General features: G+C 44.6%; 1 pseudogene; it reads left to right on the top strand.

Moving 5' to 3' along the window:
• Positions 1-15,171: 15,171 nt before the first annotated feature.
• On the top strand, positions 15,172-54,024 carry LOC147733083 (uncharacterized; annotated as a pseudogene).
• The last annotated feature ends 18,065 nt before the right edge of the window (positions 54,025-72,089 follow it).

Below are 72,089 nucleotides of genomic sequence, written 5' to 3'. Positions count from 1 at the left end.
TTTAAGAACTGTAGTGTTGTTTTTCTACAGCCCACTAGCCAACTGAAACATTTGGGGTATCTTTGGGTGATCTGTTAAAGAATCTTTAGTATGGCCGGCACTTCCAGAGTCTTGAATACCCTGTATCTCTTTTTGTTTTGCAGCGATAGCAGCCCGCGTGCCGACAACACTTTCCCCTACAGGTCGAGTTTTCCCACCTCAGGCTGCTTTGGGCGGCATGGCAAATCCTGACAGGTTGTATTACAATCCCTGGAGCCCACTCCGGACAGAAATGGCCACAGGAGAGTTCAAAAGAGTCAATGGCCAAGTCTTTGTTATTTTATTATTTTCTTCCTTGCATCCTTTGTTTTCCCCTGCTTACACGATATTTATCAAGTTTCCAACTCACTATAGGTTAAAAACCCTAGAAATTGTCAGTAAGCAGATATTGAAGAGAGAAAAGACCCCGTCCCGCCACTCCGTGGACTTAACTACAAACAAAGTCTGCTTTCAACAAAGCCGGCGTATGTTGAAATAGAGAAAGAAAAAAAGCGCTGTCTGCCGTATAGCCAACGTTGCCACAATGTATCCAGTAGTGTTGCAATGTAGCACTCACCTCCCTCTTTTAATGGTAGACAAGGATTTTCCGGCAGCTCTCGACCCTGCTCTCGACACCGTGGCTGCGTCCACTACGATGTCAGGTGTTCGGCGCCAGGAACCGTCAGGAGTCTCCGCTGCCGGTTGCAGGACATCGCCCACAAACTCATACTCCGGCTCCGACATCCAGCTCCAGCATTCTACCGGCGTTCTACCTGCCTTCAAGGCATACAAGCGGTGTTTTATTTTTCTCTCCGAGCCACCCCCGAAAGCCTCCAGTCACCTCCACACGTTTTTCGTTTCGTGCTTCAGCCAGGATAGAGCGAGCGGCCAGACGCCCAGTTAATTCCACAAAAGTGAGCCGAGCTTTCACACACACACGTCCGCACGGCGGACGCCATCTTGCCCATGACATGTAAACATGCTCCTTCTAATCTCTTTGCACTGTTGCTGCCTTGCTGTTAGATGACTTTCTTCTTTAGAAGCCTTTCCATTTTGAATATTAGTTATTCCTTTTTGTTTCTGTGTACTTGGTAAAGTTACTTTTTGTTCACATCACTTTCAATATTTTTTAATGTTTTAAGTACTCTTCGAAGAAACTGCCTAGTTATCTTACCAGCAGACATTTTTTCCAGAATAGCATTACATCCACCAGGTCTTTTTTGTTTTGAGACTTTTTTTTAAATGTACTCTTTCTTTTGAGAGTTTAGCCTTCATTCCTTGTTTGTGATGTTACATGCTCTTTTTGAATCTGAGTAGATATCTGAAAACAAAATAGAGTATACATTTTATGTTGTATAATATAAACATCTAAAAACAGAAATATATATTATCGTATTAGTTTATAACATTATAATAATAATAATAATAATAAAAGAGCTTATAGAGTGCTCAGTAACGCCATCACGGCGTGTCCCCGCGCTGAAGCTACCAGTGATCATCGTGAGAGCCTATGATCTACGCAGTGTATAGTTGTGTTTTAAGCTTGGCCCTAAACCGCGCTTCATTGCTCTCCAGTCTCAGAACAGGAGGAAGTTTGTTCCATTGTTGAGCTGCTTGGAGCGCAAAAGATCGTCCACCCATTCTAGCCTTCCTTATCCTGGGGACTGTCAGCAGTCCGGCACCCTCCGAGCGGAGGGTCCTAGTTGGTTCATATCGGCTGACTAAATCCTTTAGGTAGGCGGGCGACCTGCCCCAGACAATTCGGTGACAGAAGAGGAGGCACTTAAACAGCACACGTTTCTTCACAGGCAGCCAGTGAAGCGCATCCAGCGCCTTTTGCGAGTTAGCCCTCCTAGGTCTTCTTAACACCAGTCTGGCGGCGGAGTTCTGTATGACTTGCAGGCGGCCTAGGCTGCCCTCGGTGGCCCCTAGGAACAAAATGTTTCCATAGTCCAACCGCGAGGTCACCAGTGCCTGTGTTAATGTCCTTCTGGCCGCTAAGGGTAGGAGGTCTAAAGTTTTATTTAGGGTCTTTAGTACTCCAAAACATTTGCCCACAAGACGCCTTATGTGGCCATCATATGAGAGAGAGGGGTTCATCCAGATTCCTAGATTCTTAGCCTCCTCACAGGGTATGGGAGTAGGGCCCAGGCATGAAGGCCACCACTCAGCTGACCAGTTTTCGCTTTTACCCCCCACCACCAACACCTCTGTTTTAGAGCCATTGAGTTTTAAGCAATGGGAGTCCATCCACTCAGCTAGTGCCTGCATACAGGATTTAAAGTTGGTGGGGGTGTTGGAGGTGTTCTGCGATAGGGAGATCAGCAGCTGGGTGTCGTCGGCGTACGACACCAATGTCACCCCAAATGATTGTACAACTTTCGCCAGGGAGGCCATGTAAAGATTAAAAAGAGTGGAGCTCAGAGCTGAGCCCTGAGGCACTCCCTGATCTAGTGGCATCTCAACTGAACGACATGTCCCTTGCTGTACTTGGAAACATCTTTCCGTAAGAAATGACTGTAGCCAGCACAGCGCAGGACCAACGACCCCGGCTTCGCTCAGACACCGTAGCAGGATGGAGTGCGCTACGGTGTCAAAAGCCGCGCTTAGGTCGAGCATGATCAGGGCCATTGTATGACCTGCATCTGCCCCTGCTCTTAAGGTCTCAGTGGCCCATAGGAGAGCCGTCTCCGTAGAGTAGCCCGCCCTGAATCCTGATTGTGAGGGATGAAGTAGATTCCATCTCTCCAGGTGCTCCGTAAGCTGAGCGTTGACCACCTTCTCAGCCACTTTCGCTACGTACGGCAATAAGGAGATAGGTCTGAGGTTTTCCAGCACCTCCATGCTTACATTCGGTTTTTTCCTTATTGGCAGTACTATGGCCTTCTTCCACTCCATAGGGACTTGTTGAGTGTTGATTATAGTTTCGATGTTTGTAACACTGTCTAATGGGATGTATTTGTAGCTCTCCTCGTTGCAATATGCTTAGCTAAGATAAAAGTCAATCTGCAACAATAAAAATGTAAGTCTGCATATGGGCCTGTAAGTGCACACATAGCTCACTGAAACTTCTAAGTGTATTTATTAGCTTTAAAGCACATAGCAGCGTGCTCCATGGCCTAGCCATAGCCTAGCTTAAGAGTGAGTTAAGTGTTATAGGAGAGCCAGGTAAAGCTTGTTGAAGGAGTTTTAAATGGCAAGTTGAACTAACAGTAGAACTGCATGCACATGCTCGAGAGTACCAGGTGTGAGACATGTTTAAATGACTACTTCTCCAGAAAGTTCACTAGGTACTGATAGTTCTTTACTAGATAGTTGAATGAGTCTCTATATGGGTGGTTTGTTTCTACATGTAAGAACATATATTAGTACATTGCTCGAAGTGTTTGTGACCATATTCTTCTGTGAATCTATACCTAAGGGTGCCATAGATTGTCTCTTGCATTTGTTGCTACAACCATTAACCCTTCCCTGTCTCCTTCTTTTTCAATTTATGTGCATGCTTCCAGAAACTGTCTTTAAAATATTACCTGTTGAGACGTTGTTTGCTATACATACTAATCACCCAGGTCTCAACTAGGTTTAAGACCCTCCTGTAGTCTGTTTTCACAATAAATTTAGGCATTTCTTTTATGAAGCTGTCTAACATGTCCTGGTTTCTCACTATCTCATCGGTTCCCTCCACTATCACTTCATTTCTTTAAGTTTATTTTTCAGGACCAAAGTAAGTCAGATAAATGTCATCTGTAATATTTGTATGCCTGGATGGAACACCCCTAACATCACTCGGTGGAGTTACATAAAACCTCTACAAAGACCTCATGTACATGGTGGAGACAGTCCAAAGTAGGATTTGCTGAGGGCCTGGCTTCACCTTGGGGACTCTGTGGGAGGAAGGTTGTGCATAGCAGAGAGTTGAGAGCAACTGGCCTCTTAATGGAGACTATATGCTTCACAAGGACTGTGTGTGTTAGAATTTATTGAGTGACTGGTCTCTCTGCCACAACTTCTGAACAGGGTGTTGTAAATTTTGATGTTAGACACTTGTGTCTATAAAGACCACTGTGCCAGATTTAATGTGTGGCTCGTATTATTTGTTGTACCAAGCTGTCTTGAACAATGTGTAAACAGCTTGAAGTGTGTATGGTGGACAGGATTGGTAGTAGTGTTAGGTGTGAGATTGTCTTGACAATGAACACATCTGTGCATTCAGTACTCTGATATTAGATATATAATAAGGAGAAAGGGGAGAGGAAAATATTTTTTTTTTAAAAATAACTTTCGGTGCTCTCTTTTTCTTCTCCCACAAAAGGAAACTCAAGACTTCTAATCCACTTGATAGATAAGTGGTCCTTTTTTTCCCTTCCGTGTTTTGGGAGAAGCGGAATTTGGGAAGCACAATCTACTGTTTATTTGACCTCAGGGAGTGGAAAAGAGAACTTCTAGTATCGCTCCTAGCAGCGCTAAGGGGCAATTTTGACAATTTTTGACAATATGGGCTAGCTGCTAAACGCCCGGATCAAAGCAAAAGCTCGTCGGCAGCAGGCGAAGGAGATGAAGGATGTTATGTTATGTTATGTTATTTTATTTTGTATAGCGCACAGATGCCGCAGCCAAGAGGCGTCCCGGCGCTTTTCGGAGATGGTAAAACACAACACAACAGAAATAAACCAAGAACGAGTGAAACTAAACTGTGGAGAATAAGAAGGTTTTTAGTGACTTCCTAAAAGGGAGCAGATCGGGGATGGAGCGGAGAGTAGCAGGTAAAGAATTCCAGAGCGCTGCCGCCAACACTGAGAAAGAACGTCCACCCATTCTAGCTCTTTTAAAGCAGTTAAGCAAAGAGCTTTAAACTTAATTATTTGCCCCACAGGCAACCAGTGAAGGTCTTGGATAGTACGACGGGCAGAGACAAACTTCGGGAGGCCGACCAGCATCCTGGCCGCCGCATTTTGCACCCTCTGAAGGCGCCCAAGACGATTGGAAAAGAGTCTTCGGAAAGTACAGATGAGCTAGAGGGGCCTTCCACTGAACAACTATTTAAAACCAGCACATCCGAAAGGCCGGTACCGGGCGAAACAAGGGGGTTAAGTATTGGTCAGGCTGCTCTCCATCCTGCCCAATCTGCGCATCCTATTCTATCCACCCATGACGGTCCAAATGAAGTTAAAAAAGATAAAATGGCTGGTTCGCTTAAAGGATCCAAACAGTTCCCCTTGTTTATGCAAAAAACAGTATAAACTTGACACAGTCGATAAATTGCTCAGCTAAAAATTTGCACATGGATGGTAATTTAGGGGGTTCTTAATCAGTCACTACTAATTCTGGTCTCACCGAGTCCCCTGCAATAAGCAAGCCTGCGTCTAATACTATTCCAATGCCTACTCTGATTCTTCATCAAGATGAGCAAACATCATTATTGACAGTACAAAGAGAAGATGAATCAGCCAAAGCAGCGCTGTCACTAGACTGTAATCAATCAATCGCTACTGATCTTAATACTGTTCAATCAATATCAAGGAAGTCGCCCTCACCATCGGCTGTGGACACCCGTTTTACATTTTTAAGAGATCCGTTCAGCCCTATTCTAGACATGAATACTGAGTCCGTAGGTGAAACCCAGATGGCAGTTAAGGACATGCTGAACTTAATATTGGATGAGGTTCGGGAGCTGAAAAGATTTCAGCAAGCCGAACTGGCCTCAATCCATCAGCGACTGGAGAAGATAGAGGACTCAGTCTCTAGCTTTCCACTCCGTCTTCAAGAAGCTGGGACTCTAATCTCAACCTTAGAGGATCAGATGATGGAGGTTAAAAAAGATGTTACAGTGATTGATAAGAGCCGACGAGCTTTGGAAACAAAATTGGACGATTTGGCAAATTATACCAGAAGGTCAAACCACCATATTGTGGCAGTTCCTGAGGGGCTAGAGGGTAATCCCAGAACACGAAGAGATTCAACAATAACCAGAGCGCACCGGGTGCCAGCGCCAACCCTTTCCTAACTCCACATTACCTCGCACAATTCTACTAAATTTCTCAGACGCCCGGATAAAGGAATCTATCTTATCTAAAGCAATTCAGCAAATACAATTCTCAGTAAATGAGACAATCAATTGCCAGATTTTTTCTGATATGTCCACAGCTGCAGCACGTAGGAGGAAGGAGTTTGTGAAAATGCTTCATCTATTCAAAACCAACGGTGCCCAGGCCATGATTGCTCAGCAATCTAAACTGAAAGTATTGGCAAAGGGTAGATTCTATATGTTGTCAGATTTGGATGAGGCACAAGACTTACTGAAGGAAATCTCTCATGGGCACAAGATGTAAAAGGAGAGGGAGAGGGAAGAGAGGAGAGAGGGAGGGGGTTAGAGCGAAGGAAGAAAAGAGGAAGAATTTTCTAGCAGGGTAAAGAGAAAAAGTTATTGTCTTACTGAGCACAAAGTGCTCTTTTTCCTATCTCCTTTTTTTTCTCTTTTGTCTTCTTCTTCTTCTTCTCTAGGTTTCAATTAATTTTTTTTTTCTTCGTTGTTACAACTGAAGGGTTGTTTTAGGACCAGAAGATTAGAAGAAGACTTTAGGTGCGCTCAGTAATTGATGTATCAAAGGGAATTGCTTGTCTATTTTCTGCGGAGCCAGGTAGGGGTTATTGTGGGGGGTTCCAGGGTCCGAGGGGTGTAATAACAGGACACCCAAGTGTTAAGGGTAGAGGTCTGTGGCTGTCGTGGGGGAGGAAGGAAGGGCAGCAGGATGGGGGGATGGAAGTCACAGGTAGGTGGTGGAGTATGAGGGGGAGGGAAGGGGTCACTGGGGGGAAAAAGTATTGAAAAAATGAAGTCCTTTGTGCTTTTCTGTTCTATCATTTTTTGCTTGGTAGGTTCAACCAAAATAGTGAAAAGAGAGAGTTGGGTGGAAAAATGTAGAATTTATTTTGGATGTCTAGTAGGGAGTATTTGAAAATAGTTTCTTTTAATGTTAATGGCTTATATAATAAAAAGAAAATGCGGGCCATAGAAATGTGGATTAAAACTGAGAACCCCTCGGTAATATTGTTACAGGAAACACATATTTCTTCGCTAAAATTAGCCGAGTTTCCAATGTTCAGAGCATGGGCCTCGTATCGTGGCTTCTCTTCAGCCACGAAATCTCAGAGGGGGTTGCATTATTTTTAAAAAAGAATATCCACGCAGAAATTATACATTCTGAGGATGGTGGTTCGGGACGCTGGTGTTGGGCTACTTGTAAAATTCTAAATAGACAAAGACCTATTACCTTTGTAAGCTTCTATGCACCAGTAGAAGATAATTTTAGAGCTTATGAAGAGATGTTTCAATCTCTTTTGATGGTGACAGGTGACGTCATCATTGGTGGTGATTTTAATATTCTGATTAATTCCACTTTGGACTCTACCACTTAATCAAGAAAACAGCCCATGCCAAAATCGCTGAAAACCATCCTGAACTATAAAACAACGCTCAACCTCTGCGATCCAGGGCGCACACATTTTCCGGCGAAAAAAAAATTACATGTTGGTCAGGGAGATTTAAGTCATCCTCACAAATTGATTTTTTTTTGGCTTCCAGACAACTCCTCTTTATTCAGCAGAGGACTCTTCATAATGGGTTCTCTGATCATGCAATGTTAGCCTCCGAGTTTGTTTTAGGGAAAATTGTAAAAACCCCTAAATGTTGGGTGTTTAACAAACTATATCTGAATGACGAAGCATGGGTCGATTCTTTAAAAATAGAGATTAGAGACTTTTATTCTCGTAACATTGAATCACACTCACTTAACATGGTCTGGGATGCTTTAAAGGCTTTTATCCATGGATTCATTATTGGTAAGGATGTAGCCATATTTAAAGCAGCTAGACTTAAGAAGAATTCGCTTGAACAAAAAATACAAGTGTTAAGTAATTTAAGACATCTGAATCCATCAAGTAATATTCAACATCAACTTGATGAGGCGAAACGGGAACTTAGCGCAGATTACCATGCCCAAAGTGAGGAGATCCTCCATAGACAATCCCAGAAAATATTTGAAGAAAGCAATTTCAGAGGGAAGTTCCTAGCTTGGCAAATCAGAGAGCAAGCTGCTGCTAATTTGATAAGAGGATTAAAGTGCCCACTTACTCATGCAGATATAGTCGATCCGGTTGATATAGGGAAGATAATGCTTAGTCAGCACAATAACATCTATAGTGAACAACATAATATAGACCATTCAAATTTGCCAAAATTAAAAAAAAAGTATGCATTACCAACTCTCTCTCAAATTGAGCAATCAACAATGGCAAGCTCATTCTCCATGGAAGAATTAGAATTGGTTTTTAAAAAGCTTCCAAATGGTAAGGCATGTGGTCCAGACGGCCTGCCTGTGGAGTTTTGTAAAGTATTTTTTGGCGCTTTTTCGGATTTACTTTTACAATTATTGAATTCTATGTTGGAGGGCGGCTTGATTCCGGATTCTTTTAGGGAGGGTACTGTGGTGAGTTTTTTGAAGAATGGCAAAGATGCTAAAGATCCAAACTCTTACCGTCCCATTACCTTATTGAATACTGATTATAAAATTACAACAAAACTTCTTTCAATACGCTTTAATCAATTTACAACAGATTTGATCCACCCGGATCAGAATGGTTTTATTGCTGGTAGGCAATTGATCACTAATACTCATTATTTGATTGAAGCCTTAGATTATTTTGAGACACGAGGGATTCCTGCTTTAGTTTTTTTATTAGATGCAAAAAAAGTTTTTGATTTGGTGGTTTGGGAGACACTCTTAATTATTTTGGAGCATTTTGGTATATCGGGTAAAATTATAACCCTAATTAGAAATCTTTATATTGGTGCCAAAGCCAATGTTACGGTGTAGGTTGGGCCGGTCTTAGTCAAGCATGGCACAAGGCAGGGCTGCCCACTATCGCTTGTCCTCTTTGCGTTCTTATCGAACCATTGGCAGTCACATTGAGGAACTGCGTGGATACTCTTCCCCCGATAACATTAATGGCTGAGGTTAAATTATATGCGGATGATATCATGCTTCTAATTAAACATGAAATTTGCTCCTAAGCCAGAGTATTTCAGATCTTTGAGGAATTCGAGGCCTTGGGGGATAAAAAGAAAACTGAAATTTTGGTATGTGGGGGAGGAGATCCTGAACTACATCCCAATATATGTAGCTGCATCAATACTAAGCCTAAGAGATATTTGGGCGTCTTCTTCTCAGCATCAATCAAAGACCTGTATGGGTTAAATTTTGATCCCCCTCTTCAAAAGATCCTGATAATGTTTGCCCAATGGAATTTACTTCCTCTGACGATTCTTGGTCGGGTCGCTCTGATAAAAATGTCCGTTCTTCCTTTGTTCAATTTTCTGTTTTCTACTATTTCATGCTTTTTGCCAGGGACTTTTTTTTCGAGAGTAGAATCTATGTTTTCGGCTTCTATTTGGGCAAAGAAGACACCTCGGGTTGCAATAGGCACTTTATATGAGGAGTTGGATCAGGGAGGCCTCACCCTGCCAAATCATAGGGACTACTTTAATGCTCACTTCGCGCTGTATGTATCAAGATTTAAAGGTCAAACCAAAAATAAAAATGTATTCATAAATGGTTTTTTCGATTTAATGTGCAAAGAAATTCAGATACCTCCCCCTCTACAGGTAATCAAATCTCCCAAATTGGTTCGCTATAAGACACTATTATGTTTTTTTTTAAAACGCGGCACCTTATTTAAAAGATATTCACTTCCCCCCATAAATGCAACAACTTTGCTGGCTAGCATATTACCGGTATTGGGTATTGCACAAGGGTCAGATTTAGCGGAGAATAGGGACGGGCAGGTTTTGTTAAAGTTATAGATTTCTTGAGAAATGGATTATGGGTAACCCCGATAAAAATGGTACATTTGACTCAGGAATTTTTTGTTGTCAGGGTCTTACAATATGGTTCATAAATTTTTAGTTCAACTGGACAATATACAGTTGAACCAAGCAAGTCAAATTATTAATGATCTTCTCGTGAATGAGTGTGATATAAGCATGGGCGAATTTTGCGGATCTCGCGTTCGCGAATTTTGCGGATTTGCGGATTCGCAATCCGCAAAATCCGTGAATTCCCGCGAATTTGCGGATTTTTTTTTTTTGTGTTCGCCCGTGTTTCTGCCAGTTCGCGAGGGTTTTTACAATTTCGCAATTTGCGAACTTACCTGTCGGGTCGCAAGTTTTGCGAACTTGTTGTTTCTACGTGTCCAGCCTGTTTGGGACACTCTTCTTCATCACTGCCACTCTCTGTCACCACTGCCACTCTCTGACTACTCATGCCACCCTCTGGCCCACCCATGCCACCCTCTGTTTCATCACCACACCCTCTGGTTGTCCAGTGTACATTATTTTCGGCAAAGCAAAGCACACCTTCCCTGCCTCAAGTGACCTGAATTAATTTGGGGCTGATTAATGTGTCACAGAATATTTTTTTCGCTGGCACCTGCTTCCTTAGTGCGCCCTGATTAGTGATCTTTTGCACTTGCTAAGTGCTTTCATTGTTGCAAAATTAGTTACAACACCTGCCCTGCCCCAACTGACAATAATGAATTAGGGGCTGATTAATGGATTTTAACTTCCAGCCTGGCTCCTGCTTGTCTCCCTTAGCTGTAATTCATGTGGCATATGTGTAACTATTCTGAGGTTCAGAGCAGGGTCACATAATAGTTTCAACTGGCAACTGAACTCTGGAGGGGCCCCTCAGGAAGCACTACAGGAAATGGCTACTAATGATGTGCCTGAACTTTTGAACCTGGTAAGTAGTTACTTTCAGTTTTGCTAAGATCGTATTTCTGCAATTTTGCACTTATTCGCGGGGCGCGAACTCACGCGAACAGTGCGAGCAGTGCGAGCAAAATCCGCTGCTCGCGGATTTGCGGATTTTGCGGGAAATTCGCAAATCTCGCGGATTGCGGATTTCCCGAAAATCCGCAAAATCCGCGAGCGTAACGGATTTTCCGCCCATGCTTAGTGTGATAGAAAACCTGGGGACTGGAAGCGATGCTTAGCGCAGAGTAAAGAGATGGATTTAAGTCAAAAAGCCATCAAGAATTGGAAGGAGCAGGAAAATCATTTATTATCTCTGAATACCTGGACAACTATTAACAAATTTAACTTTAGCACGCTCCGGGGCACCAATTGGCGTAGAATGTTATTTTTTGGTAAATGGCTGCTGTATCGGACACCCGCTGCCATTTCTAAAATGTACACTAATTACCTAGCAAATTGTTTTAGGTGCTTACATCACTCTCCGGCTAATTGGTCTCACGTAATGGTTCACTGTGTATGAATTGGGGTATTTTGGGATGAGATATTTGCTTATTTTAAGACTCATTATAACATTATGATTTTTGTGAACGTAAAATTGATGCTATATGGTTTTGATTTTGATCTTAAGCTCTCCGATCAGTTAGCTAAATTAGTTTACATTGCAATCGCAGTGGCCAGATCTCTGCTATTACAGCAATGGCTATCAGAACAGAGCCCATCCATGCATGAATGGTTACTGAAAATGAGGAGAGTTAAGAAAAGTGAACAAACGTACGCTTCGTGAGTAGGAGGGTTAAGAAAATTTGATAACATTTGGGCATCTTATTTTGATTGAAATTTGGGAGGAATACCGAGAAGGGTATTTATATGTTACCAATTATTGTATTTTTGTATTTGAATGCCTGATTACGTTTCTTATTCTTTTGTATTTTTTCTCGATGAATTTATTATGCGATGTCAACAAGAAATGTAACTAAAGGACTTCAATAAAAAAAGGTAAAAAAAAAAATAGAAAACTCCATGTATTAGAGTGTGTGGAAGAATTGGTCTCTCTGAACAAACTGTGAATTGTGCAAAGATTCTGTGCTGTAGGTTTTGTATAAAGTCTGGCCTCTCAGAAGAGATCTCTATTCAGGGTGAAGCTTGTGCATTAGTAGAATTTGGTGGCGGGATGGCATCAAAGTGGAGATTCTCTGCAGGAGAATACTTGTGTATAGTAAAGTATTAGGAGGGACTGGCCTTACCAGAGGCGAATCACTTTACTGACCAGGTTTACAGGAGCGTTGCTGCTGGAGGCGTAGCCCCTGTGGGTGTACCGCGCCGGTCTCCCTCCACCGCTGTGCGTGTAACAGCCGCCGAGAGGGGGGGACCGAGAGGGTTGTCGAACTACCCTTCCCAGCTGCCCCGTGACCAGGAAGAGACGGCGGGACCTGAGAGTGCGCTGCTGGCGCATAAAACAGACGAGCCCCATCGGCAGAGCGGGGGTCTTACCAGAGGCGAATCACTTTACTGACCAGGTTTACAGGAGCGTTGCTGCTGGAGGCGGAGCCCCTGTGGGTGTACCGCGCCGGTCTCCCTCCGCCGCTGTGCGTGTAACAGCCGCCGAGAGGGGGGGACCGAGAGGGTTGTCGAACTACCCTTCCCAGCTCCCCCATGACCAGGAAGAGAAGGCGGGACCTGAGAGCGCGCTGCTGGTGCATAAAACAGACGAGCCCCACCCGCGTCGCGGGAGCGGGCGGGAGCGCCGGGCGAAGCCCGGGCAAAGGGTGGGCCCTCTACGGCCCTCCAAGGCCATACAAGGCTGGGCTGGGCCACGCTATTAACAACTGCTGGCCTGCATTGATTTGCTGCATACAAGGTACAGTTGGGCTTTCTTGGGTGGCATAGGACTTTTCATACTCTACCCTCTCCAGTCCTAACTTTACAAGCTACCACCAGACTTATATCATCAAGAGGACGCCAAGTAAAATATGAGGAGAGGATCCAAAATAAGTAAAATGCCCACCTTAAGATCAAATTCCAGACAGAAAGGTGACAACCCACAGTCGCAGCCTCTCCCTACCTTAACAGCGATAGACAAAATGCTGCAAAAAACAATTGGGGTAGTGGCTACAGCCATTGAGAACACAGAAAGGCGACTCTCGCTAGCACCCACTGTAGCTATCCACGATACAGAGGAGGGCCAGGTGATATCTTTAATAGATAACCCAGACGCCAGTTTTTCCTTAACCTCCTCTTATGTAGAACTCCCCTGTGCACAGCCTATTCCAAACATTCCAAACAACACGCCCGGAGTCACAGATCTCACAAATTTAGAGCAGTCACCACGAGTAATCACACAAATGAGCAACCCAGGTAAGCCTGCCCAAAAGTCTAGAAAAAAGAGTGCTTGTAAACCAAATAACAAAAAGGGGGGCAAAGAGAATTGTAATGCCAATCACAATCTGATAACCCTGATGGTTAGCACCGTATCTGGCATACCCTGCTGGGTAGCCAATATGGTGGCAGACCTCAAGGCAGAACTAGAAGAGTCCATCCGGACACAGCTTAAACCCCTAATGGCCAAACTGGACAGACTAACATCTGTCATAAATAACAAGGTGATAGGACCAACTAGACAGGTGCCCCAAATATCATCTACAGCCTCAGATAATCCTAATAATACTGGATCCGGGGCTGAAGAGAATACAAGTAAGGGAATAACAACTTCTTCCCTAAAATCCGGCAAATCAATAAATAATACAGTCCCACAAAACAACATGCCGGCGAAAACCAACTCACACCCAACGACTAACACAAAGAGTATAGTACCACAGGAAAATAAAAACCAAGGGAAAAGCTCCACGTCAGTAGCTAAGGCAAGCCAAAGCAAAGATAACATTGGAAACACCACCTAACCTAAAACTAACAACTCTCTAGGCATCCCTAGAGAAAAATCTGGAGGGCGGTTCCACTCTATTAATCTACCACCAGAAGCACTACCGTACGTAGTGGTGGTAACAGGAGTACCTCCCCTAAAAGACGGAAAAAGAGAACATGAAGGGGAGTTAAGGAACAAATGCGTCCAATGGTTAAGGACCAATAAACCATTGCCCTTACACATGTCTGGGGAAATATTATCTGTTAGAAGGGGCCAGTGGATAGGAAATGGTGCAAAAACGATAGCAGGGGACGTAATCGCAATAAACTTCAGGGACACTTCGGTAGTCACCCATATATGTAATTCCCCCTCGATGGCACAACAATCAAACATATACCCCCTACCTCTATCATATTTCTATGCCTTGCATCCAAAACATGGACTGCCGTATACAAATAGGGCACAAGCAAACATGGCCCCACACCCCATGCAGTTCCATAGAGCAGAAAATTGGCAGGCACCTTGGCAGGCACCACCCTTCTATGACCCAATAGTCGCAATGCATGCACACTGGAATAGGTTTTGCACCTTGGAAAATGTTGATTGACTCCAACTAAATAGGGAACTCAATCCAAGTCTGACGAAGGACAGCGCTACGAAAAGCAGGCAAAAACTAGGCTACTCGCCCCCTACTATCTTAACAGACCAAAGAAGTGCACCTATTGTATCCATGGATGAACACCCATTAGTGAACATTAATGATAATCTAAAGTCTGGACAGAACACCGCGTCCTGGGAAGGTTCTTCACTAAACAAAATGGGCACCTCAGTGACATTGGGAGAGGTTCCAGCCAGCCACTCTATGACCGCTAGTAAACAAAAAGCGGAGGTTGAGCAAGGCATAAAAATCTTATCATGGAACATTGCAGGGATAGCAGCCAAACATAATGTGAAGGAGTGGAGAGAGTTTGTAACCAATTTCCACATCATCTGCCTACAGGAAACCTGGACTGTTGACCACAGTCAATTTCCACTAGATGGGTTTAAAAGTTTCGGGGTCCCCGCAGTAAAAGCACCATCTGGAAGAGCTATGGGTGGATAAATCATATATGTGGACCTTCGCATCCAGGGGCACTGGTCAAACCTAAACTGTGGCTCCAAAAATATGCAAGCAATCGGCTTTTCACACAAAGGTCTAAAAATCATCCTGATAAACTGGTATAACTCGGTGGGCACACAGAATAAAAATAAAACCTTGAAAGAACTGGATGAATATTTCAAAAACCTATCTTCATCTAACCACGCCAAGGGTGTACCATACATGATTTTAGCAGGGGATTTCAATTGTCACCTTTGCGAAAAACTAAGACCTATAAATAAGGATTGGTCAAGGTGCACGGAGGAAAAGGGGCCCCACTTTGCGCACACCGTCGAAGGAAAGGAGATGGAGAACTTCACTAAGAGGCATAATTTATCGCCCATAATGGACCTGATAAAGATAGATAATAAGAAGGAACCTAACCCAACGTACAAAGGAAGAGGCTGTCACTCTTATATAGACTTTATCATGGTGTCCCCAACACTCAAAAAATGGATCACAAACTTTGATATCACTCTGAGCCCCTTCAGTGACCATAACCCACTGAAGATGAACCTTATATGCATAAACCTCAGAGAAGGAGTGGGTGCACCTGAAGCCTTAGAACAGGTAACTGCACAGGGGAGAAGGCTTAAATGGGCCAAGATAGATGGAGATAAATTCTATCTTGACCTTGTGATTAAGGGACAAGAACAACTAAAGATATGTCTGGATGAAAATGTGACCGGTCCAACTGTAGTTAGAGCATTTGAAGAAATTGCTAAACTTGTAGAGAACCTACTGAAATCCTTACCCCGAACAGGACCAAAACAGCCCCTGATCCCACGTTGGTTTGACCACGATTGCACCAAGGCATTGAAAGACCTAAAAAAAAGCCTCATGGAACAACCGAAAGATAAAGCCAAGATTGCAGGGAAGAGAGCCATTTATAAAAAAGCTCTGAAAATACGTAAAAAATCCCTGCAACATCAAGCATGGGAGGATTTAAGGGAAGCAGCAGAGCGAGGCGATATGTCGGCTTTCTGGAGAACCATAAATGACCCATGTTTTAAAGACCCAAAAGGGCCGGACATAATAAACACCATTCTCCCTGAGCAATGGCGCAATCACTTTTGTGGTCTCTATAATCACACTGGGGCCACACCACAAGAAAAAGGGACAAAACCACCAACACCTACAGGTCTAATGTTCTCTTTAAAAGAAACAAAATCAGCCATTCAAGGGCTGTCAAAAAATAAAGCTCCCGGCCCCGACGGCATCCTCCCCGATCTCTACCTGAGCAACTTTGAATTGTGGGCACCCGTTCTCACCAGGGTCTTGAACGAGGCAGTAGTGGCAGGACTGCCCCGCTCCTGGTCCTCCTCAACCATTGTCCCCATCTACAAAAAGGGCAGTCGGGACGACCCCCAATGTTATCGCCCAATCTCTCTGAACGATGTTACGGCAAAAGTTTTGGGACGTGTTATTTTAAATCGTCTGCAATCCTGGGCAGAGGACCATCATATTTTAACTGATGTACAGTACGGATTCAGAGAAGGGAGATCCACAACAGACCAATGCTTAAACCTATATCTCCTTACCGCTAAATACACCATCGCAGCCAAGGGGACTATTTATATGGGTTTTATGGATCTCTCAGCGGCCTTTGATCGCGTCAACAGACAGAAATCATGGGCCCTGATGATCTCCATGGGGGTGGATCATGAAGTAGTAGACATCTTAAAGGCTCTACACTGGGAGACTACGGCTACAGTCCGTTACAATAACGAAGGGATGAAGACTGAACCGTTTCCCTGCACAAGTGGAGTGCGGCAGGGCTGCATTTTAGCGCCTTTTTTATTCTCTTTGTACATAAATAACCTGGACAAAGAACTCAAGGAATTGGAAGTGGATTGCCCTAAGATCGGCCAGCGTCCGGTACCCGTCCTCCTTTATGCGGACGACGCTGTGCTGCTAGCCCGTACGCCACTGGGACTACAAAAATTAATTGATGGGTTTGTAAATTTTATGAATTCTTTGGACCTTTCAGCAAACCTGAAAAAATCTTTTGTTATGACCACAGGCCGGAATCCAAAAAAACAACTTCTCGTACAGCATAGGTAGCCACAAGCTGGGAACAGTTAAGACATTTTCCTACCTTGGTGTCCTCTTTGATGAGAAATTAGAATTAAAAAATCTGGCGGAAAAACATGCATCCAAATTGGTGGCCTCAACGGGTGCTATAATGGCATTCGGAAGGAGGCTAGGCAGGTGGTCACCGGAACAGATATTAAACCTATACAAAGCTGTATCCTGCGCTAAAGCGGCATATGGAGCTGAAGTGTGGGGCTGCAAAATTAACCACATACAGCAGATACAAGCTGAGGAAAATAAATTCTTTAAAAGATTACTCAAGGTCCCTCAGAGCACCACCGCACACATAACCCACTTGGAACTGGGAGAACCCTATATCGAGGACAAAATTAAGATTCGACCACTTATGGCCTGGATCAGGATATGGACAAACCCAGAGGCCTGCTTTAGCAGACAGATTATTACGGATTGCCTAAGCCGGGACAAATGGGAACAAATCACATGGCTAAAATACGTAAAGGACACCTTGGATTGTATTGGCTGTAAAGATCTGTTCACTGACCCAGAGCAGATGACCGCACAGAATAAAACACTGCTTAAAAACTCATTCAATGCATGGTCAACAGCAAGGAGGGCGATCACTGAAAACAAAAAACCCTCGGTGGTGGCACATGGGTCAGTGGTATCTACAAACTTCAAAATGGAATCATACCTAGCGGTACTGTATAATGCGCAGGAAAGATTTTATATGACCAGGTTCCGCTTGAATTTACTACACCATCTATTGGCAGTTCCTGCAGGTTTCACATCTACTGTAGAGGCGAAGGGTTCCTGCGGCTGCGACTCTAGGTCTCCGCAGGACACCCTTCACTTTGTTTTATTATGCCCTCTCTACTCAGAGCCAAGAAAGAAGTTTTTAGTTAGGATCCTGAAAAACCAAAAACTGAAGCAGGCCAAAGCAGCCCTTCTATTTCTGCAAAAAGCATCAGATCCACATACTCTGCTAAGCGTTATAAGCTTCATTAAAGTTGCTATGAGATTGAGGAACACCAGGGAAACAACCGTATACTCCACTTGAACGTAGTCTGAAACCCCCACTGACTTATGATGACGTACTGTTTTTTTATATATGAATCTCTTTTTTTAACTAAAAATTTTCTTTAAATTTTTTTTTTTTTTAAATGCTTTTTAACTGTGCTTTTAAAACTGTATGTATGTATTCTCTATGCACTTTAATGGTATCTTTGTAAGTACCGACTAAAGAATTTTGACTGACTGACTGACTGACTGACTGGCCTTCCATGGAGACTCAATGAAGGGCAGAGACTGAGCGTAGTATAAAGTTTTGAGGGACCGGCCTCTCCAATGATACTGCTATACAGAGGGAAGGCTGTGCAGACTAAGGTGTACCAAGAGAATGGCCTCTCTGTAGAAAACATTGTCCAGGGCAAAGGTTATGTGTAGTAGGGTTTGGTGAGAGACTGGCCTGTCCGCAAAGACCTCTGAACATCTCAGTAATATGTAGGTAAGCCTGTCAGACACTTGTGGGAGCTAATTCAGTCCCTGGACACCCACAACACTCTCACAGGAATGAGGCATCCCATAATTGTTTATTTACTTTGACCTGAGGGAGTGCCTCAGGGACCCCTCCTACAAAGACTAGTGGGTGAGGGCATACCTACCCTGACACCGTGTACCTTATTTGTTATATGGTTTCCAGGATGAGGGTCCTGAATTGTTGCTATCAGCCAATCAGAGCATGCGCTCCCACAGGAGCAGCACTCCCATGGCTGATGGGAAAGAAAGCCAATTTGAACAATGGAATTGCTCTATTTTTTTGTTATTTAGCATGCCTGCAAGTAACATGTGAGCATCCCACAAGCCCAACTTTCCAGAATGCTACAAACTTTCAACCTTAATTTCTGAAAAACTGTCAAATAGCAGCTATGCACTACTTATTACCCCACAGATCACATCACTGATGACATCTTCTATGAAATAATTATTATTATAACTGAAACGTATACAGTAAAATGATTGATGAGAAAATAGAGCATGGTGGGGGCGCAAGTTATAGTTTCATGAGAACTCTAACTATAAATGCTGTATTTCTATGGTTTTGTGTATGTAAATTCTAAACCTAACTGTTCCCGGTTTTATGGTATTTATTTTTGGAACATAGCCATCTTATCAGTAATCCTTTTGTGTTTTGTAAATAAAATCAGTTGTAAAATCATAAATTTCCATATTTATTTAGCTGATAAATAGGCACTCATCCTGTGATGACCATCGGTGTTTTAGTAAATTAGGCAGTCAAAAATAACATAAAAATACAGAAACAGGTAAATATTAGCACTATAACCAAGTGACAGTGGTAATAAAGAGAAGGTCAGCACCTCCAAAATGTTTGCAATATGTTAGATTATTAGGTTTATGTGTGCTCGATGTAAATACTGTGCCACCTAACCAGTGTTACCCTGTATAGGAAAAAGAATCCTCCTTATACACTTGAAATAAAAGAACTATAGTACAGAGCACAGCATCAAATTGTTTTTTTGTTTAAATTGACCCTGTTGTCACTTAGATTTAATCATAAATACAGCGCCAAGAAAAAACACAATGGACAAGATGTTACTGCCCAAATACAAATATATGCCAAAATTCTTGAAATTGTTGACGCACAGTTGTAGCGTAGATGCAGACAGCCGACACGTGTTTCGTCGAGTAGGAGACTTTTTCAAGGCTGTTAATAGAGATATGCAATACAACACTAAACATTGTGAAGTTTGTAGAAAATAGATTGTTTTCCGGATATCAACCATTTCAAACAGGTGTTGTTACAAACAGCTAAGAAAAGGAGGGGCGAGGGGATTCATGAAAATTTTAACCCTGGATAAAGTGTTTGATAGAGACATAGCCAGATCTTGACCATGTTCCAAGATATAGATGCAGACACCCAAATGTATGGAAGACTAAAAAATAAAAATAGTGCAGTGCTTGAATTTAAAAACTCGTGCTTAAAGGTTTAGATATTTGAACCTACCCCATTGTGATTATATCTAAGACCAAATAGGCAAAGAGATTGAAACCACCAGGCACTAGTAGATAAGCGATAAAACATGCAATTACAAGTAAGAGTATTTGTGGATACCTCAAACATAAATGTACAGGCCCTTATATAGTTCAGAGCAACCTAATTTGAAAGGGGAGTTGCAGCAACAGTAGAAATTAGTCCCAACTTGGGACTTCGACTCTTGAGTATAAAAACGGCAATGTAATGGAAGAAGTGCCTCCATTAGGTTAAAGTACATCATCATAAATCGCTGGAAAGCTCGATAGTATCAGCTTTATAAGTAATAAAGAGCAAAATACACCCTCCAACAGACATTAGAAATCTTAGTAGAGTATCATCTACTTGAAAGTAATTTTAAAGAACTGCTGTGAAAATAAAGTAAAAAACTTGTGACTATGAGTCAATGCTTCATAATGGGTCACCAACAATTTTCTCATTTGCACTTTTGTAATATATGGCTACATTTCCAAAGAAGACTGTTAGTTAAAACCCATATGGGAAATACATAATAGTGATCTCAAAAAATTCCTAATAATGAAATTATTGTGCTTGTTAAGATAGACTAGACTACAAATTTATCTGATCAGTATAATGGTCTGGCTTCCAAGGTAAATGCGGAAGCATTCTGAATAAACTAAAATAAAAAATAGGAGATGCTATAAGTGAAAAGAGAAGCTGACTGTATTTGATTCAAAATCTCCACAAGTGAGAATCGTGGTAAAAGAGAAATTGAGATCAATCATTAGCATTCCAATGTACAGATGACAGCATAGCCAAAAAGAGAGCTCCAAAGGTACACTTAGAGATACATTGAATCACCAAAAAGTCATATATTTTACCAACTTCCGATATGAGACCTTGGGTCAGGTCTGTGTTAAAAAACATTATTGGTTAGATTTTAGAAGGACAGTTGGCCTTCATGTATAACCCACGTACCTTGTATGAAAAAACAGAAAAGCTGGCGTGCTCATTATGGTAAATGCATCCTCAATCCAAGGTATAAGTTTGCATAATTTGTCATCCATAAACATGTCTGAAGTAACTTAAATTAAACAAAGTTTAAAAAAACATGAGAATGGAAGAGGGCTGCCCAGACTGTATACAAGCTCAGGCATGTTCCCCCGTTTGATTACGGTTAACACATACATTTTAAACACATGACTGTAACCACTGCTACAACCCACGAAGGCCTATATGAAAGCATGTCAAAATGTTTAGACCATTTATTAGACCAATAGTTCAGAGCCTACCATTGTACATAAAAGATACTACCACCTTTTTAAAAATATTTTTTTATATTGGCTAGGACTATGCCATACAGGAGTGAAACATTTTTGAGAGCTAGGCCTATCAGGTATTACAAACATACGTGTATGCTTTTGAAGATGATATGTAGGGGTGGACGGAATTTGCGAAATGCACTTTTGCAAACTTTCGCGAAAATGTTAAAAATCTCCACGATCACACGGAAATATCGCGAAGACGCAAAAGTTTTTTTCCCACCCGTTCGCGTATTTTTCTGCGTGATCGCATTGAAAAATGTCTCGCTAACTTACCCATGTGGTCACTCATGGGCGCAGCTTACTTCCTGTTCCGGGTCGCGCAATGCATGCTCGCACCCGTTCGCTTTACATATTTCCTGTTCGGGAAAGCTTTTACGCGTTCGCTCTGCTTTTTGCGTGCTCGGGGAGAAAATATCTCACAAACTTGTGCACGTGATCTCAATGGGCGCGGCAATCTTGTTTTTCACTCTATGATATGGTTCTGGGGCCTGCTTTTGAATCCTCCCTTTATCTTTTCAATCCTTACTTTCTAGAAACTTTTTTTTGATCTTTTTTACTTAATGTTATTCAGACTATTTTCCTGCTTCTATTTTTTTGTTTTTGTCCACTTTTTTTGTGTTTTTTAGCTACTTTTTCATTCTTTTTCTATTACCTGCTATTTTCATTTCTTTTACTTACTTCTTAAATTGTATTGCCTTCTTTCCCGCCCTGTCTGACTCTCCCCAGAACCATGTCAAAGGGTAGAGCTCGCTGCAGCTAGAGCCGCGACCGCCTTCCCTGCGGAAGGCGGCGCCCACAGGGGTGCAGGCATGGGCCTTCTTTGGGGAGGTGGAGTTGGCTTCACTCATTTTCTTTGTGCAGCGCCACCTCCCCTCAACCCTGGCAGCAGGTGGCAGGCCTGGGTCCGGGTACGGGCTTCGGGAGAATCGGCAGCGGTGGGGGAAGGTGCGCCGGGCAGTGTTCCGCTGCACTGGGGTTTGGCGCACCCAGGCCCATCTGACGCACCGGTGGTCTGACATCCTGGACCGGGAGCAGGACCTGCTTGACCTGCTAGGAGTGGAGGTCCCGGGTGAGGAAATATTTAATTACTACTACTTTGTGTGTGTTCTTCTGCTTTGTGTTATATATTGCGAATATCTTTTTTTTCCCAACCAGCTAGAATGCTGCTGCTTACATTACAGGTAAATTACGTTTAAAAGTCTTCTGTGATTGTTATGACCCAGGTGCTCTTCTGCGCTACTAATCTTACTTGTTGGCAACTTTGCGTTTGCGCTCGCTTAGCGTGACTATGTAAGAGTTTATTTTAGAGAAATTAAGTAACGTAATGCTATAGTGACTCTAGTCCTTACTTTGTCCTGTCACTAAGAGATAGGGGTGGATTGATACTTAGGTTTAGTTACTTTGTATGAGTTTGTAATTTTTTAGTGGTATGCGTGATGCCCCCTCTGTTACATCTTGTGCTGCTAGTACCCCAGCCTTTATTGGAACCTTTTCTACTTTGTTCAATGAGTGGTAATAGGCTTAGCAGCACTAGCAGAACATCAGCATCAATCAATCAACCAAAAATTTGGTGTATACAAAAATGTAGTCATGTGTCCTCCATTTGACCATATGCATTGTTGAGGACTAAAAGAAGTGGAAATGCATACTTTAATGTACAATTGGCATGCCTGGAATAGGTGGGCTAGTTCAGGTGGTACAGCTTACTTGGGCTTAGTTAGTATTCTGGAATCAGAAAGGAAGAGTGGATTAGTGTTGATAAATAGTAAGAAGTCGATCCGCGGATCCCCCAATACTACTTGTTGACCAGATGAGACCAGATGAGATCAGTCAATTTAGTTATTGCAATTGTTGTTTACATAGGTTTCGACCATTCTTTAAAAATATTTTATTTGATTGACACCATTCATCCATGTTTGTCTCTTTCTTATATCTTTCCTGTTCAGCACCCAGGGGCAGGCAGACAGGGGCGCAGTTGGCGGGAGAACACCATCAACAGGAGGAGGACACCAACGCGGGCTCTTCTGCTGGCCCTAGTAAGTCTTCTTGTTTTTAATTATAATTTTTATTGCATAACTTTTACTGCACCATATTTTTCCCGAACTATTATTTCCGTTTCCAAATGCTATTTTTTACCAACAATTATCCTTTGATCTGTACTGTTTCGAAAATCTTGTTATCCCTGCCTCTGCTATAATGATTCTCTGTACTAATACTACTACTATTAGTCTGTCGGTACTGTAGTAGCTAAGCTTGCCCAGTTGGCCACTCTTTATTTAAAAGGTTTTAAATAAAACTAGTAGCTCTAGCCATTGAGTCCAGTCCTTTGGGTCGTCCTCTTCTACTACTTCTAGTCTTATTGATCTTGAGTCTTTGTTAATCTTGAGGCTTTGACAATTCACACCAACAAATGCCCAACCAGATTTATTACTATTTTGATATGATAGGACATACTAATACTGTTGTGGGGATTTTGCACATACAGAACTTTGCACAAGAAAATAGGATGTTGGTGATGGGAGGTTGGACCTTCCTCACACACCTCAATCAGAAGTCCCCTGCCCGACTAGTTATAGTAGTGTCTTATAACTATTAGCTCTCCAAACCCTCACCCCAGATACCCAACAAGTAGACAACCCAGAACAGAACACACCCAACCTCTCAGTCATGGAAGCAATGCACATGCACACCCTTCCTTTCGCTCGCTCACTTGTGTAAGGGGAGACGCTTCGTTCAGCTTCCTGTGTGTTTGAGCCAGCGGGGGCAAGCAGCCTGAGGACTTCACGCCCCACAAGTGACCATCGGACCTTGAGCCCCTCCCCTCTGACACCGGGGGCTTTAATTGCGGCTCGCGGCTCCCGCTTTGCGGGAGACGCTTCGTTCAGCTTCCTGTGTGTGTGGGCCAGCGGGGGCAAGCAGCCTGAGGACTTCACGCCCCACAAGTGACCGGCGGACCATGAGCCCCTCCCCTCTGACACCGGGGGCTTTAATTGCGGCTCGCGTCTCCCGCTTTGCGGGAGACGCTTCGTTCAGCTTCCTGTGTGTGTGGGCCAGTGGGGGCAAGCAGCCTGAGGACTTCACGCTCCACAAGTGACCGGCGGACCTTAAGCCCCTCCCCTTTGACACCGGAGCGGATATAATGAGCAGACCTTTCCCGCCTCGCGGGACGCGCGCGAGTGCACGCCGGGCTAAGCCCGGGCAGAGGGCGGGCCCTCCGAGGCCCTCAGAGGTCAAGGAGGCCGGGCCGGGCGCACCCCCCTAACATTGATATTGCAGGTATCCCCAAGGTACGTTGTCCCCACACGGATTTTGCGGATTGTGTGGGTAAAGGCCAGGCGGGAAAACGGTGCACATCGCTAGTGTGAGGGGCAGGGCCAAACGGGCGAGGCTTACATGCGAGCTCACATGCCTCTTGTGTGCATAAAAGGACAGGCACAGATCAGAGAAGCTTGTGGTCACAGGAACTGCACAGGGATTGAGCTTGTGAAAGTCAATAATGCAAAGGCCTCCATCAAGCATCAAAGCTAATTTTCGACGATAGATATGGGGAGAATGCACACCTACCCAGCCTCGACAAAACACACATTTTGGGGGGGGCTTATTAACTTTGGCATCACACCAAAGAGCGCGGGGTCCCTCGAGTGAGCTGTCCATCAAGTGGGTAAAGGGCGCAAAGACAGTGCACACCACTAGTGTACGCGGAGGGGCCAAACGGACGGGGCTTATATGCGAGTTCACATGCCTCTTGAGTGCATAAAAGGACAGGCACGGATCAGAGAAGCTTGTGGTCACAGGAACTGCACAGGGATTGAGCTTGTGAAAGTCAATAATGCAAAGGCCTCCATCAAGCATCAAAGCTAATTTTCGACGATAGATATGGGAATAACGCACACCTGCCCAGCCTCGACAAAACTCACATTTTTGGGGGGCTGATTAACTTTGGCATCACACCGAAGAGCGCAAGGGTCCCTTGAGTGAGCTGCCTGCCAGTGCCCATCATCCTGTAACTATTTTAGGATGGCGCTGGCAAGCTGCCGCACCATCCTAAAATAGTTACTAAATTAGCTTCATCAGGAAGCACTAATAGATAAAATAAAGCAGGTGCTCGAGCACCTGCTTTATTTTATCTATTAGTGCTTCCTGTTGAAGCTAACTTAGTAACTATTTTAGGATGGCGCTGGCAGCTTGCCAGCGCCATCCTAAAATAGTTACAAGTTCAACAGGCTTGAACTTTTGCCCCCCAAATACGCCGCTTGCGGATTTTCGGTAAATTCGCGGGAGTTCGCAGATTGCGGATTTACCGAAAATCCGCGAGCGGAACGGATTTTGCGCTCACCCTTAACTGTACTGCATATTGCTTCTCGCATCCCCCCAAGCCCAGTTTAATACCTACTGTCTTTTGTTTTGGATCTGAGTAACATTCTAATTGTGATAATATAAACACTTCAAAACTTACACTATGTCTACGGGGGGCACTAGAAGCAAAACAGCAGATTGGGGGCTCCAGTGATAGGCCCAATAGATAATTTTATAACAAGGGCCAATGATGCCATAGATCAGGGCATTCTACTCCTGGAGCATAGGGTTTCACAAGACCTAGCACTAGCTAAACGATCATCCCTTGGACTCATTCCATCGGCAAGAACACCTATTCAGGCCAGAACTATCCATACCAAATGAGGTTAACTTATCAGCATCGAACCCCTTAATAGACTCAGACTCAGAACCTAGCATGGATTTGGAAAGGACCCCTAACCTGTCCATTAATCCTACACCAGATGAAGCAGTCATAGACAGCATGAGGCAATTAAGGAGCAGGCGGGAGGGTGCCATACGGAAACAAATAAAACACACAACAAAGCATAGTATGTCTAAGGTTAGAAAGCATAGCGCGCCAAAGCAAAAGCCTAGGAAGGGCGCTAACCCACACTCAAATACAGACTGAACAAATGTAACCATAGAGATAGAAAGCGAGGAGCCTCAGGGGAGGCTGTCGGGCACAGGGGACAAACCTGACGCAAATATTGCAAATGACCAACTGTTGGAAAGAAAGGGTGAACTTCTTAGTATCTATTTGTCCCCGATAGAATCCAGACTTGCATGCATCGAAAAGCAACTAGCTGAATTAATCGCTCTCATTAAAAACATTCCCAGTGACGGGGCGCCCACTGGTGTGGGAGCCAAATCAAGTTCCTCAAAACCTACATGTCCCAAACCCAAGTAACCCCCAGCTCTAATCACAACTACAAAGCTTAAAACCCCACAGGTTCTAGGTAAAGGGGCTGCTGCCAACCAATTGGCAGCAAACATCAGCGCTAATTCTACTGTTAACCCTCATACGACCAATGTAGTTTTAGAGTGAGGGAAGGGGCAAAACATTGCCCAGAGGAAGGGGATCTCAACGAGCCAAATTAATAACTCTTCTCAAAATCTCCCAAGGGCTCAGCCCGTTCAAAATACGGCAACTAATATGAGGCAGATTCCACCACGTATCAACCTGCCGCCTGAATGAGGGGCGTACGTGTTGGTCCTAGTTAATGTTTCCAAACTTAGGAAGGACCAAGAAGAAACCCCCATATCCCTTAAAAATAAGACCCTACATTGGCTAATTGAAAACTGCAACTTCCCAATGGAAGGGGCAAGGGAGATTAGTCACACCCAGAGAGTGGGATGGATAGGCCCACTGAGGAAAAAGTTTGAGGGGGACTGTATAACCATAAATTTTAAGATCCCCCAATGGGCCGAAAAAACTCTGGCTAGTGCACCATTACCCTCACCATGGGAATTTAACACCACCCTGCTCCCATTGTTTACTTTTATAGACACCTGATTCCCCCTAAGCCGAACATGGCGAACAACCTTGTTGTGCCTTACCAGGACCCAAATTTCTGTACTAGGATTAAGTCTCCACTCTTTCACCAGAATCAAGACCTTAATCCCTTAAAGGGCCCTGTCCAGCGCCATCAGGTCCCAACGCCAGTACATCCATTGTACTACCCTCAATTTCCCATAATGCCCCAGTACGACCACAGGGAAAAGTCATATCCAGCGATCACCCCAAATCAGTATACGCAGTGGAATGAAGTAAGGCCATTATTCAATATCCCAACCTATAACCACTTTGAATATGCCTTTTCAAACTTAGATGAGCAGGATTGACTGGATAAAATTGTTGATAACAACATCGGAAGTATAGATACAAGCAATGACAACAAGGGATAACTATCATTAGTAGAAGATAGATCAATTCAGAATAGACTAACTGATAATATGGAGGGCAATAGCGGCAGCTCAGTAGTCGGCAACACTAACGAGGAACACCCACTAGTAACACCAGCTAACGCCACCCAGGATACACCAATACATGACCACACTGCTACACCATTAGCCACACATGAATATAAAACTCCCACAATTCCTGACCCTGATCCGAATATAGTGAGGAGTCTTAGGAATAAGCCCACCAGACATTCCAGTCACCGTGGTTTGTCAATTCTTAGCTGGAATGTAGCTGGGCTAGAACCAAGGCTCTCAGATCCTCAATGGGCCAAGATAATTGATGGCATAGATATTGTTATGTTTCAGGAGACTTGGGCTGTTGGGAACCTACATATAGAGGGCTATCATTGTTTCAGTGTAACAGCGCCCAAACCTAGGGGCCGATTATGATGGCGGACGGACCTGAGTCCGTCCGCCACCATAAAGTAGGAGGGACCGTCCGCAGGGGCTGCGGAGGTCCCTCCATGCAGATTAGGATGTGACCGCCAGGGTGGCGGTCACATCCTCAATCTTTAACATTGCGGCGGGTGCAGCTTCAAGCTGCACCCGCCGCAATGTTAAAAAAGCATGCACGGCATTTGCATGCACAAAGCAGCAGGCACCGCGCGGTGCCTGCCGCTTTGTCCACGCAAATGCAGGGGGGTACCATAGGTACCCCCATGTGCACCCTCCACCCCCCCGTCACCAAGGGGGCCCGCAACGGGCCCCCAAAGGCAATCTCCGTATGCTTTTCCACGGCGGAAAAGCCGCCGTGAAAAAGCATACGTTTTCCGCTATCCTAATATGGCTGGCGGTGTCTGACAGACACCGCCAGCCATGTTAGAGCTTTTCCGCCGCGGTCGGAAGACGACCTCGGCGGAAAAGCAGCGGACGGATTTTGAGACCCACCGCCATCCTAATTTGGCGGTGGGTCTTCTGTGCCTCCCCTGCGGTTTTCCCGCATCCTCCGGGCCGGCGGTGGCTTCCGCCAGCCCGGAGGATGCGGGAAAACCGCGATCCTAATCAGGCCCCTAGTTTTGGCCGAGCAGTGGGTGGTTTGTTTATTGGGATTAAGATTTTGGCTGGTGGCACAATCAGAGATTTGTCTAGTGGGAATCCGAATATACAAATTCTTGAATACAAGTTAAAGACACGGATTTATTTAATCAATTTTTATAATAATGATTTTTACTGTGTACCTAACAAGAACTTTGAGGCACTTTCAAAGACCTTACACAATCTGGAATTTAGTCCACAGACTGACGCTGGGTCAGGGATTTTAATTGGGGGTGACTTCAATGCAAAGTTACTAAAGAACTACGGGACTGAGGATAGAACCCACTTAGATCAAGCGGATCGAAGGGGCATTGAATAAGCCAACATATTAACTGAGCTCATCCTTGGTGATGCCATGGTAATAGGCCACACTCCCAGTGCTTCTCATGCTCCTATGTTCAGAGGTAGGGACAGCAGTTCCACCATCGATTATATCTTTATGTCGCCCCATTTAATAGATTGTGCAGTAAAGTCTACAGTGATGGAGACATCGTTTGGCGATGACAATCCACTAACAGTAACTTTGGATTTTGCCCCTAGTTCGGTCTACATGAACTTAAATGGCGCAAGGGATATCACGCCCTCTGCCGATGGTTTGCGATTAAAATGGAGGGGGGTTGACAGCTGGGCAATTTTGGATAGTGTACAAGCTAAATACCCGCATCTGATTAAGTCCTGCTCATCCATGGACGGTAATCATCATAGGATAATTACCGACTTTGGCAAACTGTGTTCAACCATAAAAACTCTCTTGTCAGTACCGTTACCTAAGGAAGGGAAAGAACCTAGGTGGTTTGATTCAGCTTGTTCACTGGCAAATAGGGAATTAAGAAGGGCACTTACCACTAAACCCAGATGTATAACGACTGTCCAGACAGCCAGGAAACAGTATAAATCTAAAATAGCAGAAAGAAAGGCTGTACTACTCGCGGAACAGTGGGAATCGCTGGTCGCCAGTGCAAATCTGGGGGGCAGCAGGCCCTTTTGGTCTGTAGTCAGGAAAACAAGGGAAATGGGTAAAAGGCTAACACCAATTAGCTGTAATATAACTAGTAATGTATGGGAGGCCCACTTCTCCAAAATCTATGCCACACCACCTGAGGAGTTGATGACTCTCAGCCCAGGACAGTTGCGTGGCCTACAGATTGATGCCCAAGAAGTTGAAATAGCTATAAAAGAGAGCCTTGGAAACAAGGCACCAGGCCCTGATGGTTTGCCCGTTGATATCATTAAGTATAGCCTGGAATTATGGGCACCAATTCTTCTTAATGTCTTTAGCAGCTTGCCAACAGTGCCTATGCCCACTACTTGGGCAACCAGCACTATCGTCCCAATCTTTAAAAAGGAAGACAGGTCAGACCCAGTCAACTATCGTCCGATCTCCCTCCTGGATAACACCTTACAAATTTTGGGGCGAGTAATCTATAACAGGCTGCTCGAATGGCATGAAGACATAGATTTACTGGACCCGTGTCAGATGGGATTCAGGAGCAGGGTGGGGACAGTGGAGCAGTGCTTGAACCTAAAATTGATAATTGACAAGTATAGCATTGCTCGATCATCCTCCATCTACCTTGCTTTTATGGATCTTTCATCCGCCTTTGATCTAGTGAACAGATCTAAACTCCGGACCATCTTATTGAATTACGGGCTAGACGAGGCTCTTGTTAGCTTCCTGGCTTATCTCCATACTGATCTCAAAGCACAGGTCAGGATTGGGATGGGTGGAGCTATTGATATCGGCAGGGGGATGAGACAGGGGTGTGTTTTAGCACCCCTGTTGTTCATTATCTACATTAATGGCTTAGCCAGAAGTCTTAAACAAGTCACTAGTGACGTCCCGACAATCCTGGGGGAACCCCTACCAGTGCTATTATAGGCAGATGATGCGGTGCTTATGGCCCGCACACCGAATGCCCTCCGCTTACTTGTTCAAAGTTTTGTCCAATATATGGAGGGATTAGATCTGCGTGTAAATTTAAAAAAATCTTTTATCATGTCATGTGGCCCTGGGAAACGGAAGCTCAATACTATACATATAGGGACAGATAAACTTGAATCTGTCCCTACATTTCCTTACTTAGGATTGGTTTTGGCTGCGAACGGCTCGTGGAGTGGGCACTTAAACATTGTTACACTTACTTACAGTTGGGAAATAAATCATGATAACTGAACAGTGGTGGAAGCACCACCATCCCCTAGGTAGGAATATAGTGTATATACATTTATAAATGAAGGTCTCTGAGTCCTCACCTTAGAAGAATCTAGTACTGGTAGTTGTTGCATCATAAGCTCTGCAAAGCTCTTGTTCGTAAAAGGGAATCTTCCGTCTGTAATGCGAAAAATGAAATGGTGCGCATTAGTATTGCAAGCATTTCTCAGCTGTGCCAAAAAGTGTACCATTTATAGATAAGCAATATGGACTAACAGTACACCAGAACTTTATATAAAAGTGGCTTGTTAATGTTTTGGTTGACCGCTTGTACGCAGCGCTTAGACAGAAGCAGTATGAGGTCATGTGGGCTCAAAGGTATCATATACAGCAAGCTGCAAGGTAACGTCACATGTGCAAAAATAAAAGACACAGAGGTAAAATGGTTGCATGGCTCCGGCTAACTAAGCAAAGGCTAGAATGACCCTAGGGACCATATATAACTAATAGTGTCTACTCTACTACTACTTGATTTGTACTAGTGGTGTATGTTGTATACTATTAACTCTTTTTTCAATCTTGCTACTGACCAATAGGGGGAGGTATATATGACGCCTAAAAAATCTGGTATGTTTTCTAGACGCACTACCGACCACCATTTCCGGGGCCAGCGGCGGTGAAGGCGACGTGGAGGGGGAGGATGCAGCAGTTGCCTATACCGATCGAGCGGTAGAGGGAGTGCCAGCACCATTGGCGGCCGGCGGTAAGTTAGATTCATAGTCTTTAACTATTGACATTACACTCACTGCAAGGGTGTACTGTATGTATGTATACTGTACTGTTGAGACTTAGGGCCCCATTAGGATGGCAGGCGGATTAGCCCCCCCGGGCCTGCATGGTTGGCTGAATGTCTGAAAAAAATCCTGCAAATGTTAAAGCTCAAGCAAGTGGGAGAATAGATACATACCACAAATGTTATGTACTGTGCTTTAAAGTGCTACCATGCCACACTATGTGGATAATTAACTTGTCTTCCTGTTTTTCTAGAAGTACATTTTACAATTGTCTTGTTTTTTATTTATGATATACAGCAACTCCTTCCAGTTCAAAATCTGTTAGGAAGGACTTGGCCGCCAAGGAACGGTGCCGCAAGCTGGAGGCAATCCAGCATGAATATCGGCAGCTGGTGGTCTTGGAAGAGGAGGAGGAGGAGACTGCAGCCATTGAAACCTCCTCCAGTGCCCCGGGTCCCAGCCAACACCTTCGAGTGGTATGGCACCACCGTCTGGCAGCCGCCAGCTGCCGCCTTACCATCTCTGGTGCCCCCCCACTCTGGCTGAAACTGCTGCGCCTTAAAGAGCGGCAGTTGCCTTAGTTGCCTTAGAAGAGCAAATGCGACGTGTCCTCCAGAGACAATCCCGCCACACATAGAACCTGTCTATTGCGTGTTTTTTTAAATTCTTTTTTGGGTGGGTGGGAATTGGGCATTGGGGATGGACATTTTGAACTCTCATTACGGTTACGGACATTTGTTGGGGTTAGGGAGGAGGGTGAGTCAGCTTTTAATTTTTTTTTTACATAGTTTATATTAAATCTATATATTTCTACTTTACATACAATGTTGTTAATGTTTTGTAGGTGGGGTTACTGTTTTACATCACTCTGTTTCCTTGCTCGTGCAGGTCCGCCCATAGCCAGTGTTTGATTTAAATAATTGGCTGACTGTGTAAGACACAAACAGATAGATGCGACATCCTTCATTGATTGAGTTGTCCTACTAGTACTGTCAGTCTCTCTCTTCTAGTCTATGTATTCTTTATCTGGACTCAAAGGGGTGTGTGAATTTATTGAAAACATGTCCATTATTAATTATGCCTCGCCAAACTTCTCTTACCTTTGCTTAATGTTTAACTTAGGCACAGCGATGGCTGCATGATAGTTTCCTTTTTCTAACATGCCATGATTGCGGTGGTGGTGGTAGTAGTAGTATTAGACACTGGCAGGGCAGCAGAATTTGCAGAAAAAGAAAATGAGACAGTCAGTCGCCTTTGAGAGACTTTTCGAGGAGTAATAGAATGCAGTACAGTACAGAACTTACCGAGCAACAATGATATGCAAAAATATTGTACATCAAAACATAATGGTGATGGGGATAGCCTACTAAACAGAGTTACAAACTATAGTTGTGTCGAGTCACTTGACTAGGCCTACAGTGTAACAGTTAGTGCTGTGTATGAGGATGATCATGACAACAAATCCAATCAATACAGGCAATTAATGCTGAGGTATATGTTCCTTTGTTAAAAATCACCTCTAAAATATACTGCTCATGGGTGGGCAAGCAGAAGAAGATCATTGCTCTGCCTTGAAATTGAAGTACTGTTGCTTTCGCCACATCCGCCCCAGCAAGTGTGATTAATTATTGGTGTGCATTTAATTTAGTCACACCTCACTAAGTCACACAGGCGGAAGAGGGTTAGGGTTTGTTGAATGGATGGAAAGGGGGTTTGGAGAAAGGTTTGACAGTGAAAAACAGTACGCATGGATAAACAACAAACGACAATCTTTGCAGACTACCATATCAATATATTAAGGGAGAAAAAGGAAATGCATGCATGATGATGATTGATAAGGAGACCCAGATTGCATACACGTCTTGTTCAGTTCTTCCGGGCTTAATACTTTTACAGATAGCAAATATAATTTTTAAATATTGGTAGGGATGAAACATAAACAGAGAGCAAACCTAATGATAATAACAACAACAAGAAGAACACACTGTTGTAAAGATTGTAGACAAAAAAATGAATTAAATTGTTTAAAAGAAGATGAAAGTTGATACTGTTACTGTGTTATCTTGGTCAAAAATGTGGACTGGATTTGCATCTCAACGTTCTTCTTGGTCCTCTCGTCCATCAATCTTGGGTGTCGCCACTCGCCAGTCGTCATTGCCCGCCTGGAAAAAAGAAAAGAATTTCGATTCATTGGTAAGGTAAGTGTGCATTGTAATAATTCCCAAATATAGGGCAAGGCAAGGCCCGGCCTGTAATTGTAGTTGGAAAAACAAAGGGAATATTGAGAAACAAAGTTGAAACAAATGCACAAGTTTTGGTGTACTGCAACAAGAGCACTTTCCGAGGCCGCATGTATGCATCATCTCTATTCTAGTCTGTTTTCAGCATTGACCTTCAACAACAACAGGACAGAGCAGGCCCACAGTGACGGCACGTTGCTTAGCACATCCTCCGCTTAGAGTACTTTTTTTTAAAGAGTTGGACAAAGCACATATCCATTCCAAACATAGCATTTTACAATTTAAGTTAGTAAATCAATACACCGCAGTCATCCCACCGCTACACTCGACTCCACATATACACAGAAATTTGGGTCTGCTGTGGTTGTTGTTGACGTGTTTACCATTAGGCTTTTTTTATGCCACTCATGAAAGGTCCTCCTGACTTGCTATTTTTCCATCAATCATCTCCGATACTTATACTGACTGACTGTGAAGATCGACCTGGAGTAGAAGTAAAATGTTGTTATTACACAACAAGAGTAGAAATAATATTGACTTGACTCCCCAATGCATGCCATTCATTTTCTTTACCTGTTCATTCTCATCTTAAGTTAACGGGCCGTCTTTTTCGCCATCATCATCATCATGGACGGTGCTGTTGTCATACTCAGTGTGCAGATTGAGTCCCCTTCCTGTATTCAATCAAAAGAAATGTATCAAGCTGCAGTAGAAGTACAAATGTCTTATTTGCAAGAAGGGGGAAATTGCCTTGAGTTACGTTTAGTGTGCACTGTAGAAAGATGATTAGTGCACAATGACATAACTTCATGCACAACAAACAACAACAAAATCACTCAGTCTGTGACTCTGCGTCCAATGCATGGCATCAATAATTACCTGTTCCATTTACTTTTCAGTTAATGGGCAGTCTCTCTCGGGTCTGAAAGGAGGATACCTATAGTAGTGATCATGTTCCACTTCTTTTGGCGGGACTAGGAAAGTTTTTATTTTTTCTTCTATTTTCCATCATCCAATCATCATGAGGGCAATGGATTTAGGCGGGAGATTCAGTATGATGGAGCGGAGGAGCTGGATTCGGAGGACTGTACTTTCAAATGCAGACGCCTGAAACTTGTATATTGAAATAAGAAGAGTAGAAGACGGTGGTAATGGATTTGTTGTGATTCAAAGTTTGTAACTGGAATGACGGACACACAAATAAAGGAAAAAAAGGGAGGAAGACATCAAGTGCAAGCCTAATTGTCAGGGAAGTATAGCTCGTCCTCAAACTCTGGGGGTTCAGCCAGTAGTAGGTAATCATGATGTGACACACTACTTCCGTCACCTGAGCCGCTGTCCTCATCTTCCTCGCTTGCTTCATGTATTGTGTAATTCAGTGGTATGAAGTGCTGATTCATTTTGATCATTGTTAACCTCTCTACGTTTTTGGCCGAGAGACTGGTCCTTCTCACTGTTAAATGGAACCAGCTGCACTGAAAACACGTTCGGAAGAGACACTTGCAAAAAGGGCAAGCCAGATAGCTTATCGCCAGCCTGCTGAGCAGTGGCCATTCACCCCTTTTCCTATACCAATACTGCAATGGGTTTTGATCAATGTACACCTCTGTTGGGTCATCCAGATAGGCCTGGACCATCCGCTCAATGTTCAGGGTTACTGCTGCTAACCTTTTGTGCTCTTTTCTCTGTGCATCAGCACTGTGCTTATTAATGCCTAACTGTAAATACCAGTCGTGTAACGATTTTACTGGGCCTAATGATCCAGTTATTGTCGCTGTTGTCGATAGTGATGATGAGTGTTGTGAGCCAAACGCACTGCCCTCAGCCTCTGAAGTTGCACTTGATGCCACAAGCCCTGCTGCATTACGTCTTGTGGGTTTATCTACCGGGTTTTTAAGTAGCAGCCGTTCATTTTCCAACGTACTCGCTGCCTCAGCTATCAAAGTTTTGTAGCGGGCAACATCAATCTCTGAAATAGGAATGAATGTCTTCAGTCCCAATTTTGCCCGTGGATCCAGAATTGTGGCAGAAATGAAATGTTCTTCTGACAAAATCTTATTATGCACCCTTGTATTTTCAGCTAAGCTCCAGGCTAAGCTCTCCACCAAGTCATAGGCTTCCTTTTTTTCCTCTACAAATTGGTATGATTCAGATACCTTCTTCAGCTGATCTGCTAGCATTTGCAATAATGGGATAGCTTGGCCCATTGTACAGTCCTCCTTGCTTACTTTACGTGTGAAGACCTCAAAAGGACAAAGCATCTCAGTCAGGCATTTAACTAGGCCCCATTGGTCCATCTGAAGGATCATGCCTTTCACAGTAGCATCCCCTCTTCGCCTGACATATTCATTGAGTAGCCTGTACTGCTCAAACAGACGATCAAGCATGTAATACGTAGAGATCCAACGTGTTGCCACCTCCTGGATGAGTGATTTGACTGGCATCTTATATTCACGTTGAATGATCCTCAGCTGCTTCAAGCTTTAAAAGAATGGCTGAAATGAGTGCATATTCTTCGGCAGGTGGTCAGTAAGTTGCTGACTATGGTTTCTTTTTTCAGAAAGTCTTGAACTATAATGAGTATGCAGAGCGCCAAACACTGAACCCTGAAATAGGAACCAAGGTCCATGGCCTTAAGTACATTACTGCCATTATCTGTGGCAACAAAGCCAATACAAAACCCTCTTGGGCGCAGCCATTCAAAAACCTTGCTGCGAAACTCATCCAAAATGTTTAGAGCAGTATGAGATGTCTCAATGGTGAACATGGCTCCAGTTGCATGTTTCCGAGTAGCTTAAAAAATCTCAGCTGTGTCAACAACACCTTGTTCAGATAGCTTATCTCTAACCCCCACAAAAGAGACCCAGTGTGCAGTGATACACATGTAATCTGTGGCTTGGCAACTGGTCCACATGTCTGTTGTCAGGTGGATATTGTGAACAGCACTCTGCTGCAATGCTTGTCCAACCAATTCCAGCACATCATGATGTAGTGCCGGAATAGCAATTCTTGCGAAATAGGACCAGCTGGGAACCTTCCATTTAGGGTAGATGGCTGACACAAATTCAAGGAAACCCACCCCTTCCACAAATGAAAAAAGGAGAAGGTCCAGTGTTAACATTTTAGCCAGCTTCAACATTCTACAACCGTGCCGTTGGTTGGTTGCGTTGGAACTGCCCCTCCAACATAAACATGCTCTCAATGGTAGACTGGATTACTTTCCTTTGTGGTACTGTTGTTTTCATTAACCCACTTAGGCTCAACGACGCACTTTGTCTCACTGCAGTACTCGGTCGCCTTGGTGTCTCAGGCTGACTCTGAGTATGGCTCTTACTGTGGTGCCCCTCAGATTTTACTGAGGAGGATAAGCGCGGTACCACTGGGACAGGGCTAGAAATGCCTCCCTCTTCTTCACCTTCCACCGCAATAATATTGTCCCCTGATTCTTCATGCCCAACTTCAATGTTTTGAGTTTTTTTACTTTGTTTTAAGTGAAGTAGGTGATTCTCCCACACAATAGTGTGGTGTATTCTGAGATGACTTGCCTGGCCTCCGGTACCATAGTTTGTACAAAGCTTACCGCGCCGAACACCTGTGCGACAAATTGAGCATATAGCAATGTTCTCCTCCCTGGTGCTAACAGAAAAGAAGTCCCAAACTGGTCAGGAGAACTTTCTGGCTCTGCTGGATGTGCCACTTTCAATACCAGATAAATTGGAGGGTGTGCCTAGAATGTGACTATGTGCAGCTACACTGTGACATTTACTACCACCACTACCTACTGAGAGGGTTGAATTGGATGTAGTAGGCCCCTGCTGGGCCTTTGAAAATATGGCAGCTGGAGGTCGTGGTGGTGTAACCTGTGTTGGTGGTATCCGTGCTACATCCCGCTCAGTAGCAGCCTTTCTGTATAGGGCGAGAATGTTGGTCTCCATCCCCTTTAGGGCGGGAGTGATTTGCGTGATGACTGACTCATCTGACTCTTCATCAACATCATCCCCCTCTTGTACATATACCTTCATAACTGTAAGTTTTTCTGGAACCTTCCTTTTCAGAACCATTGTCTTGTGGCCTGCGTCACTCTCAGACTGAGCTGGTGGCTGCCAAGTGGCATCACGCTCATCAGACACGGGGCTTGTAGAAGAAGATGATGGACTAAGCCTCCTTTTCCTTGCTGGTGGTCTGGAAGACAATAGATCTTCCGCAACAGTGCTTTGCTCCACTTTGCCTGCAGGAAGCTTGATTTCCTGAAATGCCCCTATTTCAGGAGCAACAACTACTATTGTGGGCTGTTCTTGCGGCTGCTGCTGTTCTTGTTGCGGCTGCAGCTGTTCTTGTTGCGGCTGCTGTTGTTCTTGTTGCGGCTGCTGCCGTTCTTGTTGCGGCGGCTGCTGTTCTTGTTGCGGCTGCTGCTGTTCTTGTTGCGGCTGCTGCTGCTGTTGTTGTGGTGGCTGCTGCTGTTGTGGCTGCACACTTATCTGCTGAGTTTTCGCCTGCATTGATTGTGTACTACTTTGTGATAATGACATTTCAACATCGCTGCTCGTTAGTAGACTGGCTACCTCTGTGACACTCAAGGGCTTGGGCCTAGGTTGGTGGGGTTGGACCGCTGGTGTGGAAGTGCTGCTCCCAGCTTTGTTCCCGGACAAGGCTGCTGCAGGCATAACTTTTTTGGTCGCAAAAAAAAACTTGGCTGGCACACCAGTCGTGGTTAATGCTGGCACTTCCTTTTTCTGTTCCTTCTTCTCACCAGCAACTTTCTTGGTACTGGACCTGGTACCTTTCTTTAGGGCCATCTTCTTCAGATGTCAGGCAGGACGCAGATGCACAACAAGTTGTGGTCACACCTGGATGTGATGAGCAGAGCAGCAGGACTTCTGTCTGGCTGGCAGTACAATGGGTGATGATGATGACACCTCCTCCTTTGGCTTTTTGTGCACCTAAAAGCAAATAAGCCAGGAGAAGAACATCAGTGAAATGTTGCATTTGTTGTTGTGGTTCAGTTACTACTGTACTAGTGCAAAGAAAATATATAGTCTAGCCATTTCTGAGACTTTGTCAGCAAGGGCTATGTTATACTACTGTGTACACACACTACACTCTCAGGAAGGATAGGAAAGAGAATAAGAACCACCAAAATAAAATGTAATGGAAGTGGGGTGGACCCTATTAGCCATTAAATTATTCGAGCATCACATCATTCATGGAGCTGCTGCTGGCAAAGTGGGAGGATGAATGGAAGCTTTAAGCCAATAGGAAAACCATGCAGGCCTATATGGCAAAAGCAGGACACTAACAACTCCTGGGAAACACCAGGAGCTGACAAAATGCCTATAAAAGCCAGGCAGAGGATGCATGCGAAAGCACACTGCTCTGACTTTTTAATTCAGCAAAATGCAAATACTAAAATACACAGGCCCCAAAAAGGTCTGCAGGGTGCATGCATTGCACACCAACACACACCAGACACACACAACAAAGGCATGTCTTTGAGACGCCCAACATCAGAAACCCCACACCAAAAAAACACATTTCCCAACTCAATCCAATGCCATCCATGCCCTAAATGATATCTAAATTCAACAGACTACACAGAAACACTTGATTAATAAAGCTGTGTCTACCTGCTCTGAACCTACTGGATGAAAGCAGGCCTGTTGGCAGACAAGGCCAGACAAGCTTGCAGGCTAGGCTTCAAAATGGCCACCAGCCACATGGCCAGGCCCAGCAACAGAAACCCCACCCCAAAAAAACACATTTCCCAACTCAATCCAATGTCATCCATGCTCAAAAAATCAACAGACCATACAGAAACATTTGTTTAATGCAGCTGTAGCTACCTGCTCTGAGCGTATTGGATGAAAGCAGGCCAGTTGGCAGAAAGTCCAAACAAGCTTGCAGGCCTAGGCTTCCAAATGGCCACCTGCCACATGGCCAGGCCCAGCAATAGAAACCCCACCCCAAAAAACACATTTCCCAACTCAATAAAAATGTCACCCATGCCCTAAATGATGGCTAAAAATTCAACAGACCACATAGAAACACTTCATTAATAAAGCTGTGGCTACCTGCTCTGAGCCTACTGGATAAAAGCAGGCCTGTTGGAAGACAAGCTCGCAGGGCTAGGCTTCAAAATGGCCACCAGCCACATGGCCAGACCCAACATCAGAAAGCACACCCCAAAAAAACACACTTCCCAACTCAATCCAATGCCATCCATGCCCTAAATGATATCTAAAAATTCAACAGACCACACAGAAACACTTGATTAATAAAGCTGTCGCTACCTGCTCTGAGCCTACTGGATGAAAGCAGGCCTGTTGGCAGACAAGGCCAACAAGCTTGCAGGCCTAGGCTTCTAAATGGCCACCAGCCAAAAGGCCAGGCCCAACAACAGAAAGCCGACCCCAAAAAAACAAATTTCCCAATTCAATACAATGCCATCCAGGCCCTAAATGATGCTTGAAAATGAAATACATTCAAAAAACACCAAAGAAACAGTTGCTTCGTCATGCACACACCCTTGAGGCCATGACTAGCTCAGGCCTACTACTGACTACTACCCACAACATTTTAAAAAAAAAGGAATGATAGTTACCAAAATTAAATTGTAGTTGCAACAACTGCAATGCCCCTAATCAAACAGACACAACAACCACTTACTTGTAAAATATCCAATTTAAAAATCCTCAAATCCAATTGCAATGATGCAGCAGACAAAAAGAGTGGTCTTTCCAGCTCAAAATCCAAAGGCAGAATGAGCAGGAGATGGACAAAGCACTAGGAGGAGCCTGCTGGACAGGAACAGGAAGTTGGAGATTCTGTGGCACTTCCACCCTCTCCCCACCTTTTTAAAAATGGACCTTTTTAAAAATGGACTTTAAAAATGCACCAAAAAGGACAGCCAAATGTCAATCTGAGGAGTTTTTTTCATCCAAATCATCATTTGCAGAAGGTTTCATGCTGCTAGAGCTGATATTCTCCTCCAAATTGAAAATTTTACATGTTCAAGTTCTCGAGCTTCACATTACTTCCGCCGGCGCGTCCAAAATGACGTGATCGCGTTCTCTCGCTCCCTGTCCCATTGTATATGACGTGTTCTGGTTCTCTCACTCCTTGTCGCGTTCGATATGACATGTCCGCATCCTCACGCTCTCGCTCGCGGTGGAGAATGACGTGTTTGAGATCTCATACTCTCGCGCTGCATGACCACGAGACAAATGACGTGATCGCGAGACGAATGATGTGATCGCGGGTGCCAACTCTCGCGAGTTAGCGCAAAATGGCTACCAACAATCCAACATCTCGTGGAGAACGCGACCCGATTGGGAAAACTTGTCGGCGAACGCGGGGATACGGGGAAGGCAAACGTGCGCGCGAGAATGTGTTTTTACAGCGCAAACAAGAGAAAAATTCCGGTACAATGCCAATTGCGGAAATGTTGACATTTTCGCGCTCTCCGCGGAACGCGAAAATGTCAAATTATCGCAATTTCAGCGAGCGGAACAGAATTGCACCCACCCCTAATAATAGGATGGTGTCTGGCAAGAAATATTGTCTTCTTTAATAGTAAAGTATTTGAGCAATAATAATGAATATCGATGGGTACCTGTTTTACCACCCCTCATATTCTAATTTGCATATTGGCTAGAGGTAGGACCAGGTACACCGTGAGCAATATTTGGTATACCATATTCTTCTGTGGGTTTGGCTTATCCATTACGTTTTGTTGATTTGGAGGAGATTTTTATCAGAAATTAGCCCTAATTATTTGATCTAAGGTTTGCTAGCAACATCATTGAAATAGAAGTAGAGTTTATGGATGTGAAGGTGACAGTGCAGGGCTTGTAACTACTTTGTACAGAAACCCAGTGCCGGTAATAGCACACTTCATGCTAAGAATTTCCATACATCTGCACTAAAAGATAGCATCCCCCTTGGGGAATTTTGCGGGCCAAAAGAATATGTAGTACAAGTGAGGAGTATAGGAAAAATTTAATTGGAATGATTAGGATATTTGAAACAAGAGGATGCAGTGAAGGAGCTTTGAATATAGTAATAAGCAAAGTGAGTAAATGCATTAGAGAGGAGGTGACAGTTAAACCAAAAACCAAAAGAACATCACAACAATCAAAACCAGATTTATGTTTAACATACCAAAGTAAGAAATATCTTAGGAAATATTTGGCATTTAATCAGAAGTGACCCGTCACATAGGAAGAAATATCAAGAAAACCCATTTTGGAGGGCAAGATCAATGAGAGAAGTATGGGAAAGGAGCGATGTGATAATGGAAAAATGTTCTTAGTTGAAACCCAAAGAGGGTTTTTTGAGCTGCAGTAAATGCAAAGCGTGTGATAATAGGGAATTCTTAAATGAGATTAGTATTCCAGGCAGGGGAACCATCAAGATCAGTGGCCATTTGTTGGAAGGTGTTTATTAGTAGGTGCAGTTCGGTACCTAAAGCTAGTAATAACACCACAATCACAAATAAGGTCAAGTCAAGTCTCAATAAATTAATCCTTGCTCAACCCTTGGTAGCTTGGATCACAAGCAATCAGACTTAACTGAGGAAACATGTGTGTAAAGCATTTTAATATCACCCAAACAGTAAATAAGTAAGACACAACACATAAAAATCCAACACCAATTTATAACCATTAAGAATATTTTTTCTTTAAAATGACAAAAATCCAATGCAGGGAAACAGAGATATGATTTTTGTAAGATTAAATGTAAAAATATGGGCCCTCATTTATGAAAAGTGACGCATCCTTGCGCAGGCGCAGGGATGCGTCACAATTCCGTGCGACGCGCTGCGTCAGAATTTTGCGACGCGGATGCGTCAGATTAATGGATTGGCGCATCAGGTCGCAAGTGATGCCGATAGGCGTGAAAAAGTGACGCAGACGCTGCCGTCCTGACGCACCGAAAAGTCACGCAAGTGCGGGAAAAGTGCCGTAAGTCGCAATTGCGTAACTGACGCAAGTGTACGCGTCGCTGCGCCACTTTCACATTGCGTCAGAATCCGGAAAACGCCAAAAATACACGCATCCCTCTCCTAATTCTCCCGCTAATGGAAAAAATTGCTACCATGGAGCCTGAAGGACACAGCAGCAGTCAAGGGAACCTTCCACATGGCAGCCAGGATGCCCAGCCTGCAACACAGGGAGAAACACATGGAAAGAGGAAACGGAAAATTAATTTCAGTGCTGAGGAGAACAACATACTCATAAATGAGGTGACAGACCACCAGCGCCAGCTTTTTCCAAGTTCCAAGTTGCCACTATCAAAAAAAGAGGCCATTTAGCAGTCCATATTGACAAAGGTCAACTGTGTAGCCCAATCTAAGAGGACAGTTATTGACCTTAAGAAACGCTGGAATGACATAAAGCGCAGGACAAAAGAAAAAATGGCAAAAAACCGCAAAGAAGCAGGGGTGACAGGAGGAGGCAGCCCATCACAACAGGAAGAGCTGGATGACCTTGAGGAGCGGGTTGCGGCGGTCATCCCAGACGAGTTGGTGGTTGGAATTCCAGGACAGGACAGTGCAGAGCATGAGGAACCACAAGACACACAGGGTAAGTCCCTACAAGGGGAAATGTGCAAAGAAGGTAATGTTGTGCAGTGCATAAACTAAGGTGGCTGGCTCAATTACTGACGTGTTGTGGAAAGAGAAGTCATGCAATGTCATGAACTGTGAAGGGTCTTCAAAAAGTATAGTACCAGGGACATACACATGTTACATTTGGTAGACACCTACCCCTGTCAAAGTAAAAACATATTTCCAAAGTGAAGTCCCAGCCCACTGCTGCACCTGACAAGTGCCACACGCAGGTGCAAATATACAACTACCCTCATGAAATACCAATCACACAACATCCTGCAACAGACCGAATTTCACACTTGTATAACCTGGACTGCTATCACTGTGCTGGCAGGATGTTATTTTGTTCATGTAGTGGTGGCACAATATGCCACACCCACAATAATAGGCCACAGACAGCCATGTAACATAGTACAACATATCATGTCATTGCGTCATTCCCACATTAAAGTGTGAGAAAGCACAATTCCAGGGCTGTTGCTTGGGGTGTACCCAGAAACATCCATGTCCAATTGACAATGTACAATAGCAAAGTCAAACTGTAACTATTACGCTGCGCCACAAAGATATGCATACACAGGGTCTGTGTAAGGCATGCACAACCTGAATAAATACTAACTGTTCCCTCTCTGATATTCCCAACATATAGCTTTTGCATTCAAGTGGACACAAAGAAAGCGGAAAATTCTTTTGATGACTGCATCATGCAGCAATGTGTCCCTTCCATGCACACAAACACTGATCCCCTGCACCGCTGGACCCCCTGCAACATGGTGCAAGTTTGCCTGGGTCGGCGCATGCCAAGCATTGTGCACCAGTGTCGTTGTGAAGGACAGGTGATACCAATAAAGAGACCCTACTCATAGTCACCCCATGCAGGGCCTAAATCTGTCATTGTACGACTTTGTGCATGATGGTTTCAGCCACATCATCTGCATATGTAAGGGAAAGTACTCAGGAATGTTATTCATCATGCGAAGCCCTGTGGCACATTACACAAGCATCATGCATAACATATGCATGGTGGGTCTGCACATCCAAAAAAAATATCATTAGTGGTGATGTGCAATCCATCCAAAATTTGAAAATACATTAGCATCTGGCAATTGTGTCACTACCTCACACCTGCATCATGGTAGGTATAGGGGTGAGGCAGTGTCACCGGGAGAGGCCTGCACCAAGGTTTGCTGTACTTGAATGATGCTCCTCACATGAATGCATGACTTAAGCACTGACCAGCTACGTCTGGATGAATGACGTATATAACATGAATAACAACATGTATTGACATACAGTGAATACAGCACATCTATGTTGTCACGACCATGGGAATAACATAAGTGTACCAATGGTGTTCTTGCAGTGAAAGAACATCCAACATCAATAGTGTGCAGGAATGCGCACCATCTCACCGAATGCCTCCATTCATGGTCTGTACCTATGCATGCACTGCAGCACACCTATATTGCAAGGGGCGCAGTCCAGCTGCTAAACATCCAGCAAATATGCACCATAGAGAATTATACAAATGGATCATCAGCGAGTCTGCAGCAATGTTTGTGTAGCTTAAGTGCCAAGAATGTTTAATCACATTAGCAAGCTGTTGCATACAGATGAGAGCAAATGCTCAGGAGTGATAGCAACTTCTATGTCAATGGCATTGCATGTCCCAACAAAACTATGGCAAAGACATGCAAAGTAGGCGTTACGTATCCAAATAATGCTAACAAGTACACTAACTGCACCTTGCAAGATTAGCAAGGCTGTCACAGACATGAGAGAAACAAGCAAACTCATGCAAATGCACAATAGCTCCCGGAATGTAAAGCCACAACATACATGTCCCTAAGGAAGGTGACAATTCGTGGCACAACATATATGCATGGGAGTGGTACTGGACAGCGCTGCAAGCAAGGTTACAGGGTTGCCCTGTAACAAAGATACACTCGACAAATGCGCAACAACAACAATATTGTGTGCATTCCTATGGCGCAACCATGAAAATTGTTGCTGCAAGAAGACAGCGAGGCAACACTTCTCACCATGTCCCTCCTTGCAATAGCATGGATGTACAGTACCCACTGGACATTGCTCCATGATTCAAGCAATGACAGATCCATTACAAATCATAATGTCAGTGTATGCACAACCATGCCGCAACTCCACCAATGCATAGTGGCAGACGATGCCAATGGCACTGCCCACATACATGGCTGCCATGAGGTAGGGGGAAAGTAGGGATGCAAGTACATTCATGAGGGGTGCAGAAATGATGGTGTCATTCGAGATCCTAACAGTGCTATTTGTGTGCTGTAGTGACACAAGTATTTAAGCATTGGTGGACTGTCTTTGCACAAGGAGGGGATGAGATGTCATGCACTGCCCTTGCTCCAGCTGCAAGAGGGTGCAAGGATGGCGGTGGTGATTGCTGGTCAAGTCACATATGTCATGCATTCAATGATGGTAGTGCCAGGAGAGTATGAAGTCAGACCTGAATCAGAAGTACCTGCAGCTGTACTACAGGTACTTAACCGTGTCCTGTTCAGTGGTATGTTGAGGTCCCTTGATGCTTGTGTCTGATGTCAGTGAAGTTAACCTGGAGGTGTTGTTGGTCAGGTAACTCAACCTGCTGAGGTGGAACTGGAGGTCATCGAGAGGGATGCTGTCTGTGGATGTCACACACTGGGGTGCAATGATGTCAACAATGGTGTTGGAGAATGGAGCACATGGCCTGTGTGTCCTGCACATGAGTGTGCTGCTGAGTATGGCCATGGGCCTGGTCACGATAATGTAGTTGTCGTAGTACATGGTCAACCATGTCACATTAGAGTGCCTGCTCATTCTGAGTGTACCAGTGTATGGGTTAACAATGCCTCTTCCATGATTGCCGTGCTGCCACATGCAGGTGACACAGAAGTTGTCAGTGACAGTGATGGTGATGTCTGTAGCAGAGTTATGTCCTGGCAGGTGGGGTGGCGTACAGGGTTGAAGGTGAGGAGGTAGCTGACATTGTATTGTTGCAGTGTCCAAGAGGAATAAACCTTGGTTCACAGTGTGGAGCTGAGCCAGTCAAATGCAAACAGCGTAGACTATGGTTGCCGTAGTCTTTTGCGATGACCATTTCAATGTATGCTGCACAATGTCAACAATGCAATGCATGTGTACCAAAATATCATCTCAAAATACTTCATTGTGACCACAATTATGTTGTGATGTAAGTACTACATGTGGTAATGTGTGTCAGTATGAAAAAAAAAAGAAATTGTGACAAATCAGAAAAATATCAAAAATGTTGTGCATTTATGTGTCAAATAATAACACTTGGTTGTGTCATGGGGGGACACATGTCTGAACTATTATTTGTATAGATGTACATCATGAGAAATAGGGGGTGACATTTTGAGAATATGAACAAATGCTGTGTATATATTTTTTGGCTATGAAAAATGGTGTGTGCATTACTCACTAATCTGACTCAATTGTGTGTGTCGTGGTTGTTCATAAAGGAATTTAATGCTTCAGGTCTGGGTGTGTGGTGACAAGGATAGTTTGTCCATGTACTCACTGAACTTTTAACAGTGTAATTAAAGTCTCCGCTGTGCAACACCTACTCTACAGTTGCAACATGCCTAGTATTAACAATGAATTCAATGGAATGTGATGACATGGCATGTTTCGGTATTATGTCTGTGCCTTTTGGTACAAGAGTGTCACACCTGCTCTGCATGGGGGCACAGTGGCAAACATTGGCAATTGGGGGGGACAGCTGTGAGTTAACAAATGCAGGAAAGAACAATCAATGTCTTATGGATGCAGGGATGTGTGTGTGAGTGTGTGCTGCAAAACATATAGTGGCCCATTCACAGAATGAACTGAAGACTCAATCCAAAACTCACTACTATATTGGTATTCACAGAATGCACTTACTAATTTTAGCATTCACAGAATGAACTTACTACTTTTGGTATTCACAGAAGTTAGGATTTTATCTTAAGTTTCTCTGAAGACAGACTTAGGACAGACTAAAGGCAAAATCCTAACTTCTGTGAATACCAAAAGTACTAAGTTCATTCTGTGAATACCAAAAGTGGTAAGTGCATTCTGTCAACACCAAAATAGTATCAAGTTTAGGATTGAGTCTTAAGTTTGTTTTGTGAATCTGGCACACATTGAGGGAAGTCTGACCTCAAAGCTGTGTCCCATTTCTCTGGAGCCCATGCAACCCTGCCTTTGTGTCATGTAAAAGGAATTAGCCAGCCAGGCTCACTACTCTGAGTCAAACACAACGCTGTGAAGTGCTGGTGTGACTGGTAATAGCAAATGGGATAAGTCATGCAGCCACATGCTGGAGTGTCGGCCATGTTTGCCATGGAGGCTGAAATGCAGCCTGCATACCAAACATGGAAGTGGGTATTACTGCTCTGGTCATCATGGGTGGCACCTGAGTCATCTTGCCAATATGCACATGACCCACCTCATCTTAGATGTCCCCTACCCACCCTCCCCTGCCATGATGGCACATAGCATGATCACATCAGTCACTCATCCCTTGTGTCTCCATAATAAGTCAGTTCAGTGCTCTCATCTGAGCCCACACTCCACATATGGTCTATGAACTACCACTAAGGCCCCCACCCCTGTCTTCATGTGTTTTGTCATCACTGAATATTGTACCTCACAATTACCCTACTCAATGTCAGCCGCTGTGCAAGCGCACAGCAGACGCATGTACATGGTGTGCTGAAGGCGCGCCTATGGGACGTCTGAATGCGCACATCTGTGTCCCAAATGCAATCATTTCCAGCAGCAACTGATATACAGTCATTCACTGATGCAGCTCAGCCAGCCTCCATGCACTCATACATGGAAAACATTGGAGAATGACAACAGGCCTTTGCAAACATGACCCGCAGACATTTCACATGCCTACACTGCTGAGAAACCTCAACCACCACCCTGGTCTCAAACACAGCCAACACCACCGTTACTGCAAGTGAAAGTCACACCTGGATACACAACTTCGCATACCAGACCTCCACCCTCTGCAAGCCTAACAAACAGCACTACAGGGACACGGCATGGTAGAGCACTGATCTCTAAGAAGCAAGAGGCACCAGCAGATACCTTGGTGAGAACTGTATAAACGCCAAGACACCTGAAATGTAAAACACATACATGGACGCAATGAGGGAGTACCACAAAAAAATAATCCAACATAATGGAAAGTCCTGCAAACTCGTCAAGGTCCTGCATGAATACAACAACCTATGCTGCAAAGCTACAGACATCACCCTGGCACTACAGACCTGTGATAAGTGTCCAACAAAGTTCACCATAAAGAAAAAAATGTCACTACAACAACTTTGCCGTACACATGAGATGCCACAGGCAGCACCATGCAAACCTCTCCCAACACAACAGCCATACTACCATACCCACCGGGACACCAGTCACAGCTCAATGCACCCCCTCCAACATGAGATACAGCCACCTGTGGGATCACTACAGCCCTGTCCTCGTTACATCAACAACAGCACCAAGATCACCCTATTCACAGCCACAGGTGACATCTGCACCCTCCGGGACCAGGAGCTGTGAGTGTGCTCCGACACAGACTAACACCACACAGATTTGCTACACTACATGAAGCAGGATTCAAAGGAACAACGCTTAACTGGGTCACTCATCCCAGCAAGAGGCCCAAGGATCAGACTGACAACCTTCGCCTTTAAAATCACGTAATTCCAATGCTGAATGCAAGAGGGACCATCTATGTGTCTGACCCTTGTCAACATCAACAGGGCTGCCTCAGCGCCATTTGAAACCAAACACAGCCTCAACATTGTATCCATTGCTGATGACAGACAGCTCATACTCTCTCACACCTAAGACTACACCAACCAAACACTTGAAATACATTGAGGAATGCATTACCTCGCAGTCTGCATGAACCACAGCTGCATGAAATCAAAATCAGAGAATACAGAAGTCCGTGTCCTTGGAACAACTCCTTCAGCATGTAAAACACCTGTTGGATCTACCACTCTGATGGGAAGGGGCTGCCGCTACCGCTCAAAGAGATAGGTCAGGATGAGTCTTCTGAATGGGAGTAGGTCCTGGGTCTGCCGTAGATGGGCCGGGAGGGTGTGCAAGGTCTTGGCGGCGAGGTAGGACAAGGATCTGCTGCTGGAGGTTGGTCATAGGATGCGGTGGACAGTATTGAGGGGGAGGCTGGTGGAGCGGACCTGGCATGTGGGGGTGTAGAAGCTGAGTCTGCTGTACAGGTAGGCTGGTCCGGCCTACTGGAGTGCATTGTGTGTCTGGGTCTGGAGCTTGAAGCTGATCCACTTGCTGATAGGGAACCAGTGTAGGTCTCACATTTGGGGGATGATGTTGCTGCGGTGGGGGACATTGACAATCAATGAGCCGTAAGTGTATTGGATGCGTTGCAGTAGTTGTAGGTGTTTGTCTGGGAATCCTGCGTACAGTGCGTTGCGGTAGTCCAGTCTGCTGGTGCCCAGGGCCTGCGTCACAGTTATTTTTGTCTGGGGTGGGGATCCACTTGTGGATCCTGCATAGCATGCGGAGGCAGTTGTAGAATGAGGAGGAGATGGCGTCGACCTGCTCAGACATGGAGAGGGAGGAGTACTGGATGTATTGTAAGTTGCGTGCATGGTCAGTGGGTGTTGTTGCTGTTCCCAGTGTGGTTGCCCGACAGGAGTCGTCCCAGGCTCAGGGTGTGGGTCCGAGGATGAGGACCTGTGTCATGTCCAAGTACAGTTTCAGACTGCTGCTCCTCATCCAGTTGGTGAGGGACTTCATTCCCTCGTGGAGGTTTGTTCAGGGTGTGTGTGGGTCCCTGGTGATGGAGAGGATGAGCTGGGTGTTGTTGGTGTAGGAGATGATGTAGAGGCTGTGATGGCGGCCCACGTGTACGAGGGGGACATGTACATGTTGAACAGTGTTGGGCTGAGGGATCACCCCTGGGGTACGTCGCAGATGATGTTGATGGCGTCCGATTTGATGGATGGGTTTCGGACACTCTGGACGCTCTTGGTTCTGCCAGAGAGTCAGGACGTGGTCCAGTTTAGGGCCTTCAATTGGAATCATGATTCTCGGAGGTGTGTCTTCAGAGTGTGATGGCATACCGTGTCAAAGGCGGTTGACCGGCCCAGGAGGAAGAGGGCTGCTGTCTTGGTGCTGGCTAGTTGCTGCATGATGTTGTCTGTGCCGGACATGTGGACTGTCTTGCTGCTGTATGTACGTATGAATCCGGACTGGGACGGGTCCAACATGTTGGGGTCTACCAGCTCGTGGCCCAATTGCATGTTGATGATTACCTAGATGACCTTCGTTGGGAACGTGAGCAGGGAGATGGGCCGTGAGTCCTCGAGGGCATTGGGGTGTGCCTTGTGCCTCTTGAGGAGGGCATTGCTTGTGGTGTGCTTCCATATTTCATGGAATGTTGCTGCATTGAAGAAGATGTAGATGAACTTGTGTAGTTGTGGTATGATCGCTTCCTCTGCTTTGTACAATAAGTGGTGTGGTGATGGTACTGCTGGTGATCCAGAGTGTATGGAGTTCATGACCCTGTGTGTTGCGTCCTTGTCGACGTAGTACCAGGAGGTGCTGCGGTTGGCGCTGGTGGTCCTCGCCGGGGGAGGTGGAGTATGGCATAGTTGGGGTGGTTGTGGTGGTGAAGCTGTCGTCGATGTCACCAAATGTGCGCTGTGAAAAGATGGACAGTGAGTCCCACACTTCTTGTGAGGGTGGGATGTTGATAATGTTTGCGCATGGGTTTCTCTGTTCAATAACAATGCAAAAGACCTCATTGCTGTCATGTGCATTGGTATCCAGACAGGCTTGGAAGGAGGAGCTCTTTGCCAATCTGTTGAGGTGGTGATGTATACACGTGGCGTCCTTGTGGACTGTGTGGTTGTGCAGTGTGTGTCCATGGAGCCATGTTCACTCCATCTTCCGGCATGTGCGTAGGTAGGTCTGGAGGTAGTCGGTGAACCGGGTGGCTCTGTTGCAGGCGTGGCTGTTGGAGGGTAACGTGAGTGGGGCAAAGGTGTTGGTGCGGTCCTACGTACACTGTCATAGTGTTTGGGCAATGCCGACTGGGTTGGTGGGGTTGTAGTTCGGGCTCTGGCTGAGGGGTGTGACCAGCTGGTCTATGTTTACTTTTACCCAACATTGGTGAGGCAGCAGTTGCCTGCGGTGGTGTGTGGTTGATTAATAGAAGGTAAAATTGATGCTGCGGTGGTCGGTCGAGTGCAGTTCAGTGGTGTGGTTGGAGGTGACGTGGGTGCCTGTTGAGAAGACGGGGTCCAGCTTGTAGTTGGCGGCGTGGGTTTGGTCCTGAGTTGTCTGCAGCCGGGTCTGGTGAGGTCGTTGATCAGTATGGTGGAGTTGTCGTCGTTGTTGTCCTTGAGGTGTAAGGTCAGGTCCCACAGGATGATGTAGTGCGTGGAGGGGAGTGCTTGGGTGCTGGCGAGGTCATTGATGGAGCAGCAGAACTGAGCACAGGGTCGGTGTGCTGTACACAAGGGTCCTCTGAGGGTGGTGTTGGGTGTCGGTGTGGATGTTCATGTGCAGGTGGTTGGCGGTGTTGATGGTGTTGTCTGCATGGGTGCCGACCTTGAGGATAGACTTGTGGTCGATGGTGACCCATCCACCAAATCAGTCAGCGCAATCCCAGCGGTTGAACTTGTAGCTGTCTGGGATGTCTATGGTGATGTTGGTCGCAGAGGAGTAGTTCCACCAGGTCACGTTTAATAATCACACATCTGGGGCAGAGGTGTCAAGCAGATCCCAGAGCCACATGGGCTGTGTTCGTGTGGAGTGGGTGTTGTGGATAATGCATCGGAGGTGGCTGGGTCCACTCCATGGGGGTTTGGTGGCTCAGTTGCATGTGAAGCTGCATGTGCAGCAGGAGAAGGGTCCCGTGTGTATGTTATTGTGGTGGCCTGGAAGCAAGTGTTGTATTGGCCGGCATTGAGTGCATGGAGGGTACAGGCGTAGTACTGGAGTCTGGTGTCGTGGCGTTAGTGGCCACAAGGGGTCCTGGCGCTGGGCATGGTCCAGGCGCAGATGGCTGCAGACTGGCCTGCTTAAGGTGTGCCTATGGTGCGCAAGTAGCACAGTCGAGCAAAGTTTGGCACATATGGGGATGTGGGAGGGAGGAGCAGCTGGTAGGCGGGAGCAGCAAGTGTGCATGGGGTGGTGGAACAGTGGCACTGAAAACAAAATGGTGTGCAAACAGTGTGAAAAATAGTTACACTGAGGCCACTAATGGGACACTAATATGGTGGTTCTGCACACCTACCAGTGTGTACTCAGCAGCGGCAGCAGGGGCACACAGGGGGAGCTGGGTGTAGGTTGAGCAACATACCAGGAGCAATCTGTATTATCCAAATATAACGTAATTAGCATGAAGACGCAGGAAATGGGCCACACACAAACAACACAGCCGTGATGGCTATGACAGGTGGGATGATGTGAGATGCTAAGAAATCCATGTCCCAGATCCTCAGTAATTGCGGCCTGATACCTGTTGCACACATATAGAGTGCAAAATGCCACATGGACTTGCTACTCTGCTAGAATGTGTCCCCAATATACACCAACAAAACAGACATCAGGACATGCACTCAAGTTGAATGTTGCAAGTGTGCCAGCACTGTCTGCCCATGTGCCATGTTTTTGGACAAACATTTTGTATCCATCAAATGATTTATGCCATGTCATTTTAGGTAACATGAGTGATGATGTGTAGCTTTAACTTTGACATGTTGACACACATCAAAGTCAAAAAGGGTAGATGACTCAAAATTGTGCATCTGTACACCATATGTCAGACATGATCATAAACATACATCTATTTTTTATTTCAGGGCATGGTACACCTACTCATGAGCAGGAACCTATGTTTGAATCCGATGATGAGGGCTGTGAAAGTGTAACAAGTCTGGACACAGGCCTCATCCAGGACCTGTTAGAATCAATACAAACTCCCTATCCCCCCACAAGAAGGCAAAGCAGCACAGTGGGATCTCCGCTTGCCCAACATGGAAGCACTCCTACGCCACCTCCCACAACATCTGAGCCTCACCAGTCGCCAAACACGGTAAATTCTTTTGAACAACGTGTTGTGGATGTACAGGGTCAGTTGGCACAGGAGGTGCGTAAAGGGATCGAGAGCAGGCAGGCACCCTAGAGGGAGTGCTCCGTTGCCTAACATCCAATACTGGCAGTGCGGAAACTGGTAGCAGCAACGAAGCACCACCACATACTTTGTTTCACGCCATGAATGACATATCAGAAGTCATGCAGCAGAGGCACAGACAAATGCCTAACACAAGTGCCAGCCTTGAAGTGGCCAACAGGCTGAGGGAAATTCAGGACACCCTCAAAGAAATGAATGCAAAACAGGGTGCATACCTGACAAAATTGGCTGACTACCAACGGGATGTTACAGCTGTGCTTGAAAACCACCAAGTCATGCTGAGTGCATTTATGCGGTACCTGATGGGCATGGAACATGATGCAGGTACAATCCCATCAACATCTGCAGTCCCTGATGTGTCTATGCCTCCTGTGTCGACTGCACCACTGATTACACCATCAGCTGTGACAACAAACACATCTGATGAAGAAGAATCAGAAGATTGTCCAGTCCTCCGCAGAACCATGCGTTAGCATCACATATTGTACCAGGACAATAAATAAACACTGTCTGGTGCTCATAATACTGACATTGTACCCCAGTAATGACGAAAAACAAATTACTGCTAGGCAATGAATGTACAATAAATTATCTGTGGCCTCCCTCCATGAGGTGAACGTATGATGTTGACATTCCCTTATCACACAATAAAAAACTACTCACTCATGCATGTCACAAATGTCATGTTGATATATGGAATGTGCATGTACATCCTCAACCCTACTGTATGTGTCCCTTGATTATCAGTGTCCTGTCATACCTTGCTACTTGCTAAGTTGTGTCACTTACATTAATTTGCAACCACAACATGCAATGTCCAACTGGCAACGTTCATAAAGTGACTAGTAACGTGTGTACTACAGCATTGCTAATGTGCAACATAACGAATGATGTCATAAGTTAGAATGACTAACACTACAAGTTTGTACAAGGAGGGGGTGAGTGGGAAAATCAGATCTGCTTGCACGCTACCATAAATGTGGGTCAGTCCAAGGTGTATGTATGTGATGATGAAATATCTGACATGCCACATGTATGTATGAAAGCAAAACATCAGTATGTGGCTGGCATCAAAGGCAAATCCTAAGGTAAGATAAGTAGCAGACAATTCTATTAACTTAAGCATAGGAATAGGGATATGCTTCACACCAGTGATTGCAACAACATCACTCAACACTCAAATGGTGTCTCATGTATGAAGTCCTACAAACACTTCAGTGCTGCTGCAAAGACTGTGGCCCTCATGCCTTAATGCCTTGTGGCACCGAAGCATATCGATTATCACTTTTCTAATGTGATTCAAGGCTGTCATTGATGAGGCTCAGTGTGCCAGATGTATGTTGACACACTGACGGACAAAATTAGCTGTGGAATTAGCCATGGAAAGATGACTTACATGACATCTTAGAATTGAGATGTCCTAACACATATGTGAATCTGAGCAAATGGCAAAGCCTCGCCACACCACTGATCCTTGATCACGGTTACACCTTTCATTTGGAGAAGTGAGAATGTGACCGATTTCAAGCTTGGAGTCTGTTAGAAAATCCACTAAATCGCTATGTGAAAATGAGTCAGCCACCATACTTCCACAATAAGTACTTATGTACAGGCCTGTCACACAGATTATTGTGATACTACACACAAGAAATGTCTTTCCCCAATTGAAATGCCCCAATACACTTGTGGTACAATCTGTACCACTAGTACAATGTAGATTGCCAATGAGGCCATTTCCCAGTGGCACCATGGTGTGTCTGTGCCTTGTTCACTGTATTGTGCCCTTGGTGTGTGTGTCTGCTGTTCCTGATAGGGCTAATTTGGCCTGTCTGTTGTGTATCCCCTGTATTTGCTCTGTTTTCACACTGACTTTTACTTGCCACTGCAGTTACCTGTCCATCCAGCACCCACACACGACCATGCTCCAGCTACAAGCTGCTCACCCTACACACGACCCCAGCTGAATGATGGATTATGTATATAGGTACCATTGTTGTGCAGAGTTCAAGCACATCAGTGAACATACACAACATGCACAATACCAGCTGAAGTTAGCCTGGTTGTTAAAACCACCCCCACTACAAATGCAGCACTCCATGTATGCAACCTTGTGAGATAATACAACTGTCAGCTCAGGACACCGTGCAAATACCAAGCAACAGTCTCATGTTGACACTGCTGAAGCACCTTACCCCGTCTGCTGACAATGACAGCTATGAACAGCCACCTGTATGCCAATGCACAGTGGTGCCTGAGCTGCATCCTCCTACACACATGTCCTGTGCACAGATATGGCATATAAATGTGTGAGGCCAACTACAGCCTCTGGCACTAGTTACGTTGCCTGGGTCACATCTGCAACTGGCATTGCATACGCAATCCACAACTTGCACAAGATCATGCAGAAATACGGCCACAAACACCATGGAGGGATGCCTTGCCATCATCTTCAGGAACTGCCTCTAACAGACTAATGCCATTATGATCAAGTGATTGCACAGTCCTGAACATGTCCACTCCTGTATCAAAGTCAACTACAGGACAACTCCATGTTGTACCCTTGCATACAGACATCCCTGATGTGCCACAACATTTGCCAACTACAATGCAGATCACAGACCGCACAACAACCTACAATACGTGGACTATGTACAGCTCAGACACCAGTATGATTCATTGACAAACTCAGCCTATTCAAACTCACTGCACTCCTAGACAACATCCCCGACATCAGATATACCCAGGTTGTCATCAACACAACTCACAAAGTGGGACACACCCGGGCACACATTGTCATCCAAGGTAACTACATTTTCCTTGGCCATCCCTCACATCCTCCCTGATCCAAGCCCCAATGCATCCTCTCATCATTCAGAAAACATACCTTACACATGTCAAGGGCACAGTCCCTGTGCCGACACTGGTGCAAGATCAACACAGAGCCCCTTGCCTCAGCACTGATACACACCCCTCCATCCACCATGTGCCACAATAACTCAGATCATTACGAATTACAGATGTTGTACTACATATGCACATACATGGCTGCACACTCATACAACAAACCACCAATGTCACCTGTGTATCCACGGACATACAACGAACAATGCTCATGTGCAGGCTGCTGGATTTAGCTTTGAGGGTCAACCAAACCCCAGGAATTTCACTCCGCCTACAGGGATAACATCACAGCAAAATGTCAAACTCATCTGATCCACACAAATGCAAAATCATGAAGGGAACAATCCTCTACACATCATGCCAATCCAAGGCAAGCATCAACTACATACCAAATTAAACAATATGACCAAGCTCAGCCCTCACTCACTTCACTGGAATTTTATAGACACTTGGTACAGTCTCCTACCACTAGATCAGCAAAGTGAATGTCAACTTAGATGAACATAAGCAAGGCATACCACGCAATACCTTAGCCCAAGTAAGTCACACTACACACCATCCTCTGGTGGCCACATGTCTACATGTTTCACACCACAAACACCGTGATGGACATACTTTAAGGAGCACCCACCCACACCTGCCCACAGCACATCTTCCACAGGGCTGCATCCCCCATTGCACACGAACAGTGACAGTCCATGGCCTCCACCATTGGAACATGCACCTCCACAGTAATTGCAAATGCTGACAGCTAAATGACATTAGCAGTTACACCCCTGCTGCCCGAACAGACGTCAAGACCCACAGGCACATCTTTCCACACACATTTGCAGTCAAAGTCATTAACCAGAGGGTCATCATGCACCCAGTGATGTTCATAGGAACATACAACATCCCCAATCCTGCTCCATGACAAACAACAGCATCAAGAGGTCCCTCCTACATGCCACAGCAACATCCACACAATCCTCAAAGTCGGTCACTCTGCCACTCCATATACACTATACATTGCATCATTTCAAGAAACAATGTTCCACAACACACTAGCAGCCAGACTCCACTATGGCATGAGGCAAGGTAATACACCACACTGGATTGTCTCCTCCCTTGCAGACCAGAGCAGATGATTCTGCATAATACATTTCACAGCACAACACACAGAGTACTGATGCTGAGTTCCTCAGTGACTGTCCCTCAGTACCTTTGTCTACTATGTCTACATGGCCCCACTTGCTGAGAACATCAGTGGACATGGACTCTGCATAGTACCCTACGCCTAATACACCCAGCTCTGCCTCTCCCTCACAAAGGTACCCAACATCACAGGACACAACTAACCACAATGGATGCAAAATGTGCCAACAAGTATGTGCCTCAGCTGGACAAATCTCCAGTTGTTGTCAAAACAGGTCATTACCCTCACAACAACCACTACCACATGGGACTATACCTGGGGGTACCCTGGGCTGGATAAACAGTTCAGCACTCATATGTGACACACAAACTATACATTGTACAGAACACATCCCTCACCCTGTCAGTACGGATAATAGCAGTATCCTCACCATACTTCTTCGCCCTCTGCAAACTCTGCAAGAGCATCAAAATTATTGCCAACTGATGCATTGATTAGATCTGCCACACATCCATCATCATCAGCCTGTACAATGTGAATGCCCTCAATATCAGTATCAAAAATACCCTCAGGACAAAAAATAATGAATGTCCAGACAACCGTTAATAGACGTTCCCAGTGGCTCCCATGATTATACCACTACCGCCAGCACATACAGGAGCTCTACTGCATCCACACCCATACAGATATACTGACACTCAAGGAGCTCACACACGCCTACACAGTCAGCCACATCCCTGGGCCAGCAAACCTCTACCAATGAATCTGCTTCTAGGCCCACAAGACATATGTCTGCAATACAGACCTAGCCATGGTCACATTTCCCTGCATCTACATAGCCAGCCTGTGAACCAGCTTTCTTTTCCACTTGCAGGAAAGACGTGGGTCATACTGGCCCTCAGCATTGGGAAACACTGCAAACATTGAGCTACAGTCTCAATACCAGGTGGCCCAATTAATGACGGCCCTTGTGCCATCTGACCCTCACTTGTTGTGACGTTGTGTGACGCCTAACCCTGCCTAATAGTCATCATCCATCACCAAGGCACATAGTCATGCGATAATGCTGCATGCAACAAATCCGACCCTTGAACGCCTTGATCTGCGTTCCAGGCACGTGCAATGGGTGTTGCTGGGTGCCTTCCCTGCAACATCCATTGGCTTTTGACACTGCCCCAGATGTAATAGGAACATGAAATGTGAGGCACTGTCCAGAAATTACACAGACCCAGGGCAGGCGTGAGGAAGGCTCAATGTTGACAAATATGATTAATTGAATTCTCCTTGTCTCCCCTTTTTCTCACAATGCAGTAGATATAGTAAGAGGAAGAGGCCGTTGTGATGATTGATTAACTGAGAGGTGTCCGTTCCTGTACAAGTCTGATGTTCCCCGCAAGGCAGACACACTTGCCCCATTGTGCAAAGGTGACTGCGTTAGCGACGAACAGGACATTGTGCAACAGTGCTGGTGAGAATAACAGGACTGCGCAGTATCTTGCAGATACGGCACGGTCCTGCCCTTCATCCTGCAAAAGGGTAGCGCAACAGGAAGGCCTGCTGTGCTTCACTATGGAAAAAAGTCATGAAAGAGGTCCCACAATCTTTACACATGATTGTTGATCACATGGGCTCACCTGAGACGCATTACCTAAAGTCCCTCAAGGGTGAGTATTGGCCTGTATGAATTAGTGATAGTGTAATGAACATTTGGCTTACAATAGCTAACATGTAACGGTAATCTCAGATATGAGATCATTGTTGACATTCCTTGGCCAGCAAGGGTAAGGCTCACCCAGAGCTGATTTCACAACTTCATATGCCTACAAGTACAACTATTGTAATTGAAAAACATATTTTATTTACAAAAATAGTTCACACTAATTAAAAGCTATGCTAAACTACACTACACTTATCAAAATTTGTAATAAAATCCTACACTAAGCTAATCTAAGGCACTAACATCTACACTTATCTTGTCTAACTGTTCCTATACCTACCTTACACATACTACACAACACACAGATGACCCCCCACCCCCTATTCAACAATCACACATCAGGCATACATACACTTAATCTAAACACATACTAATTAACCTACCTAACTAAACAATGATATATATATATATATTTTTTTTTATACATCTTAAAAAACATTTAACCTACACTGTACATCAACCCCCCACCCACTCCTAATAACTTAACACTTATCCTAACACTATTCCTAAGTACTACAACTATCCTAAAAACTATCTAACTATTAAAAAATGTAAACAATAACAAGGTCCGTAACTTGACAGGTGAAATTCCATGTCATGGACAACGACCACAGTTGTTTATTTGTATATTTGTATATTTGTGGGGTATTTGTAGAGCGCGACGTTCGCTCCGGAGGGAGCATCTTGGCGCTGGAGAACTTAGGAAAGCCGGTCCAGGAGGAATTAGATGGAAGCCTTAGAGTAGTCATCCGGGAGTTTAAAAATCCATGTTTTCAAGAGCTTTCTGAAGGGTTTTTCCTGGGTTAGTTGTCTGAGGGTTTTGGGCAATTTGTTCCAAGCTTTGGTCGCGAGGAAGCTGAGGGTTTTCGCGCCCTTCGTTTTCAGGTTGTATTTCGGAAGAATGATAAGATTGTCATCGCTTGAACGAAGGTAACGGCTGGGTAAGTAGTGGGGAAAACGTCTAGTGAGGTATTTAGGGCCTGTCTTATTGTAGGCACGAAATGCCATAATCAGGATTTTAAAAAGAATCCTTTTGTGGAGGGGGAGCCAATGAAGTGAACGAAGCGCTGCAGAAATAGAGGACCCGCGGGGGAGACCTAGGACTAGACGGGCGGCTGTGTGAAGTACGCTCTGCAGTTTAAGGATGGTGCTCTTCTTGACTCCTGCGAGCAAGCCGTTGCAGTAATCCAGTCGCGAGATTATGAGTGCGACTGTCACCGTCTTTCTAGCATCGATGGGGAGAAAGTCGAAGAACTTTCTCAAGGATCTAATGGTTCCAAAGCATTTGCCAGCGACGGTTCTGGCATGCTGATCGAAGGAGAGTTCGGAGTCAAAGATTACACCAAGATTCCTAGCTGACGACACTGTCTGGGGGGGGGGCAGCAGAGTTGTCTGGCCACCAAAGTGCTGGACAAAAGGTATTATTGGTGCCAATCGGGAGGATCTCCGTTTTACTTGAATTACATTTCAAGTGGTTATTTTCCATCCATAAAAATACTTCGGTCAAACAGAGTTTCAGGTTGAGTTCACTCCGTGTTCATTCCTGCTCGTCCATTTGTTCAATGGTGGCCTTCATGTCGGCAACCATGGACAGCAGGGTGGCCAGTTGCAGTTGCATGCCCGCAACCTTCAATGTCAGTTCCTTTTGGGCCTTTTCAAAAGTTTCCATTTTGGCCTTAATATTGCCAATTTTGGCCATCAGGAGCACACCGTCTATCTCTGGGGCAGCTGCTGCATGCCCTGTTGCTGTACATCCAACTTGCGCACAAGCCAGTTCAGGTGGCGCTACTGCAGCTCCACCTGTCTTCGTCTCAAGGGCCTGTGCAGTGGTGGGTCCAGATTTTTGATCAGTGGTTGTCACTGGGGTCAGATCCGAGGGATGTCCAGAAGTGGAACAACTTGCAGATCCTGAACTAAGAGTAGCTGGGGGTGCAACCAAACCAGATGTTGACGGTGCTGATGTCTGAATGCCTGAGGGTCCACTCTGTGTAGGAGATTCAGGGGCCGATTATGATAGCGGTTTTCCCGCATCCTCCGGGCCGGCGGAAGCCACCGTCGGGCCGGAGGATGCGGGAAAACCGCTGCGGAGCCTCGAAAGACCCACCGCCATATTAGGATGGCGGTGGGTCTTGAAATCCGTCCGCAGCCTTTCTGCCGCGGTCGCCTTCCGACCGCGGCGGAAAAGCTTTAACATGGCTGGCGGTGTCTATCAGACACCGCCAGCCATATTAGGATGGTGTAAAATGTATGCTTTTCCGCGGCGGCTTTTCCGCCCTGGAAGAGGATACGGCCCTTCACTTTGGGGGCCTGTTGTGGGCCCCCTGGACGAAAGGGAGGTGGGGGGTGCACATGGGGGGTACCTATGGTACCCCCCTGCATTTGCGTGAACAAAGCAGCAGGCACCGCGGGTGCCTGCCGCTTTGTGCACGTAAATGCGGTGCATGCATTTTTAACATTGCAGCGGGTGCAGCTTGAAGCTGCACCCGCCGCAATGTTAAAGATAGAGGATGTGACCGCCACCCTGGCGGTCACATCCTAATCTGCACGGAGGGAACGCCGCAGCCCATGCGGACGTTCCCTCCTACTCTGGGGTCGCGGACGGACTCAAGTCCGTCCGCGATCCTAATGACCCCCTCAGTGTCCATTTGGGGATCTTGATCTAGATATGATCCAGTTGCTGGTCCGGAGTACATGACTGAGCTTTTTGCCTTTTGCTTCCTGCTCCGCATGTTGCATGGGAGAGTGGGAGTTGGTGATGTCCAGGCTCCAGCAGCACGTGAGTGTTCATGTCGGCGTCCCATCTGCCTGAATGAACGACCAACATTCCGTATGTGTCGGTATCTTTCAAGACGGATGCGATACTGCCTCTCCTCATCTTGTGACATGTTGTCTGTAATGGAGCAATGACATCCACATCAGTCTGCACTTACACATTGACACCTGTACACATGCCCATAATGCAATCTTCGTAACATTTTGTCAAGGGCCTATCGTTAACAGGGCATCAATTTCAAAGCATGGTGGCATCATCATCAATGGTCATACACAGGGATGCTAAGTGATGTTGCGTAATACCTAACATGAAAAATAATGTAGATGACATGTAAGGCCTCAATACATATGAGATGGTGCATTCCAATGCCTTTGTCCTGGGCATGAACCCAATGCTCGCCATTCACATATGCAGGCTCCTTCTCAACATGATGCAAGTGCATCTGTGTGCAGGCAAGGTTTGTATAGGCATTGTAATTTGACACTTCATACGCAGATACAAAGCAAGGTATATGGACCATCATCCCTGTATGCTGCACAAGGCAACACACATGTGAAATGCACCATGGAAACGAAACATGGGCAAATTAGGATTGTGTTGCAAGGAAAAACACAGGTTTGCACTGCAATAGATTTGGGCACCGCTTCCTATCATTTAACTCTTGTACATGGGGTGCTGCTTGGGAGTAAATACGTGCTGCGTTTTCACACAACGCAACACACACTGCACAACACTTTCATGGTAGACGCATCTTGACAGGGGACGTCATATCATGGCCAGCATTAAGGCCTGGTATGTGGATTGACTATGCATGATAATTGATGCAATGGCCATTTAAGCACATGTACATCATTGCATATTAACTACTGATGTCAATAGGGAATTCTGCCGGTGACCCTTTTAGTTGCATAGGTAACTGCATGATTGTTGTGCTAATTAATGATGGACTTGCAGCACTGTTGCATCCCTCTAACAATGGCAAGTACTGACACACGTGGGGCACAAGGAAATCGAACTTTTAGGAGGTATATCTATGTTGTACTACAATGAGAATGTGTCATGTAGCCATGGTATAAATACACTGACTGTCACGTACCCCAAGGGTCCTTGCTCAGCACAACAGTCTTCGACATCTCCATGAGCACACTTGCCACCATTGCATGCACACACCACCACAACATAATATCCTATGCCAATGACACCCATCTGGTACTGTCCCTCACCCAAGACCCAGCCCCAACCAAAAACAACCTCCATGAAGGAAAGATAGACGCTGCAGAATGGAAGAAGCTCAGTCAGCAGATACTGTAGACACACAATACAGAGGTTATCATCCTTGGGAAATCAACATCCGCCCGGGACGACGCCTATTGGTCCACAACAATGGTCACTGCAACAACACCCACGGACCATACACCCCACTTGGGATTCTTCCAGGTCTACTCACTCACAACTAACAAACAAGTGGACGTCATGTCATCCTTATGATTTTACACCCTGCGCATGCTCCGATAGATATTCTGGTGGATCACCACCGGAACGTGTGAGACGGTCACCCAGGCCCTCATCAACAGCCAACTGTACAACGGGAATGCCCTATACACAGGAACCACTACCAGACTTCACTTAGAACTACTACCCATAGTAAATGCATCGGCACAACTCATCTTCGACAGCCCTCACCACAGCAGCATTTCTACAGGCCATGATGACCAACACTGGGTCACCGTCAACACAAGGATCACGTTCAGGCTCTTCACCCACACACACAGACACATGACATGGGCCCAGAATGACTCCTCAACCGCCTCTCGTTCTCAGATCCTACCGGCCACCTCCGCTCCACCAGCCTCCCACTAGCCACCATACCAAGGATTGACTGATCTACCACTGGAGGTAGATCATCCTCCTACCTGGCCACCAAGACATGAAACTCCCTTGGCGCACAACTACGACTGACCAGGACCATCTTACCTTCATTTAAGAACTGAAGACCTGCCTATTTCATGAGTAGCAGCACACCCCCTCCCTTCAGTGGCTTGAGACCCTCACACCTGAGTATGGTGCTCTATGGAGGTCTAGATGCATTGTTTGATTGTGGTCTCATTTTATGTGATGGATACTTACAGCAGCACAAGAAGTGTTACTGTGTCCCTTGCACACTGTAACACCTCATACATGTGACCCGTATCTTTGAGTTTATGCATTTCCACATGGTGCCATTGAGTCCTTGACACTTCCATGCACATGTGATGTGTAAACATGATGCATGCAAGAATGATGCTTTTGGACTGTCTGCATACATGGCATGCATGACGAGACATTGTAAGCATACAGACAAAGATAGTAATGATTTCACACTCACCAGTGGCCTTAGGATTCTTGAAGGACTCCACCTCATCCCTTGTGGATTTATTTATTTATTTATTTTGAAAGTTTTATATAGCGCGAACAAGATCTTTGCAGATATCAGAGCGCTTTACAAGGGCTCGGGGGAGATGGAGTAATAGAATGTAATAGTTGAGGTAGTTAGGTATAAGGTGCATAGTTACATAGGTAGGTCAAAAAAAAACAGGAGGTAGATAATAGGTGAGGTAGTACAAGGTGCATAGTCAAACAGTTGCGCCAATAATATAAAAGTACAAAAATAAGCATATACTTGTTTAAGCGTGCTACAAGTGTTTTTGGAGATAACATCAAGGTGGGCATAGTTGAGGTAGATGCGTGCAGGATGTATAGTCACACAGGTGCATCAGTAGTACAAAAGTAGGGATGGTTGAGGTGGTGTAGGTACAGTGTGCAAAGTCAGACAGGTGTGTTAACAATACATCAAATTACAAAGAGGGAACATATACAATCAAATAAGTCATGATACAAGTAGTACAGGTAGACCAAGGGGTCAGGCAGGTATTACGGAGCGGATTCATGAGAGCTACAGGATAATAGATCATGTGTATTTAGCCATGAGGATCACTTTTACTTCTTTCTTAAACAGTTTGTTGGAGGAGATGAGCCTGGTTTGTGATGGTGGTGGACCACCTACAAGTGAAAGACAATAGACCAGAATCTCAGCGTATGTTGCATATTTCAACACAGTACAGAGATTACATGAGAGTCAGTGGTATCTTCAACATTGGCTTACGTTGCGTCCCATGAGGCAACGCGATTCATACAACAGTCTAGGGCTAAGAGCTTCACATGTGAAGCACACTCTTGCACTGCATGTATTACACACATGTGATCCCTTGTTTGTGGTGTTACATTGAGATGGCATTTGCAAAATACATGCACACTTGTCCCATATAGAAAACATGTTTGCATTGTGTAGTTGTATGTGATTGTGCTTTTATGGGGTACTTTGGTACAATGGTGAATGTGAACATCTGAGTATTCACAGATGTGCCAGCAGATTAATGCGTCACACACAAAAAAATCGACTATCCGCCATATGTATTCAAACAATTGTAGAATTTACGTGGCCTTTTAGAGAATTATGTCCTCCCCAATACACACATGGCTTATCATTTGCTTATTCACTATTCACAGATGTACTGGCACCCTTAGATGTGTCAGTGTGTCAGCTTCTTTGATATGTGCATTGTGACAAGAACTGCAAGCAACATGCATTTACACACATACACATTGATCTGTGTGCAAGTACACCATGTACACGTGTACATGGTATTAACATTACATACACTTTTCCAGGCCTTGTAGATGTGTGCCTATTTCCCATGTGACTAAGCACAAGAGTGGCGTAAAATTTTGATTGATGTTGTTGTTTTAGCACAACAAACATGTCACCGGATGTAATCCCAGCTGTATGATGTATCCTATGTCTGGGTATGCTAACAAACCTCACTCAGCCCATGGTATGCCATCATGTATGCACATTGTTGCATAAGTGTATTGTTATTATCATGTTGTTTTTCATTCTGCACTGCACTTCACATCACAAGTAGTTACTGTACATCCAGTCATTGTGTAGAATCCAGGTAATTAAATGTGATACTTCCTGCACACAGTCATGATGAAGGAGTGAAGGCATTGCATGTTTTGCACTCAGTTGACACTTGTGCATCTTCGCTGCACACAGATGGTAATGTAGCACATTGTGTATATTGAAATACACATACAAACATGTGTGTGGATAGATTTAGAACCACTACAAGGTTACTTGTGATGCTGGCAGACATATGCTCCTCTGAGGTGATGTCCCTGTAGATTATTACTCTATGTACAGGGCCTACAATGTGTGATGGAGGGGGGGAGCATAAAGTTTGCATCCAAGTTGCTGTTGATGTTATGCAATACTTAGGATGTTTAGGCCCATTGTTAATAGGATATTGTCACTGCGTGAAATATTGTATCAAGAATCCATCATGCATACATATGATATACCAGGATGGAACATTTTGTTCCCTTAAGGTAGCATATTTGTGCCTTTCCCTGGCCTTGCCCACAATGTGCTGTCATGCAGTAGGATAATACCTTTAGCACCATGATGCAAGGGTGGCTGTGTTGCTTGGAAGAAGTTTTTTGTACCGTATGGGATACCTTCCTGTACATCAATGGACACAGACAATGCATAGACATTTTTCATTGTGTGCTGCACAATGCAGCTGCACACAGGGAAATATGACATACATGGATTCATGTAAACTTCACTCCCTGTTGCGCCTCACTTATACCTCCCCAGGGCAGGCATTTGCTTTTGGAGCTGCTTCACACTCGTACATCTCTGGCCTTCTTTTCATAGGCCTTGCGCCGCCAGAGCGTCACTTTACCACATGTTAATGAGTGAGGCTGCAGCGGCACAAGGCCTTCTTTACAAAGGCCCCTGGAGCAGTGACAAAAGTCCATGGATGTTGGTGTGAACATGCCGAACAACACCCATTGCACGCCCATTTGACACAGAACAATGCATTGAAAGTGCAGACATTTATCATGTCATGCATGATTATGCCTCAATGAGCGGCATAGTCCAGCATGATGAAGATCACTCTTGCTTGTGCGTTACCACAACATCAGTAGGGGCCATATGTATCAAGCCTTTTGTGAATTGCTACGTCTGAAAATTGCAGATTTTTGCCGTTGGCGAATTGCAAACGGCCTATTTCCATGTCTTAGGATGTATGAAACATTTGCTAATTAAGGAATAGCAAAGTTTATGTAATCCTTATTTTGCCATAGCATTTTTAAATGCTATGTATGTAGCATTTTTGTGTAGCAAATTATGTTTGAGATTTAGCTAATTAACAACAACCTGTAGTTGATGGTAACTAGCATTTTTTCAAAAATATGCACAATTTCGCTTTTTTGAAGGTGCCAGGTGATGCACACACATGCCCATAGGGCATGTATGTGCACCATATGCACACACATACTTTTGAGGGGTGCAGCAGGGTGTCTTTGAGACACCCCTGCACCCTTGTAATAATTCACAAATAGCCATTAGCAAATATCCGATTTGCTATTACAGTATTTTTTTCAAATAATTCCTATGGGCCTCCTGGGCCATGGGAATGCATTGGGAATTATCCCTTAATTACAAATTTGAAAAATGCAAAGTTGCAAATACGGAAGATTTAGGAATTCCTACAAATAAGCAGATTTTCTTCATACATACCATTTTGCTATTCATAGATAGCGATTCCATAAGAATCGCAATTTTTGATTTGCGAAAGGGTTTGTTGATAGATATGGCCCTATATCTGATGTTACAGGGGCGCAAGGGGATCATCAGTGAGGCCCCTGTAGTTTCACAATGGAATAGCTTAACCTTAGAATACAGCGGTTAATACATGAAATAAATGTAATTAGACCTACCAATTGTTCCATCAACCTCAATTCCAAGGTGGTCCAGGAGATCCTGCTCACGGTTGATGAGATCTGCCCACCGATGCTTGTACTGTCTCAGGGTCCGGTCCACTCCAAAGATTCGCAACATCTGGTACCGGACCCTCTCCCACCTCAGCTTCCTTTCTTGGGTTGGGTAACCCAGCAGTACCCTGCCTCCACTCCCAATCATGTTTGGGAGGTAGTGGACTATCAGCCACAGTAGCCCCCCATACTCCTGCTCGGTAAGGTTCCTAGACCTGGGTGGCATTGTGACAAAGCACAAGTCACGCTGTGTGAATGCCACAAAAAAAATTGATTACACAGGAATCCCCCTATTACTATTACCAGGATGTTCTTCGTGACAAAGAGAAACATTTTTATTTCCTAAATTAGAAGGAGAAATAACTTTCTCTCCTCTAACTATAAACGGTCCATCAGTACCAAGTTCATTTCGTACTTCCCAAAACGCTTTCAACTCAACTGGAAGTTCATTTTCATCAGAAGCAAGCCATCCATTCTCAATTTTATGTTTAACTGTTTCTAATACCTCATCATTAGATTGTGCATCCATCCATTCTTTCTCTTGTAATCCTTTGCAGTCTTCACTGACAAAAATCCCTGCAACACAAACATCATTCCAAGGATTTGTGTCGATTTCTGTTAACCGTAACAACATACTGCTTAAAAAATCTGCAGTGTTGTTCATTCTACCTGGTAAATACTGGACTGTGTAAATAAAATCTTGTAGTCTCATTGACAGCCTTGCAATTCTAGCAGATGCTCTTGATAAACCATCAGAAGTAAGGACCTTTGTTAAAGGTTTATGGTCGGTTCTTACCACAAGCTCTCTTCCCCAAACAAACTTCCTAAAATTTTCAAGGGCCCAAACACACACCAGTGTCTCCCTTTCTATGACCGAATATCTTTCTTCAGCAGGAGAAATTGACCTGAAAGCAAAGGCAATCACATTTTCTTTTCACCACCACTGATAGCTGCTGGTGAAAGAACTGCGCCTAAGTCTTTTCCACTGGCATCAGTGGTAATAAAAGTCTTTGCTGAAGGGTCAAATCCTTTCAAAGTAGGAGACTTGGCTATGGCAGACTAGATCTCAAGAAATGACGATTGACATAAATCTGACCAAACAAATTTGCTCTTGTTCTTAAGTAAAAACACATTTCGTGTGTTTTCTCTGAAAGTTTTTCTACAAATTTGGAGTAGTACTCCGCAAGCCCTAAAAAAGAACGAAGTTCATCTTTGTTCTGAGGTGTTGGTGCCTTAAGGATAGCCTCAACTATTTTCGTTTAGGTGTGATACCATCACGACCATTTTCATGACCAAGATAGGTGACTTTGGATTCAGAAAATTTGCATTTACTGATCTCACCAGTCAATCCCTTCTTTTCAAGAACCTGCAGCACCATTCTTAAAGTGTCATTGTGATGTTTTTTGGTTTTTCCCATGATGGGAGCAACACTCTATAGAATACAAACATGTTCCACCTTCTGTAATATTAACTAATCTAATACAAACCATTTACTACAGAGACATCACATGCCTATCAATCAGCCAACAAGGGAGACAGCAAAAGGCTGCCAATCAGTTTAGCAATTCATTTATAAAGGATAACACATGTATATCAACCAACTATTAATGGAGGAGAGCAGAATACGATCAATCAAAGAACCACCAACAGACAACTGCACATGACTGCCTACCAGTTATCAATTGAGCAAAGCACTCTAAATGTTTTAAGGGACCATCCGGTGTGGTGAAAAAAACTATTCTCTTGGCCTAGTCCTGCATCTCTAACAATCACCAAGAACAGATATCTAGAATGTTTTATGATGTCAGCTGAGATTGTAATATCTATTGTGACATCATTCACCGTCCGAACCCTTACTTAGCAGCAAATTCGTCAGTGGAGGACATCGCTTGCCAGTCTATCAGCAATCAATGCATTAGTGGAGAACAACATATCCAATTAACCAAGAGTCATTGGAGGCAGATAACACAGTTCAACCAGCCAGCATCGTATAGGTGGGACACACACCAATCAATGAGCCCTCAATGAAGGCCAGCATTCAGCTATGGAAGAGCCCTTAATAAAGGATAGGACATTATTCAATTAGCCATCAATGGAGGGCAGCACATCTGCCAATGAGTGAACAACAAATCAAAAAGGATCATTATTTCAATCCCTAATCAGTTCTGCTTAGCGTATGTATTAATCTGTTACAGGAGGATAGCCTTTAGTTAAACTTTAGCTTATTAAGATCAACCGACAAGCTCAACTTTATAAAAAATTATAAATGAGTACACACAAAATGAATTCCTGCATCATCAATAAGATCAGAAAGAAGAGTTCAAAGTTCTAAGTAAACAAGCCTGTCTTCTTAACATTATTATTCGACACAAGGAGGGAGATCCCATGACTAGCACGCATTCCCAAGCACTCTGCCTTGAAAATGAGTAAAAACTGGTTTTAAAAGCTATTTCTTCGGGGGAATAGAATGCTGAAAAGTCAACACCAGATTTTCCATGTAGTAGAGAACATCAGATAGCAAGCACTCCTTTCATTATTCTGATTTACTGCCAGCAGTAACTCTCCTAATTCCCCTAATGCTCCTGACACAGGGAGTATCTTCTTCAACTGAAAAGGCAAATAATATTGCAAATAAGAATGCACCAAATTTTCCAACAAATTGCAAGATACTATCTAACCAAGGAAACCAATTACTCCCTTGAATGAACTATTCTTTCTCATCATTAAACCTGAAAAACAATGTCTCTTTCCCTCGGTGTAGCCTTTGAAAAGCAGACTAAAGCATTTTTGTTAAACCAATTTTGCTAAACACCAGTGGTGGCTGATACATAGTGGTGGTGATGAGGTGGGGGTTGTTAAAAACAAAATCCACGTACCTTACCACTGCCGCCATCTTCATCCACTGTCTGTCCTTGCTTCTCTTCCCTGAAGCACACAGGATCCCCTTAGCCAAACACGACACGTATGTCACCATGACTGCAGAGCTGTGAGTGTTTTGAACGCCATTGTTCAGTGCTCAGACAGGGACTGCAAGCCTGTGCATGATCTCCACCCAGGCTGTGCATTATACCCTAGTGTAGAACATGCAAAGTGTGCATAACTGTAGATCAGCTCTACAACGTTGCAGCATTACAATTACATACTGCCCATATCTTTGTATAAATAATGCTGATGACATTTCTGATTTACATTGGCTACACTCCATGTTTTGACTTGCTCCTCTAATTAGATTGTTAAAAGACACTGATTCACAGTCAGGTAAAATCAAATATATGAATCTTTCACTGTCAATGTTACTGCTACATGTAAACAAACAATTTTCACAGTCATGTTGCCATTTATAAGAAAGGCCAAAAAGGTATTCAAAATCTATACCTTCATCTTCCAATACAAAAAGCATATACATTAAAAATTCCTGACAATCTTGCTGAATATTCTGCGTAAATTGAGTAGAACCAAAACATATGTCCAAAACATTTAGAATATCAGAAACACATGTGCCCACATGCATCAAACAGAATTGCATTCGCAAACGGTGCGAATCGCAGAATTCGGCCGTTTGCGAATGCAAATCCTGTTTTTCAGATGCATCATTCAAAATGGTATTTTTCTCAATCTGCGAATTCGCAATTGCGTTTGCGATTCCTTACATTCTCGCAATTTCAAGGAATCGCAAACAAAACTCAAAAAAGTGTATGCATCAAAATTCGCAAATTGCGTTTTATCAAAGGAATCGCATTTAGGAATCTCTAAATTTAGAAGTACTGGGAGCTGTTGGTAAAATTTTTTTTGGGGGGGAAACATGTGAAATCAATTATTTGGGTACTTAAGGGGTTGTTCATGAGCAGTACACCTCTTTGAGGATGGCAGCAGTCATTTTTCTTGCCCGTCGCTGGAGGTTGAGAGCAGCAGGAAGGAGAAGGAGGATGCTCAGTGAAAGGATATTTAGATTGCGCATCACTTTGTTTGGACAGACACAGGCAGAAATATATGACAAGTATAGGTTGAATGGTGACTCCATAATAGATCTCATTGCTGAATTAGACCCAATATTACGCAGAGAAACACGTAGGACCCAAGCCATACCTACCCATGTGCAGGTCTTATGTTGTCTACACCTGTTAGCCTC

The sequence above is a fragment of the Lissotriton vulgaris genome, chromosome 2_1, assembly GCF_964263255.1.
Source record: "Lissotriton vulgaris chromosome 2_1, aLisVul1.2, whole genome shotgun sequence".
NCBI classification, from domain to species: Eukaryota; Metazoa; Chordata; class Amphibia; order Caudata; family Salamandridae; genus Lissotriton; species Lissotriton vulgaris.
Note: the sequence above shows the minus strand (reverse complement) of the source record. Positions and strands in the feature narration are given on the sequence as shown.